Source organism: Quercus suber, unplaced genomic scaffold (genome assembly GCF_002906115.3).
Source record: "Quercus suber isolate HL8 unplaced genomic scaffold, Cork oak 2.0 scaffold_297, whole genome shotgun sequence".
NCBI lineage: Eukaryota > Viridiplantae > Streptophyta > Magnoliopsida > Fagales > Fagaceae > Quercus > Quercus suber.
The window spans coordinates 376137-445542 of record NW_027069753.1 but is presented as its reverse complement, the minus strand read 5'-3'; the positions used below and the strand labels follow the sequence as shown (position 1 = coordinate 445542).

Here is a 69406-nt window from a genome sequence, read left to right as displayed (position 1 = left end):
AAAAAAAAAAAAAAAAAATTTCTGTACGGCCGGTATTGCCCGAAATTGGCCGGTACGGCCGGTATTTTTTCCGGTACGAAACAGGGGTTTATGTGTACTGTATGCTTGCCGGTACGGCCAGTACGGTACGGAATCGACTACCTTAGTAAAACACAGTTTTTCCTATGCTAAAAAGGAGCTAGGAACTTTTTGTGAACAATATGGCTTTGATCCGTTAATGCTCCTCCAGGACACAATTTAGTTTCTTTGACTTTTTAGACTATCATAATAAAAAGTGTAATAGAGAAAAACGTTATCATGGATGAAGACAGAAAATCATGAAGGGTGTACCAAACTTATCCACCCTTTGAGTCAATTATATTGAATCAAGTAGTGGAGTCCAAGTGTTGGCTACTCCTATCAAAGACCTAGTCTAAGTAGGAATGGATGAAAAATACAAGATTAAAACTAGGAAAGTAAGGGGAATCTTGGGGAGAATATAGAAGCTTAGAAAATTGAGTTCTGGTTACAATTGAAGAGAAGTGGCATTTTCATAGGCAAAATTAGACACTAATTGAATGGTGAATAGTGAGCAGTAATTTAACTTTTTTTACTATCATAGTAGATCTTCAACAGCTTTGTCGGTATGTGTCGATAATAGCGATGTAAGTAGTGACTTTAGCAATTTTTTCAGTATGTGCCACAGTATCTCAACTCCACATTTAGTCCAATTTTTTTTTTTTTTTTTTTTTCATCTTCCTCAAAACTGATGAAAGCTACTAGATTAATTCCCTATAGTTTTGAGCAACAATAGGAATAGTGAAGATGAAAGCCCTAAAATGTTGGTGAACTTGTGTTGTGTGACGACTTGGCCTAAGAATATGAGGATTATGTAGTGTTTTCCAAGTCACCATATTGTTCAACTCTTTCTATTACACGAAGAGATTTTTTTTTCCTATTCCAGGATGCTCGCATTTGAGCATCATCCATTTAAAATCTTTTCCTTCTCTCACTCAAAAAATAAACACCTCGTCAGATAACTTCAGACAATTATAAGGTCCACAATTTTGAGTGGCATGTTGTAGTTTTCGGATGCATGAGAAAATAATTACCAATGACTATAGAAATATTTTTATTTTTAAATATTACATAATATTTAAAAAAAGAAAAGAAGTTATGAAGAAACGATTCGAAGTATATTCTTGGCGAAACTATAATATTGGTCCCTCAAGTTTACCCTGTGTGCACAATTGGTCCCTTAAGTTTCAAGTGAGCGCAATTAGTCCATCAAGTTTGAAAAATGAGTTGTATTAGTTTTTTTACTAACTGCAGTTAGTGATGTTACTTACGTGACTAGCGGAACAATGATTTGACATTTTTTAATTAATAAATTAAAATAATTAATTGTCATGTCAGATCAAATCTAAAGCAAACTAACCCAGTACCCAGGTTTAAATCAAACGCACAATGGCGCGAGAGAGAAGGGGGAGACAAAGATTGAGGGACCCTAGCCGCCGCTGGCAACGTTTTATGTCTCCTTGCTCGCATAGCCACCAAAACCATCTCTCTTCTCTCTTCAATGGATCATTATTCACCAAAAACTCAAGAAGAAATCCTAATAATATAGCATTCCCTTGGGTCAGGTGTTTTCCTCGGCAGAATAAAGGATGGCCCATGTTCCATTGCATCTGATAGGCGTTGCTTTTCATTTGGGGGAGGTTGGCCATCAACTTTTGATATGGACTTCTCGCAGCCCATAGCTTGGCCACTACTCACTAGGATTGAAGCTCAGTTTGACAACTTTGAGCTCGATAAAGTGTGAAAACATTACTCTCGCGCCGTTGTGCATTTGTGAATCCAAAATCACAAACATATGTGATTTTATTTGGAACTGGATTGTGATTTTATATTTGATTTAAACCTGGTACTGGGTTAGTTTCCTTTAGATTTGATCTGGCATGGAAACTGATAATTTTAATTTTTTAATTAAAAAATGTCACATAATTAAAAAATGCCAAATCATTGCTCTGTTAGCCACGTAAATAACATCACTAACGGCAGTTAGTAAAAAGACTAATACAACTCATTTTTTAAACTTGAGGGACTAATTGTACTCACTTGAAACTTGAGGGACCAATTGCGCACACATGGTAAACTTAAGGGACCAATATTGTAGTTTTGCCTATATTCTTTCTAGGTTTAGTTCATTAAAGTTCAAGACAGTTTGTAAAAGAAGCAGCTCTAAAAAAGGAGTTCAAATCTTCTATCCTACTCTTCCTACTCCATTATATACTCCACAAATAAAAAATATGTTGCATGTCTATCTATTTTATTAAATGCTAAATTTATGCCATCTATTATTTCAATTACTTAAGTATGATGTGTTAATTATTTATTTATTTTAGAAAATTGAAATAATAGAAGGCATAAATTTAGCATTTAATAAAGTAGATGGACATGTGACATATTTTTATTTGTGAAGCGTATAGTGGAGCAGAAAGAGTGGGACATAAGATTTAGACTCTTAAAAAAGCAATACAATGTTCGACTACCCTTTAATCAAGGGTTGATTGCTTAAAGTTTGACTACCACTCGATCAAGACCCCATTTGGTATGGAAAAAGACTTATTTTCTTGAAAGAAAAATAAAATAATAAATACAATACTTCCTAACTTTCAAATATAATATTTTCTCCCCTTTCTGGTTGAAAAGTTTCCTCAAATTCTTATTATGACTTGAAAAGTTAATTGAATTTTCTTATTGAAGAGGGAAAAAATTAATTTGAATAGTTAATTAATTTGAATAACACTTCCTAACTTTCAAATATAATTGTTTACTATTATGACTTGAAAAGTTAATTAAATTTTCTTATTTTTAGATTTCTTTTGTGGAAGAAAATATCATTCATCACATTCATACTTCAAAGTAACAATTTTCTACTGTGTGGACAAATCACATAATTATTTGTAAACATAAATTGGTCTTCTAAAACAAACTAAAGGAATTACATGCATGGTGTGATGGTGATGACTCAAGTTGCTATAAAGATAAACATTAAATCACATATTATTTATTGGATTACCTCACTTGTCGCACATCAACTTGTATATTTTTGGACTCTAAAACGTGTTAACCTTAGCTCTAAATGACCCACCACGATGTTCTTAATGGAATCCTATTTAATAATCAAAATTAAGGACTAGTTAAAGGACAAATTGCCAAATGCCCTTTTCGGGTAAATTATGTAGCGTTTTGCCCTCTTTTCCAAATTAATTAGGGAAATGCCCTTCTTTTGTAACTCGATTTGAGATAAATCGAGTTAAAAAAAAAAAAAAATTTCTAGAGCCCCTATAGTGGCGTTTTAAGGAGCTTATAGTGATGTTTTAAGGACCTATAATGGTGTTTTATAACTCGATCTCCATCAACTTGAGTTATAGGCAATTATTTATTTATTTATTTATTTATTTTATCTATAACTCAAGTTCATGGAGGTTGAGTTACAAAACGCCACTATAAGTCCTTAAAACGTTACTATAGGCTTTTTAAAAATGCCACTATAGGGCCTAACTCGATTTATCTCAAATCGAGTTTCAAAAGAGGGGCATTTTCCTAATTAGTCTGGGAAATGGAGCAAAACACTACATAATTTGCTCAAAAATGGCATTTGCCCATTTTCTCCCTGGTTAAACTAGTGGCGTGAACTTTACCATTGGATGAAACTTTAACGGAAAACACTAGAGGTACAAATTTAATTTGGAAAATGAAAGGAAGCTTCATCAGGCATTAATTTAGTAATTTGTGATGTGGGCTTAAGAATTTAAGAGTAGCCACATTCTTCTAACATAGAGAAAAATTGAACATTGAAAAGATTAGTTGACAACATGAAAAAGGTGGGCACCTAATTATACATAAAAACACATCATAAATTTCACTTTAAAATTAATAATTTTAGAGAATATCACTATTAAAAGTGATCAAAGTATTGAGTTTGTAATATGCTTTTGTGTTACAACCTATCTACTCCCCCCCCCCCCCCCCCCAAAACAAAAAAACCCATCTACTTTCTCTTCATTATTTATTATTATTAATATTTTTAAAAGTTGAATATCTCTCACTATGGGTTCTCTATGTGTTTTTCTTTTGTCTTTCTTTTTTGTTTCATGCATACTTAGTTCTGTTAGCCTTGCGGCTTATAGAATCAAATAAGACTGAATTTTGAAAGATGGTAAAACATTGAGGTTAGAATACAGAAGCTTCAAGCTTGGATTCAACGTCAAGATAAGTTGGAATATGGATTTACAACATTCATGAACAAGAAGTTACATAGGTGGCAAATAGAGAGAATCCAACATTACAAGGAAAAAAAAATGCTTATTACAACGGAAAAATTCGTTGCAATAACAACTAAGTCGTTGTAATAAGATGTCATTGCAACAACAAAAAAGTTGTTAGGAGCATTTGTAATAAACTCTGAGACAATAGGTTTATGCAACATAAGATCTTGTTGGACTAAATTCCACATATTGCAATAGTCAGGTTAATGCAATGACTTCTCTATTACAATGAAGAACTCTGTGGCAATAGCTTATTGCTTCAAATGTTTCATTGCAATAAGTGAAAAAAAATAAGTTCATTAAGAATATGTCCAATTTTCCCCATCTCATGCAACATTATACTGCAATAGTATACGCTAGAAATTAAATAAGGATTCACCCTTATTTCAACACCTTAGTTTGGTGTGTGCATTAAAAGTTTTAACCTATTACAACAATATAAATTGATGTGAAATAAGTGATTACTTATTGTGGTAACATATTTGTTGGAGAGACCACAATTTGACTCTCTACAATTACTCTAAAAATAGGCCCGCGTGGTGTGATGTTGAAAGTCATAAAAGATTTGAGTGTGTCTTCTTCATCACCAATTGGTTTTCAAGTGGAATGACACAACTCATGGTCTGACAATACCTCTTTTTTATATAAGGTTTAGCAATTATAACAACACATATAGATGTAAAATAGCTAATTCTTGAAATATTCTTATGTTGATATAATAAATTTAATTTACTATTACAACAAAAAACAATCTAGAAACGCAATACTACATATATTACCTATATATATTTTTGTTGCAATAATACTTATTATGACATGTCTTTCTTTGTGTAGTGCAATCATAGAAAAAGCTGGAGTTTTGGCCATTACAGAAGATGGAAATATAAAAATTTTTGATGGAAAGAAGAAAGAAATCTGGTCAACTAATATGGAGATTTCATTAGCTTTTCTTTCCAAATACTAAGATTTCATTATGTACAACAGCCACGAAGAATCAGTCTTGTGGCATAACTTCTTTCATCCAACAAATACATTTATGGCTTACATGAGTGTGAAAGTCAAAATGGGTGAGAGTTGTGCTTTCACTGCATGGAAGTCTCCCAATGATCCATCACTAGGAAATTACACCATGGGGATTGATAATCAAGCCTTATCATAGCTGGTGATATGGGAGGCAAAGCATATGAGGCGGAGAAACAGGCATTGGGATGGAAATGTATTTACAAGTGTTCCAAGTTTGATACCCAACTATAAGTATGGTTTTAGAATTACTCTACATAATGGAAAAAAATATTTTGTTTATACATAATTCAATGCATCGGAGATGTCCAAGTTTCAGATAAGTTGGGATGGGTATCTAAAGCACTTATGGGGAATCAATTTTGGAAATAAGTCTTTGCCAGCAGAAGAATGTGACATCTACAACAAGTGTGGAAAATTCTGATTTGCAATTCATCGAACTCATCTATCTACTGTTGCATGGATGGCTTTGTTCCAATAAACCTTGGCCAATGGTCTAAGGGCAACTGGGCAAGTTGGTGTCAAAGGAGAGTTGAACTAAATTTTCAAAGGAATTAATACCATAATTTGATACAAGAAATTAATCAAGATGATGTGTTTCTTGACTTCAGGGTGTGAACCTACTCGATTTTACGGAATCAAAGGTGGTGGTAGAGGATTCAAATGACAATTGTGAGAGCATATGTCTACATAATTGTTCATGCACTACATATGGTGAAGTCAATGGTATCGGCTACATGATATGGCAAGGGGAATCAATTTTAGCTCCCCCAATATTCCAAAACAAATACGATTGCATTAGGTGCTCATGCAACAAAAATTACGATTGTTGTAATAGTATCTTAAAAGTGGAAAGTTACTGCATCAACAATAAGTAGATTTGATAATTTTTTTTTTTAATTTTTTATTGCAATATATGACTTATTACCTTACTATACTAGAAAATTTTGTTACAATAACTTAAAACATAGAAATCATTGTAATAAATTGATACTAATTATTTTTTGCAATTTAGTGCCACAAAATTTTGAAGTGATAACCTATTGCAATGAAGATTTCATTGCAATAACCTAATAGTAATTTATTACAATGACAAACATGAAGTAATAAACAGTTACAACATAGATATTATTGCAATAACTTGACTCGAATGATTTTTTTCAATTATTTGTAATATATTGCAATAATTTTTTGTTGATCAATAATATATTATATTATAATAAATATAATATAATATATTGTAATAATAGCCGTGAAACAATATCCTATTGTCATGAGATTGCAAAATAATTGACAAAAGTAATTGCAATAGATTACAATTAGGCTATATATATATATATATATTTATTGTGGGAGGCAACAACTGCTTGTAGGTGCAAGTACTTGGACCCTCAACTTATTTGTTAGTGGGCTGTATCTCAATCCTACTTATGGAACTCCAACTTAGACCTGGTTGTTCCCTCTCAAGCTTTGATCCCTCATAAGTTCCCTCACTTCTCTCCTTTTTTCTCAATTCTTGCTTTGTCACTCACCTTTCCCCCAATTTTCCAACCCCCTGAATAATGGCCTAGTCCCTCTTTTATATCCATGGGTGAGTGGGGTGGCCATAATTTTTATTCCCACTCACTCACGTATTCCCACATCTCCCAGAATCCTAAGGGATCCTCACGAATTTAAAGGATTCCCTTGGAACTTGTTCTAGATGCCGGTTAAGGTTCGGCAGTGGATTCTTTTCTTTGTGGCTCTCGGTCACCGATCCCTGTTCGGACCGAATATAAGCCTCTTTTATGATTGTTCCAGATTCCCCTTGGGAAGGGTTAAGCAGAGCTCTCAGTGCTCGGTGAGTGGTCGGGTCTCGTATGAAGAAGCCTTGGACAGTCCTTCCATTGTGTCTTAGGCTCATCATACTATATGGGCCCTGGGCCTCGCACCGAGCCTTACTTATGCCGTTGGCCCAATCCACCGAGCTTGGTTCACCAACAATAGCCCCCCACGATCCTATTTTTGTGAAGTAGGAATAGGATTGTGGTCTGGTTGCTATTGATCGGGGTACTAATTCCTGCTCAATCTCTTGGGAAGGAGTGTGCACATCTCGGGAAGCTCAATAGACCGTCTTTTAACGCTATGGATTGGACAGCTTGTCGCATCTGGAAAAAAGCATAGTAGGGTTTGGCGCATCTAACGGCCTAGATAATTTGATGCTTCGTTTACCAAAGCATGCATGGTGCGTAATAATGACCCGCATTTATTGTAATGTGACAGTTACCATTAATGGCCCTCTTTCCCTTATAAATACCCCCTTAAGCCCACTTCATTCTTTTCTTATGTCTTTCCCTTTGTCTTTGACTCATTCTAGTGCTATCATCCTCTCCACGTTCTCGAGCTCTCATCTTCCTTAAGAAACCTCACTCCCTCCCTCCCAAGAAGAAATCTGTAAGTCTCTCTCTCTTCTCCCATTTCAACTTACTTTTTATCAACATGCCTTTTTCTCATCCTTTAGAAACTAGGAAAAATTTGGCACAATTTAGGGCTAAGTTTAATATCCTTGAAGATGTAGAAATTTCATACTCTGATGAGGGTGATATAGAAGACTAGAGGTGTCCACACATAGTGTTCTTCCCCCCTCATGTCCATTCTAAAGGGTGGGGTAGGACTCTTAGATTCTATGGTTTAAGCCTTGACTAGTGTTTGCCTAACTTTTATTGGGTAGTGAACTGTGTGGCTCATCTAAACCGAATATACAGCCTGAGCTTGACCCACAATGACATTAATTTCATGTACTCTATTCGGGGGAGTTTGCACCTCAGGTATTACTCTTAAACTCAGAGTGCCATGGTCCAGTTGATATCTGCCTTCCTGATTCCAATAGGAACTCGGTAGGGGAATTTGTAAAGGTGAGCAGCAATTGGCTGAATGGAGAGCTGATTTGCCCAACCTCACCTCGTAAAATAGGTTGGTTTGTCCTTCCTTGTCTCCCAACACTACTATGACTTATTACTGTCTCAAAGTTTTGCTTATACACTTGAATGGCACTGACCAACACAAATTCACTGTTACTTAATTCATTATTATTATTATTGCTTATTCATTCATTCATCACTCATCATTTTTTCATTTCATTCATTCATCTTCTTTCCATTTGTTTTTTTAAACTATTGATTCCTCTCGGTTGTAGTTTCCAAGAACTTTTGGCCAGATATCGATGTTGTGCAAGTCAAGGAGCTCAACTTCATACTCCGCTTTAAGATATTTGTACACTACGACAGATAGCTAAGGGCTTCCCACAAGATTTTGGGCTACACCCCCTTACACACTAGCTATGAGGATTCATTAGGCACCCTTTCATTCGACAGCCCTTTACTGTCATACTTGGACGTTCGGTTGCCAGGTTTTTTGCCACCTAGGCTTACTTCTGGGGAGGCCAGGCAATTAGGTCCCTGACTAGTCTGACACAATTCCCTTGAACCCAATCAAGACAGTTTGGGGGACATCGTCTTCCAAGGTTGGCTAGAGCACATTCTTGTGTATGCCCCTCCTAGAGAAAATCTCGAAAAAGAGGGTCCAACTGTCGAAGAGACATCCCGACACATTTAGGCCTTGCAGCAGAAATGGTGAAGACACGGTCAATGACCTTGGACCGTTGGTTTCCGGATGCATCGACCTTAGGGGGCCAGGCTTTTTCCCAGGACACCCCTTAGCAAACCACTCCCTCTGCCCACAAACAACAAAGGAAACAACATAAAGGCATGGGCGGGCTGTCACCCAGGAGAGCATTCCCCCAGCCAGCCATTTACCGACTCCTGCCTTGGGCAGGCCATTTGTACCACTGGCCAGCAAGACTCCTAAGGAGAAACAACCCGCTATCCAACTGATCATAATCGGTTCACAGGTTATGGCATCCTCCTCAGGTTCAGCTATCCTGTGGGAGTGCACCTTTCAACTAGGAGGTAAGGCACTACCTTCCAACACTTATGACCAAACCTAGCGAAGTGGGGAGGAAGGCCAATTGTCCGATAGCTTGGGGTATGCCCTCTTGCTACCAGCAGACATAAAGCATTATGCCGGTTGCTGGGACGATGACTTGGTGCTTAAGTTGAAGTGGCACACCATCGCGGTAAGCTCCGGTTCTTCCAAGTCCATTTTTAATATCAAGAAGAAATTAACAAGTGTTACTTGTTAGTTTAGACTCGTCCTAATTTGGTTTTTTTTTTTTTTTACCCAGGTTGCCCAATTGACCCATGTAGTGGAGGGTCGGCTAAAGGACGCCTAGGAAAAGGCCGACAAGGAGAAAGCCCTCAAGCAAGTGACTGAGGCAAGCCTTAAGGAGAAAGTCTTGGGGCTGAACGTGATGGAATGGTGTGCTAGAACCACTGAGAAAGCATTGGAGCTGGCCGAACATAAGGCCACTGAAGCTCTCCATAGGCTCAGGGAGGCCAAGCTCAAACTTGCTGAAACTACCAGCATCCTTACTGCTCGGGACAAGGAGTTCATCGATTACAAAGGGGGAGTGGGGGCCCGAAAGCAACACTACTACAACAAGGGTTTCCAGAACGCTGAGGACTTAGTTGGCCCTGTCATCCTCCAAGCTCAGAAATTTGGGTTCTTGGAGGGATGGATGACGGCGGTTAATGCTATCGGGCTTCCCGAGGAATCCCCATTTAGGAAAATTGACCAAGTGCCCTTGCTCGAGGACCTTGCAATTGGCGCCCAGACTGAAGGGTAGGAAGAGGATAGCAATGATGATGATGATGATGATGAAGGTAGTGAGAGCCCTGAGTTCCAAGAGTTATCAGAGTAGATTGACTCCCATGTGGTGGTGCTCGACGAGGAGCAGCCAAGGACTGAGGCTCTAGCTTTCGATTGAACAACTTAGCCAACAGTGGCATTTAACCCCCAGCCCAGCAACCCTCTAGTCGCCCCAGACACCTCTATCATGAATCCCTCGGCCATAGTAACCCTAGGAGCCTAGATTCGGAGATAATTAAGATAATTTGTTTGTTTTGCTTTGTCTTTTTTTTTTTTTTTTTTTTTTTTTTTTGGTGTGGCTTTCTCTTTATTCTCTGCATACTCCCATTGTTTAAGTATGAATGTTTGGCACCGCCTTGAATATTCGGTTGAAAAGTCAAATTTGAAAATTGCAATAAGAATTTTGCTCAGCATTACGCTTAAGATTCCAACCAGGCACTTATTAGTTAACTGAGGTTTAGGACATCAAAACTTAATCACCACAATAATTAAACCATCAATGCAACCTAACACTTAAGCTCAGAGCACACCCATGTGGAAAAAATGAAGGTTCCATTAACCTTTAAGATGAAAAAGGAACGTAAGGTTTACATCAAGTCGGTGACTGGGGTCGGGCTGAGCTAGTCTTTTGTACTTAGAGAAAAAACCTAGGTTTCCATCAAGTCGGTGACTAGGGTTAGGCTGAGGCCAGACTTTTGTCCTTAGAGGAAAAAAATGCAAGGTTTTCCATCTGGTTGGTGACCGGGGTCAGGCCAAGGCTAGAATTTTGTCCTAAGTGAAAAAACACAAGGGCACACACATCAAATCATGCATTGTTTAACTTTATACATTAAATGTTCACTCTATTTCGTTATACATGCTAGCTTGCAGCCACAAATGATCAATTTTTGGGACACATTACATTCATTGATAATACTTCCTTAGGTTTTGAACATTCCATGGTCGAGGTAAGGATCTTTCCTACAAGTCTTCTAGGTAATACACGTTGGCTCCTGCCGTAACGGTCACTCGGTAGGGCCTTTCCCAGTTCGGCGCTAGCTTGCTTGCATTCTATCTTTCATACTCCTGACAGCTTTATGCAAAACAAGGTCTCCTGGCATAAATTCCCGAGATCTCACATTCCTATTTTACCCCTAAGCTAATCTCTGTTGATAGTTGTCAAGTCGTACGAATACCATGTCCAGATTGCCAATCAATCCTTTGTCATTACGTTCTTGCTCAAGTGGGTCACTCTCGAGCTTACTAGACTGATCTCTATAGGTATTATCGCCTCAGTGCCATAAGTCATGGAGAAAGGTGTTTCACTCGTGGTCCTCCTTAGGGTTGTTCGGTAAGCCCATAGGACGTTCGGTAACTCATCAACCCAGCCCTATTTTGCTCATTCTAACCTCTTCTTGAAACCATTGATTATGGTCTTATACGTCACTTCGGCTTGGCCATTGCTCTGGAGGTATGCGGGGGTTAAGTACCTATTGCTTATCCCAAGGCTGCTGCAATAATCCCGAAACACCTTACTATTGAACTGCAACCCGTTGTCTGAGACAAGCACTCGGGAGGCTTCGAACCTGGTGATGATGTTTTTTCACACGAACCTTTTTACATCCACATCTCTGATGTTGGCCAGGGCCTTGGCTTCCACCAACTTCGTAAAATAGTCCGTGGCCACTATCACATACCACCGGTTCCCTAAAACCCTTGGGAAAGGCCTAATTATGTCCAACCCTCACTAGGTAAATGGCTAAGGGTTGAAAACTGGGTTTAGATTCCCACCAGGTTTATGCAATATTGGAGCATGAACCTGGCACTGATTACATTTTCTCACGTATTCTACCGCTTCCCTCTGCATGTTAGGCCACAAAAATCCCTGTGTCATGGCTCAATGGGCGATGGATCTTCCCTTCGAATGAATGCCACAGACCCCTTCGTGCAGCTCGAACAACAACCTGGCCATTTCACAAGAAGGTAAACACTTCAGGTAAGATCCCCTGAACGAGCGTCGGTATAATTTCTTGTCACCGGATAGCCAAAAACCGGCGGCTGTCCTTCGAACCTTCTCGGCTTCCTTTCGATCCTCCGATAGGGATCCGTCTGATAAGAATGCTATGTAGGGGTCCATCCAGCTCGGCCCTTACTCTAAAGTAGCTACCACTACCGTTTACAGCTTTATACTCGGTCGCTCCAAAGATTCCATCAATATCATTCGGAGAATCATATCATTTGAAGACGATGCCAGTGTAGCTAAGGAGTCTGCATGACTATTTTGGTTCCTCAGTATACGGTTCACAGTAACTTCTCTAAAACTGGCAGATTCTTCCCGACCCTAAAGTACCTCTTGGTTTACGGTAGAATTCTGATGTGGACTAACTCTTCCGCATTGTCCATGCCTGCTGAGCTCTCAAGCATCTGTAATTGCTATAATGGCTCCCAATCAACTTGCTCCTTCTGCTTAATCTCATGATTTATCATGGCCACCAAACACTGCCTGATAGCCTTCGAGTTAGCCTTATCTACTGCAACCCTATCCTTGGTTGGGAACTTTATCTTTTGGTGCGGCGTCAAAGGCACCACCCCTATGTTATAGATCTAGGGGCGCTCGAGAATTGCCGTGTAGGGCAAGTATGCATTAACCATGATTAAGTTCTCCCCCACTTCCCTACCTTCAGTCAATACTAAGAGCTTGATTTGCCCCTTGGGCGTTACCATCTTTCCATTGAAACCCACCAAAGGGGTGTCATTCCCACTCAGATCCTCCGGCTTCAATCCTAACCCTTTATAGAGGTCGAGGTACATAATTTCAGGCCTACTCCCTTGGTCCACCATAACCTTTTTCACTAGAAATCCACCAATCATGCAAGTTATCACCAGTGCGTTGTCATGTGGCTGGGACGTTCCATTTAAATCAACTTCATCAAAAGTGATCACAACCAACATTCTCCTCGGCTTCTTCTCGGGTTAGTTCCCTAAATCCACTTTTGATGTGGATGTCACACTCAAAACTCCCTTTCGCTCGCTAAAGCCCAGGCCCTTCGAGACAGCATGGATCACCTCAATAATCCCCAAGGGAGGGGGGCATGCCCAGTCATTTCTACCTCTAGACCCTTGGCCTGCATCCTTCCCCCTTTGCTCAACCAAAAACTCCTTGAGATGCCCTGCCTTCGCCAATTGTTCCAAATGATCCTCGAGTACGTGGCACTGTTTAGTTGTATGACCCTTCTCTTAGTGATATGTTTAGTATAAGCTCTGGTTTCTTCTCGCCGGGTCACCAATCATTTTACCGCGCCACCAAAAGTATGGCTTATTCTTAATTCATTTAAGGATCTTGTAAATGGGCTCTTTGAAAGCCAGATTAACTCCTTCGGCATGTCGGCCCTAGTCCCCACGGGGGCCCTTAGCTCCCTCGTAGCCTTCGGTTGAAACCTGTCGGGGCGGTACTCTTTGCAATGCTATGAGGTTACCAAGGCCTTAACCTTGCCCTGTAGGCGATCATCCTCCAACCTTTTAAACTCCTCAATCCTTCTCATCAGTTGGTGCATTCCCTTGAGCAATCGCATTGTTAAAGAGTCCTTAAACTCTGAATCCTTGGGAAGACCTATCTAGAAAGTACTGGTAGCAACCTGCTCATTACCGCTACCTATTTCATTATAGAGCTCTTAGTATCTATTTATGTAAGATCGGGGGGTCTCCCCACTTCTCATCCTTATAGACAGCAAGGCATTTATGGGCTGTGGTACTCTGCTGCATGTGATAAATCTAGTGTTGAACTCTTGGATCAGCTCCCCGAAACTTCTGATGGAACCCTTCCTCAACTTGTTAAACCATCTCATTACGGTCAGATTGAGACTAGACGGAAAAACCTTGCACATCAACCTATCATTATGAGAATAAAGTGACATCATATGTATATAGTGACTTACATACTCAACCAGGTTGGTCTTTTCGTCATAAATAGTGAATGGAGGGCGAGTAAATCGCCTCGGCATCTCTGTGCGCTCTATTTCCTCCGAGAAAGGTGAGCGGGCTGCCCTTCTCAATGCTCGGCTCATTATGTCGAGGGCTGCGTTATGATAATGATTCTGATCGTGGCGGGGAGACTCATTATGATGCTTCACTGTTTCGCGGGATCTTTCCCTTAACCGATACGAGCCACTTCTTTGGGAGGACGCCCCCGCAATCTAATCAGGGTCAAAAGATGACTCGTCCAGCTCCTTTCTGCGGTGCCGGCCCCTCAGCTCAATTTCCAAGTCATTCACCTACTTTTGCAGGTTCTCTAGCTCCTTTTTGCGATCAACCCGATGAGATTGGTCGGGAATGTACGATACCAATCTCTCCCCTTCCGAAGATCCTTCGTCAGAGTCTATCCTTATCTCATGCCCTTATTGCATGTGTTGCTGCTCTTTTCTCCTCTCCCTTTCCAACCTTTGTTGGACCCTGGATGAGGCCCTAGAACAATTTCCCACTATAGAACCGTCACCAGCTTGCGGGCCTTCTATAATTCACAAGCACCAGCCCATCTCGAAGCCTCCAATATGAGTAAGATCCCCACAAACGACGCCAATTGTGGGAGGCAAGAACTACTTGTAGGTGCAAGTACTTGGACCCTTAAATTATTTGTTAGTGTGCTGTATCTCAATCCTACTTATAGGGCTCCAATTTAGACTTGATTTTTCCCTCTCAAGCTTTGATCCCTCACAAGTTCCCTCACTTCTCTCCTCTTTTCTCAATTCTTGCTTTGTCACTCACCTTTCCCCCAATTTTCAACCCCTTGAATAATGGCCTAGTCCTTCTTTTATATCCATGAGTGAGTGGGGTAGCCATCCTTTTTATTCTCACTCACTCAGGTATTCCCACATCTCCCAGAATCCCAAGGGATCCTCACAAATTTAGAGGATTCTCTTGGAACTTGTTTCATATGCCGGTTAAGGCTCGGTAGTGGATTCTTTTCTTTGTGGCTCTCGGTCACCAATCCCCATTTGGACTGAATATAAGCCTCTTTTATGATTGTTCTAGATTCCCCTCGAGAAGGGTTGAGCAGAGCTCCCAGTGCCAAACGAGTGGTCGGATCTCGTATGAAGAAGCCCTGGACAGTCCTTCCATTGTACCCCAGGCTCATTATACTATATGGGCCCTGGGCCTCGCACCAAGCCTTACTTATACAGTCGGCCCAATCCATTGTACTTGGTTCACCCATACACACACACATATATATATATATATTGATCTTTCCTTACGAAGTTTATCATAATTATTCCTTGAAAAGTTTCAATAATGATATTGAAATTTGGGGATAGTGTTTTGACGTGATATATTTTGCATTTTGATTGGTTAGGAGTTCGCAATTAAATTGGAAATAAAGACCATGCCCATGTTATTTTAAACGTGTTCTGATTCACCAAATTGGTGTCTATTTTAGTTGAAATACCAAACGATGTCATTTATTTTAGTGAGAAGAATAAGAGAATAAAAAAATGGCACCGTATTGCTTTAGTGGACACACGACTCAACACGTGCAAGGTGTTCTCCTGGTCATCAAATATCTTATAGGGGGATCATAATTAATCATTAAATATTTTTCATTTAATCTTGTTTGTCTAATTATTTCATTTTGGAATGTAAAAAAAAAAAAAAAAACGTGTATTGAAAATTTAATAGACAAAATTTTCTTTGATTGCGAGGGAAAAATGGCTGAGTAGTACTATTGTGAAAGGAATACAAATACTCTGTAGTTTCTAGAAGTATAAATTGTGTCATGACTCTTACCACTTCTCTGCATAGGTAATAAACAGAGCTATATGTTGTCTATTGCTTCTAGTCAATTCTACTTGACAATGTGAACCAAAGGAAAGAAGCATATCTCCTTACCCAACAAAGACCAGTTGAACAATATTGGGTTAAAGAACGATAATTTGGAACCAAATGTTCCCAGGCAGACATCACAAATAGGAAGGATGATTCAAGAGAAAGGCTAACTAGGAAAATGCAAAATAACATACTATGTATTGAAGAAAGGATATTGAGATGAGAACACGCTATGTAATGAGGAAAATCAACTACTAAGAAAATATTATCAAAGCATGGAATTGGAATATGCCATCTTTGAGGCCATCACTTAATAATTAAGTAAAAACCATACAATTGCAGCTACATTTTTCATTCTTGCTTTAGTTTGGTCACCCACAAAGACAAGGACTATATAACAACCTTGAACGCATGAGCTTTGATCACATCTCTTATTTCTCTTGTGAATTCATTCTAGTTATGAGTCAGCCATAAGCAGCCATGGGACCCAATATTATGACAGAAGACTACAAAGATCCTCAAAGATTTATTTATGTAGCCCATTTGTAGAGTGACACAAAGCCTCAAAGTTTGATTTAGATGGCCAAAAAAAAATTTAGTTTAATGTTCTGTCAGTATCATTGCTTGCTCAGCCAGCCAAACAAAAAATAAAACTCACTGCCAGATATCTTCGGTCTCATAAATATTTTATTAGATAGGTTCCAACAAGTTTTCTGTTTAATGCGCCCCAGAAGTAAAACCCCTCATGTACACAAATGTCATGGAGAAACTCCATTGGTCATAACCACTCCAAAGATTTTATGAACCAATACTTAATAGCGTTCCCATTACTGCTAGAAGAAGGAACCCATGTTCACTTCCTGTACAAACCATTGACTTCAAGGTCAATACAGGCGGCTCGTGTTTACATCATGAGCTCCTCTCCCAACTTCTTTGTTTTTTTTTCCTCATAGAAAATTCATAGATACATCAAGAAGTCAGTTTTCTGGCCCATATCTGATTCCTGTTGTTTAATCAATTGATCAAACCTACAAAATATTTTAGTAAAATTGTAATTGAGGTTTAGCCCATGAAGCTCTTTCTTTCCATTTTCCTCTGCGTCATTTCTATCTCGTTTTCCAAAACCTCCCTTGGATTAGACACCTTAGCTCCAAACCAAAATCTCACAGGCAACCAAACTCTGGTTTCCACAGGCGAAGCATTCATATTAGGTTTCTTTAGTCCCTGGAATTCCAGCAATCGTTATGTGGGAATATGGTACAAAAATATCCAACAAACGGTTGTTTGGGTTGCTAACAAAAATAGCCCCATCACAGATTCATCTGGTGTTCTAACACTCACCCCAACCGGAAACATAGTTATCGCCAATAATCAATCTGGTATTGCTATCTGGTCATCGAATTCATCGGCAAATAATCCAGTCTTGCAGCTCTTAAACACGGGAAACCTTGTGCTTAAAGATAGTAATGATGAAAGCTATGCTTATTCATGGCAGAGCTTTTATCATCCATGTGATACATTGTTACCGGGCATGAAGCTTGGATGGAACCTAACGTCTAAACAAAACTGGTTCCTGACTTCATGGAAGAGTCTTCAAGATCCATCCACTGGGGACTTCACGTACAAAGTAGACCCTCGTGGGCTTCCACAGTTGGTTCTTCGCGAGGGTACTGAGATTGAATTTCGCAGCGGGCCTTGGGATGGTATTCGCTTTGGTGGGGATCCTCAGCTTGAAGGAACGCCGGTGCTTAATCACATCTTTGTTTACAACACAAGCTATATCTACTATACCTTTGAAAACAATGATAGTTCAATAATCTCAAGGCTTGTGGTGAACCAGTCAGGCTCTATAGATATCCTCAAATGGAACCTGCAGCGTGGAGAGTGGTTGAATATGTATACCTTGCAGAAAGATGAATGTGATAAGTATGGACACTGTGGTCCTAATGGCATTTGCGACATGAACAAGTCCCCAGTTTGCCAGTGCCCAACTGGGTTTACTCCAAAAACACAAGAAGATTGGAACTTGATGGAATGGTCTGGTGGGTGCATAAGAAAAATGCCTTTGAACTGTAGTACAGAAGTCGGGTTTAGGACGTTTTCTGGGTTGAAGTTGCCTGATACTTCTGAGCTTTTTGTCAATAGTACGATGATGAGCTTGGAGGAGTGTAAGGCAGCTTGTTTGAGAAACTGTTCGTGTACAGCTTGTGCCAAAACTGAGGCTAGTGGTTGTGTGGCTTGGTTCGGGAACTTGCTTGATATTAGAGTGCACAATGGAGTTGGGGAAGATTTGTATATTCGAATGGCTGCTTCTGAACTTGGTGAGTCCCTCTTTGCTATGAATCTAATTAAGTACTTTTCTCTGGTGAAATGCATAAATATGGCACATTTTTGTTCTTTCATTGGGCTAATAGCTAATGACAAAATACAAACAAGTAATCCAAAGATAAATCATCAGCAATCACATAACAAGATCAAGTTTATTTAGATGAAAAAATAGGAAGCGATATAGCAATTCAAATGTGTAATATCACTATATTTTCCTCATTGGTTCAGCCCATGTACATGTATTTGACATTTTATCAAACACTTTAGGTGCTTACCTACATAATGAATTTAGCTTAATCACTTTGAATTTTTACAAACATTTTAGAATTCATTTTGAACTGAATATAAGGTATTAGATAGATTATTACAGCATGAGATTGAGATCATTATGATACCCAAATTGCATTTGTTTATAAGGCTGTAAACGAGCCGAACCTAGCCGAGTATTAAATGTTCAAGCTTCTTCATTTAATTTTTTTTTTTTTTTTTTTTAAAACACGACCCGAGCTTGAACTTATAATCACACAAGATTTTATGTTCAAGATTGGCTCATTTTATTATTGTGCAAGCTTGAGCTTATTCACAAGCTACTTAATTAACTTATTTTTTTTCCTATAAAGTGTGAAATCATAACTAAAATGTTTTACCTTTTCATAATTTTATGAATTTTGACTATGAATGGACCATTTATATCATTAATAAGTTACAAATAATAATTTTATATCATATGAACCTATCGACAAACTTATAAAATCCAATTTCAAGTTTATATAGATATATTTTTAGACAAGTATATATATAAAATGTAATATTATATATAGTTAAATTGAGCTTTCGTGTTCACGAGCTTGTTCACAAGCACATTATTTGTTTGAGCTTGACTTGTTTAATTATCGAGCATAAACTTAAGGCTTGAACTTGACTTACTTTCTAAACAAACAAACATAAATAAGTTTTTTCTCAAACTGAGTTTGAGTTGTTCATAAATAACTTAGTTCATTTACAGTGCCCTATTCGTTTAGATTTGGAAGGGGAAGACCTTTTAGGCCTAGAATGGTTGAACCCCTACCTAGGCCTATGAAGCCTAGACTTTGCCCAGCTTGGTCCGACCTAAGACTGTAGTCTTTTGGCAACCCTTCAGAAAATTTTCAAGATTAAGACCACTAGGCTGAACAAGGTCTCAAACGCTTCCCTTTGATTAGGATGATGAGCCATGATTGAACAAAGCCTAGAAGTGTATGAACTTAAGACCAAGGTAGAGGGAAGCAACTACTACATGTGAGAGGCTTGGTGGTAGGAGTCTTTGCTTTGCTTGATGAGCAGTTGGAGTGATTCACATGATATTACCTAATGCTATCACTTAATGTGAGATAGATGAGTCTATACTAGAAACCATTTATTTTCATTCGGCCAAAAAAAGAAAAAAAGAAAAAAAAAAGTAGAAGGAAACAAAAGAAAAAATTGTTTGAGGAGACTAATGAGAAAATAGATTACGTTTCAAAGGCAAAATGTACTAGGTCTTCTTCCTTTCTTCTCCCTTTTATTTTATTTTATTTTTTGGGTAGAGACACTGCACTAGGCCATTTTAAACAATAAAAAATGACGGGAAATCCCATCTGTGACATTTTTTTTTTTTGGGTTATAGCATACATACTGCTAACAAAAACTAATTTTGACTTTGAGTTTTGACCGTGACCCATATTTGTCTCGCATGGGATACGCAATATGCATATTATTCACTATCTTATGACCTTATTGACAAAATCAAGTCCAGAAACGATCAATTTTATAATTCTTGTTCTGTTATATATTCATGTATAATCATTTATCAAAAATATAAATTTATAATCAATAGTTTTGAATGGTATAAGCACTGAACACATAGCTCAGCTTTCTGTTTTTATTGAAACTTTGTATTGGAAGCATTGTCGCTTGACTGGGTTGAGTTGAATCTTGAATGCTTTAATATATTTAATTATTTACCAAGCCCCAAAGTCTAAAGAGAGTCCAAATTTTCTTTGCTGCTTATGTTGTTTCAATCAAATTAATAAATCTATGAAGATAAGTTATCTAAAACCAGTGGACACGTCTGGACAAGTATGCTAGCCCAATAAAAATATATTAATGAATTATTTAATGCTATTATTATTATTGTTGTTGTTGTTTTATAATTTTGTGCTGTGGATGCTTATAGAATTGAAGAACAAGGACCAACGAACCGTGGTGATCATGTCAGTATCAGTAGTTTTTGGGGTTCTTCTGTTGGTATCAATCAGCTGGTTGTTGATTTGGAAAAGGACCTTCCACAGAAGCAAAGGTAAGTACATGAACACTTCTTTTATTCTCTATTTCCTTTAATTGTTTAATTAAATATCTATTTTTTTTTGGTGCTAATAAAATATCTAGTTATTTATTGATATATATTTTTTTCTTATAATATTTATTTATATGGTTTAAGAAGTTTTTAGTTGACAAAACTGATGGCAGTTCACACCAACTACCCTGGTTTTATTACTTTTATATGAATGTGCCTATATCATAGACAGATAGACTTGAATTGTTCCATATTGCACCCAAACAAAAGTCATACTAAAATTTTTGAACACCTTTTGGGTCCCTGCAATCATGTTGAAAATGTTAAAAGAAAAGCCCTTTTTCTTCCTCATGTTTCTTTGATTGCTTATTATAATTTGGTGAATCATTGGATTTTGAAAACGAGAGCTTTATTAAAGATTTACGTAGCACTGAACTGGTGAGTAACATTTGTTATATTGTTATTTGATTCTGTCCCTGTCATGTGGCCCACCATGACTGTATAACTTTGCCGAGAGAGATGCTCATATGATTCAAGGACAAAAGATCAAATTTAGGTGGATTGGCCAAGTGGTTGGGCACTTGGTTTTAAAGTGCTTGTCCCAGGTTCGATTGAGTGTGTTCTTCAGTTTGAGTTTAGATATTTGCATTTTGAAAAAATTCCTTGGGCCAGCGATTTACCCCATTAAGGCTCACTTGTCACGAATAATGATTAATCTCTGGTTGAAAGTTTTGAAGAAAAAAAAGAACAAAATATCTAGACAAAAAAGAATAGCATATATGCTAGTGACATTAGGGTTTGATCATGGAGTTTTTATTATTTTATGTTACTGTAATATGTAGCACCCTCTCAGTCTCTCACATAGTGTAGGTGTTACCTATCATGATTACATATAATATCACCTTGTGATCATGCGGTTGTCCTGGGTTTAGTGTCAAACCTCCAAACAACCCGATTAAAAATTCTTCAAATCGCTACCAACTACGAACATGCAAGTTGTTGAATGTTGACCAATCCAATAAGGTTAAGTAGTCGGATTAGCTGAATCTATAAGTCCCATGTTGATGATGTTGGTGGTCTAGGTGGTATCACAATGGGTAAGATGATGCAAATCCAAAGATCTCTGTAAAAGCTTAAGAGCCAGAAAGGGAGGGCAAGGAATGGTGTCATGGGAATTGGAGAAGACGAGAGGAATATTGACAACATGTGACTGGCGACAACGGCAGAGCCATACTAGGGCCCAAAGGAGCTATCACAAATCTTATCCTAATACTATATATATTTAAAAATTGAGACGTAATATTTATTATTACTATATTTTTATTGAGCTACATTAGTGGTTACATCACCCACTTATTTTCATCAATTTCTCTCTTATTTTTTGTTACTCTTCTTCTTATTAATTTTGTACATTAATTACATTTCCTCAAACATTTTCCTATTATTTTTACTTTTTTTTTATCTTTTCATTACTCTTAACCTAATGTCACTTTTTAATTTTTTTTTAATTTTTTTTTATATACCATTTCTCTTACTTTTATTTTGACTCTTCTTATCTCTATTTTTTTTAATATATTTGAAACTTAAAGAGTTTAGTTGTAAAAAAAATTTAGGAAAAAAATATAATGTACCATAACATAATTTAGAAAAATATGGACCACCTCAAAAATGAATAATATCAATTAAACACACTCTAGATATTAAAAGATATTAAAATGATATATTTGTAGAAATGGATAGATGGAAAATAATTTTAGAAAATTTTTAATTTTTGAAAAGAACAAATTATCTTCCACAAAATTTAAATAAAAATTATACATAATACCACAATTACAAAATGCGATTAATTTTACAAAAATCGAAACACATTTCAGCTCCCCTTATGGATTGTCAAGTCATATTGGACTCATTAAGGCAGCTGGTGTGGCCGAAGAAGTACACATTATGCACGACAGGTTAGAGGTTCCATCTACTTTCCAGTAGGGACTAGAACTACAATGAATTTTAAACATAAACCATCGTGGGTCAAATATCTGATTTTGGGCTTGGAATAATTAAACTTTTCCAGACATAAGAATACATTTATCTTCGGCCCACTTACTCGTTTCTGTGTTGTGACAAGACACATAGCGCATTATGTACCCAAAAAAAAAAAAAAAGTGTAGTCCAATTGCTTGTTCCTTGTTACAACATAATTCTGGAAAATAAAAATCAAAAGAGAAATTGCCACAACCTTTCTAGTTAGTGCAAAATAGGAGGCAACAGCATCTAAACGTAAGGATGATGCATATATAAAGATTAAAGAGGTTGGTTCTTGTCCTGCCTTATTTTGATGCATCTGTTTAGAAGAGAGGGAAATAACTCTAACACGCATTGTACGCACAAGCTTGGTTTTAACTAAAATCATGAAGTCACGATTTCAGTTAAAAATGAAGAAAAAACCTAACATTTCTGTAAGGTGTACTTTGTAGTCTCTTTTTATCATGTCAATAGGATAGACAAAATTTTAATTTCAAGGTTTTTGTGCATGTGTTAGGCACATGGCATATTCACATTCATTGTGCTTTTTAACATGTTATCTACTGCTGAATTTGAACTAGACTGAAACTGTTAGTCCTAAGAACTTATTATATTAATTGAGAAAGAGGAATGCGTTTATTTATGAAAGCCAATATGGTTGTTCTCTAATGGAGATTTAGTTGATCTCTGTGCATAGTAACGGGCAATGTTAGATTCAAGGGTTGATTTTTGATGTAATTAAGTCAAGTTATAGGGTGTAAAAGTCTGTGAAAATGCTGCTATAAAAATCTGTAGACAAGCACATTTGCTCAAGCAAAGTTCAAGATTGCACTCACAATCATTTATCGAGATACATAAATTCGCAAGAGGCTCGCTCAAATGAAGTTATGCAGAAATAGAATCCAAATTTTGCTAGAAGAGGGATTCCTACTTTGTGCACGTATGTGAAACACATTTTGCATGACTTTTTGATCCAAGGAAAGTGCCACACCAAAGCTAAACAACTCCAAATTTGATCCCTTCTTTCTCTTAAGCCAAAGAGAAAATACCTTCATGTTTCTACTCTTCTTGTGATCCCAAAGAGAGTTATTGTGAGATTTGCTTGAAACCACACAGATCTTCCCAATGGGTTCATTTCAGCAAATCTTTGAAGAGTTCCCTGCAGTGCCAGAAGTTTTAGTTCATGCGAATGAGGTTCATTCGTGGAGAACATCTATGTAGAAGGATTTCAGAGATTGCTCCAAGTGTTTTGTAAATATAGGTAACCATTCCTCTATAGTGGATTTTCTTAAAAGATTAGATCCATGGTTTGATTTTTTTCCGTTGGTTTTCCACTTCGTTACCAATTATGTTTGTTGTTATTGCTTTCTTGCCATTAGATTTGGCAGTATAACTGTTGTTAATATAATTCTTATGAGATCTGTGTGCAATCAATCCAATAAATCTGCTGTGTAAGTAGTTAGGGGTCTAAATAAGATTTTACAGGCAACATAAGGAAACATTTCCATAATATACTGTTGCTGTAATCTGATCAAATAAAACTTGTTGCTGTCATGTGTAATCAAAAATCTCATTTGGCTTGTTACCCTTGAACTTATATGTGCTAGAAAACATTCGCGTGTGTGTATTTTCGCTTAATGAGTTCTTAATTTGACAGCTCAGAGGCAGAGAATAAATAACCCAAATCAAGATGACAAGCCTAGTGTAGTAGAGGAAGAGGAAGACCAAGAGCTTCCTCTATTTGACACTTACACTATTGCAACTGCTACCAACAACTTCTCTTTCACAAATAAAATTGGTGAAGGTGGTTTTGGTCCTGTTTACAAGGTAATTTCACATTACATTTACGAACTCATTGTAAAAAAAAAAGCTACTCAATGCTTTCGAACTGTTTCTTTTAGTTATGATGAACTGCACATGTCTATCTCTTGTCAGCTAAAATATGGTATTGATTAACACAGGGTGAGCTCCCAAGTGGAGAACAAATAGCAGTCAAGAGGCTTTCCAGATATTCAGGACAAGGCCTCAAAGAGTTCAAGAATGAGGTTATCTTGATTGCAAAACTTCAGCATCGAAATCTTGTAAAGCTACTGGGATGTTGTATTCGTGAAGAAGATAGAATGTTGATATATGAGTTCATGTCTAACAGAAGTTTAGAGTTACATATATTCAGTAAGCCACCCACAACCTCTAGAAATCTCTCTTATTTCCTTCATTAACAATGGTATATATATATTTTTTTACTTGATTCATTTTGGCCCAGATCAAACAAGAGGTACTGCACTTGATTGGCAAAAGCGTTTTGACATCATAGTAGGGATCGCTCGAGGACTTCTTTATCTTCATCGAGATTCAAGATTGAGAATCATTCATAGGGATCTTAAAACTAGTAATATTCTTTTAGATGGTGAGATGAATCCCAAAATATCAGACTTTGGATTGGCAAGAACATTTGGAGGTGACCAAACTGAAGCGAATACAAGTAGGATCATTGGAACATAGTATGTATGACAATGATGTCTCTCTCTCTTCTAATTGCATGTAGTCATATGCCAATGATATATGTTTTTGTTCATTGCTTGCAGTGGTTATATGTCTCCAGAGTATGCAATAGATGGACTCTTTTCTCTGAAGTCTGATGTCTTTAGCTTTGGTGTATTGGTTTTAGAGATAGTGAGTGGAAAGAAGAATAGAGGATTTTATCATCCTGATCATGATTTCAACCTTTTAGGACATGTGAGTTTGAATCAGAATATTTTCTTTCTTCCGATTGTTAAACCAATAATTTTCTTATATCTTTTTGCCTTCTATAAGTTACTGTTTTCATTAATTCGGAATTTTTTTAGGCATGGAAATTATGGAACGAAAACAGGGCCATGGAACTGATGGATGCTTTGATGGAAAAGCCGATACCTGAATCAGAAGTCTTACGATGTATACAAGTCAGTCTATTGTGTGTGCAACAACACCCTGAAGACAGGCCCCCAATCGCTTCTGTTCTTTTGATGTTGGATAGTGAGAATTCTTCACTACCTCAACCAAAACAGCCTGGATTTTACACAGAAAGGTTTATTACAGAGAATGACTCGTCATCAACAGGGAAAACTCCATATACTGCAACTGAATTAACCATTACAATGTTACAGGGTAGGTAGCATGGTGATTAGAACTCTGTATATGTTCTTCACAAAGCATATGTAGCTTTGTATAATCAATTTATTTTCCTCCAAAATCTAAAATGTACAAGGTTTAGGAAGATATATATTCTTTGGTTATTTCTATGTAATTGTCAAATCTTTATTTGTTGAAAATGAAGCGATTTGGAATTTATCACAATATACTTGTGAAGATGTGAACCACTACCAAGCCAGTCAAAGCATCCAAATACACATTCTGTGATTAGTAGACCTAGCACATCACTGACATAAAGAACAAAATCAAAGGCAAATTTTAATGCGACCTAACAGTTTTTATCTTTTCATATGAATTTGATTTTGTCCTCTGAAAGCAAACCTTCAGTACAGTAGTTTAAGATAAAGGACAATGAAGATAATGAAGCCTTTTCAACCTATTATTTTTCTGTGCAGATTGCAATATTCATTCTCACTGATCACAGAATAAGTATACCAAACTAAAAATCTTTAATTCCTTGTGACTCATATCTTTGACAAGAGTTATAGAAAGGTATAGTCAACCCATGTTTCCTGTTTTGAGCAATTGTCAATTTTGTCACCTTGTAGTTTATTGTCAACAAGGTTGAAAACTTTGAAAGCAATTATAAGGATATGTATCAAAAGTCAAAATTTGGTGATAAAGTATAACGGTTTTTTGAAGATTTAAACTGACATTTTAGGATGTCTGGATTCAAAATCTTAATCAAGTTTATTTAAAACAACATATTATGCATTCAAAATCAGGAAAGCAAGACTACACCTTTCTTTTTTCAAAGCCATGACAGGAAAATAATATGACCTAAGATCTCATATGTATAAGTTCTCTTACTTTTATTGCTGAACAAATCATGGCGGCTTGATGACTTTTGGAAGGTAAGTCCAATGCTTAAAATCTAAACTTTCAGACGGCATAAAGTTAGAAGAGGGAACATGCAAAACCTTCATATCTTACTACTTTGTTATACTTTTCTATATTTTCTCTGCATAACCTCTTTTGCAGTTGACACCATAACCCCAAAGCAGTCCATTGTGGATGGCCAAGAACTTGTTTCCTCTGGAGAAAGCTTTGCGCTTGGATTCTTCAGTCCAGGTAATTCCAAGAAGCGATACTTGGGAATCTGGTTCAAGAATATTAGTCCGCTAACAATTGTTTGGGTTGCAAATAGAGAGAACCCACTGAATGACTCATATGGTCATCTAAGCATTGGTGCTGATGGAAATATTGTACTACTTGATGGAGCAGAAAACATTATATGGTCTTCAAAATCATCAAGAGCAATAAAAGTGTCAATTGCAAAGCTCTTAGATTCTGGAAACTTGGTTCTGATGGATGGAAGTGATGGTAATACTGACAGTTATATATGGCAGAGCTTTGAATATCCTGCTGATACACTGTTACCAGGCATGAAGCTGGGTTGGGATGTAAAAACTGGTTTGCATCGATTCTTGACTTCTTGGAAGAGTGCTGATGACCCTTCTCCTGGAAACTTCTCCTACGGCATTGGCCTTGGTGGATTACCTCAATTTGTCATTCTTGAAGGATCACTCATCAAATTTAGAAGTGGGATATGGAATGGAGTACGTTTTAATTCCCAAAATTGGAATTCTTTTACAGCCTTCAAAGCAAACTTCACCGTAAACGTTGATGGAGTGTTTTACATGTATGAAAATGGTAAAAACACAACAATCACAAGGCTTTTCTTGGATCAATATGGTTTAGTTCAACGCTATGTATGGAATGATCAAATTCTTGGGTGGTATGCCACATATGAAGCAAGGAAAGATCTGTGTGACAATTATGGGTTCTGTGGGCCTAACAGTATTTGTAATATTAATCACATGCCTGGTTTATGTGAGTGTTTAACAGGCTTCATTCCTAAGTCACAGCAAGACTGGGATGCGTTCAATTGGGCTAGTGGGTGCATTCGGAAGACACAGCTGAACTGTACTGAAGGAGATAGGTTTCTGGAACTAAAGGGGGTGAAACTGCCCAACTTGTTGCAGTTTTGGATTAATAAGAACATGAATCTTAATGAATGTAAAGTAGAGTGCTTGAAGAATTGTTCTTGTGCAGCTTATGCAAATTCGAATGTCAGTGGAGGGGCCCATGGGTGCCTGCTTTGGTTTGGGGACTTGGTTGATATCAGGATTCCTATTAATGAAGATGGTGGTAATGAAGTCCAAAATCTCTTTGTCAGGTTAGCAGCTTCAGAAATAGGTACGTTTAGGTTCTGCTTCAGTGCTTGATCAATACCGCCCTTGACATGTTTTTTGCTTTAAGTCCAGAAGCATCAATGATTACTAATATGGTTGTCATATTTAATCATCATTAACAAATTGGGATGGTATAAGTTTCTTATTCATCAAGCAAGGAACCTCTTTTATGTGATCAGTTCACCCCTCAGAAAATGCAAAATGCAAAATTACTTTCCTACCATTTCACTCTACTGCCTTCTTGACAGCATTTTATTTTATTGCTAATTTATAATTTTGTGGATGATTTATACTAAGACTATCTTTATTTGATGCATGTTAAGAGTCAATTGCTGGGCGCCGTAGTAAAAAGAGAAAGCTATTCATAATGGTACTGATGATATCAGTAGGTTCGGGGATACTTCTCTTGGGTTCCATTATCTGTTTTGTCATAAAAAAAGAGAAAAATCAGAAGACTCCACTGGCAGGTACAGAGTTTTCAATCTGTTCTTTGGAGTAAGATTTTTTTCTATTGCACTTGATGGAACTAGAAAACTAATAATCCTTATATATATATATATATACACATACGTGGCACAACTATGCATTTTCATGCAACAACAAACAACAGGATTGATTTGTTGTTAGATCATGTCCACCAATAGGGTCAGTATTGATTGAAGCAAATAAACAACTTTGTAATGTGTCTCTTGGTTCTTTCCTTTTGCTTTTTAATGGAGATATTTGTCAAAAAATAATTTTATTAAAAAGATAAGTGATTGGGGACTGCTTGTTATTTCATCTTTGACTTAAAGTTGTCAAACTTACTATTACCAGTAGCATCTCGTACAAATTGATTGATTTTGTCTGAAAATTTAGTTACAATAGCTTAAGACTCTGGGTTTAAGCTTTCATTTTGCTTTTGTTATTTTGTGTAGCAGGTAGCTGTAACCAGAATGTAGACCCAGAGTTGCCTTTGTTTGATTTAGTTACTGTCATAGCCGCAACAGACAACTTCTCTAGCGAGAATAAAATTGGGGAAGGGGGATTTGGCCCTGTCTACAAGGTAATGTCTCATCTAGTTGCAGTTTCAATGATCTCTCTCTCACTCAGTATTGTACACTAAACATACATGCTTATGTATGTGCTCACGCTTTCTTGTACTAATTTGTGTAGTATATATGATATAACACAGGGCAAGTTAGCAGAGGTACAAGAAATAGCTGTGAAAAGGCTATCAAAAACTTCTAAACAAGGCACTTCTGAGTTTAAGAATGAAGTCATGCTGGTTGCAAAACTTCAACATCGTAACCTTGTTAGAGTCTTGGGCGGTTGCATTCAAGGAGAAGAAAGGATGTTGGTTTACGAATACATGTCTAACAAAAGCTTGGATCATTTCATCTTTGGTAAGTTTAAGCTTACTTAGGACTTGGACTTGTTAAGCTTACTAGATTTTTTCTGATACATGCCAAGCTCATGAAGTCGTCTTCTTTTTATATTGTACTATATTGAGAGAGCCTGGTTTGACTTATAAATAATGTCTTTTCAGATCCAAGACAAAGCAAATTTCTTAATTGGAGGAAACGTCTTAAAATTATTATGGGGATTGCTCGAGGATTACTTTATCTTCATCAAGATTCTAGAGTGACTATTATTCATAGAGATCTGAAAACCAGCAATATTCTATTAGACAGTGAAATGAAGCCCAAAATTGCAGACTTTGGCATGGCCCATATTTTTGAAGGAGATCAGTTTGAAGCAAAAACAAAACAAATTGCCGGGACATAGTAAGTTATATAATAAAATACCTAGTCATTTTCTCTCATCACATAACTCATACTTTGTCCATTGATAACATGCAGTGGTTATATGTCTCCTGAGTATGCAATCAATGGATACTTTTCTGTGAAATCAGATGTTTTTAGCTTTGGAGTAATTGTGATAGAGATATTGAGTGGCTTGAAAATCAGAAAATTTTGCCATCCAGACTGCCACCATAACCTGTTAGGGCACGTAAGTTTTGCAATCTATTACTCATACTTTGTTTATTTTATACCCAAGTCTCATTGCTCAAATGCTACTATGTAATTTAATGAGAATTACCTAATTTGATCCTATCAGGCATGGATACTATGGAAAGATGGCAGGCCCCTGGAACTTATGGATGTTAATTTGGACACTTCATATGTTTCATCAGAACTACTGAGGTGCATGCAAGTTGGTCTCTTGTGTGTGCAAAAAGCCCCTGTAGATAGACCAACAATGTCATCTGTTATTTTCATGTTGGGTAATGAAGGTGTGACACTGCCCCAGCCAAAGGAGCCTGGGTTCTTCACAGAAGAATCTTCTAATCATTGTACTGTGGAAGCGCATTGTTGTAGTAATGCTGTGACTTTTACATCAATGGAAGCTAGATAATAACAATCTCTTAGAATTAATTTTTTGCTGAACTGTTAATAAGATAGATAAGTAACACGTATAATGCTCATGCTCATGTCATGACAGAGCAGCCTTTTATTGTTTTCTTCTGGATTTTGTTTGTACTCATTTGGGATGTTGCTGCACACCAGTAACTCAAAATAACTGGTCTGCCACTGCCAACAAATTTTCAAAATCACTGAAATAACAGGTGATTTAAATTATTTTCTAGCTACACTAGTCATATAGTTAAACTGTATTTCTTTGAATATGATATCTAGAACAAAAATTCTGGTAGGTGTGAAAACAGAAAAATTGATAAAATGTTCCTAAAGATTGTGCTTCCAACTAAAAGACTGGGGACAGACAGGTTGACAGTGTTTTTTTTATTATCTTATATTCTTAATTGCTCTACACTCAAGAATAATACATATACTTGCCAATACATTTTAGTAAAAATTTCAACTGAAAGTATTGATTATAATAAGAATAATGTCATCTACGCATTTGCAAATGAAAGCAGATGGGTGGTCTGTCCTAATCATCTTTTAAAAGAAATTTCAAAAATCGCAGGACAAGTGGTGGACTTGATAGATGATTATGACCTTTAAAAAATAATATATTACCACTAGTCATTGCGTTAAGAAAATTCTTCATCACTTATTCAAAAAAATAAAAATAAAAAACCAAGAAGGTTCTTTATATTAAATAATGGACGAAGACCTGTGAGTTGAAAGTCATGGGATACTCAAAATTCAACAGGTTCACACCGGCAAACTTGGTTCCCTCTCTGCTCCTTCCAGTTTTCCAGTATGTATTTCCTAAAAATGATGTTAATCACAGATGAAACCGTGTTCAAGTGTCACTTTACTATGAACTTTCCATGCCAACATGGCAACACCAATGGTCTGAGTTTTTATACGTCGATTTTAGTTTTAATATTAGCACATTTATCAATCTTTCATGCATATAAAATTTGCATATTTCCTGTTAAATTATTGAAGTGACTCAGGAATTTTTATTAACAAATTATTATTATATGTAGAGTTTGCTGTTTTCTAATTGATCTTCTTGGCAATTGAAGTGGAAGGCAATGGAGACTTCCATTATATGGAAGGCCGGGCCCATGACATACAACTATTCTGCACTTGACAAAGTCTTTGCATTCTTTAGCAGGTATATTACGTGCCTTAGAAGTATTCAACTTTACACTTTGAAACAGAAGAAAAAGTTTTGAGGCATGAGATTTATTTGAGCAAGTAAAATGAAAGATCAAGAAACTGATGGAGAAGCAGAAGACAGCCTCTTGTTTCTCACTATTTCTTTCATTTTGATATCCTTGTTTCCAAAAAGTTCAATTGCAGCTGACAGCATAACTGCAACACAGTCCATGAATGATGGCCAAACATTGGTTTCATCAGGCCAAAAATTTGAACTTGGCTTCTTCAGTGCTGGAGGTTCTGGTGACCTATATTTAGGAATATGGTACAAGAATATCCCAAATAAGACTAAAGTTTGGGTTGCAAACAGAGACAGCCCTCTTCAGAATTCTTCTGGTTTCTTAACATTCAACTATGATGGAAATCTTGTTCTTCTCAATCAATCAAGAAGCGTTGTTTGGTCTTCAAATATTTCACAAGTAGCAAGAAGTCCAGTTGTACAGCTTTTGGACTCTGGAAATCTTGTTCTGAAAGATATGGGTGATGACAACTCTGAGAACTATTTATGGCAGAGCTTTGATCATCCATATGATACTTTGTTGCCTACCATGAAGCTTGGGTGGAACTTGACAAGTGGGTTGAATCGATCTTTGAGGTCATGGAAAAGCTCAGATGATCCTTCTCCTGGAGACTACACTTACAGTGTGGATCCCCGCGGGCTTCCTCAACTTGTTCTTCGTCAAGGATCAAAGAAGCTATTCCGAAGTGGGCCTTGGTATGGGGAACAATTTAGTGGCGATCAAATTCTGGTGGCAAACACGGTTTTCAAACCCATATTTGTCTCTAATTCTGAAGAAGTTTATTATATGTATGAAACTATAGACAATATCACTTCAAGATTTGTGTTGGGTCAATCTGGTCTCGTTCAGCATTTCTCATGGAATGATAAAGACTCTAGTTGGAATCTCTTGTTCACCGTTCAAGAAGACCGCTGTGACAGCTATGGTTATTGTGGTAGTTATGGTAGTTGTACAGCTAACAATACACTGTATTGTGAGTGCTTAAGGGGTTTTAAACCCAAATCACCCCAAGACTGGAAATTGCTTGATTGGTTAGATGGATGTGTTCGAAATGATCCTCGTATTTGCAGAAATGGAGAGGGATTTATCAAGTTAACAGGATTGAAACTGCCAGATGCATCACAATTTAGCGTAAATGTCAGTATGAGTATTAAAGATTGTGAGGCAGAGTGCTTGGAGAATTGCTCTTGTACGGCTTACGCTAAACTGGACATCAGTGGCAGTGGCAATGGCTGTGTGACCTGGTTTGGAGATCTGCTTGATATCAGAGAGGTTGCTAATTATGGGCAAGATCTCTATGTGAGAGTGGCAGCTTCAGAATTAGGTAAGAATTCTTGAGTCTGTGACCTTTACCTCTCAGATTTCAGCTGTAATTTATTTAGGGAACTCAAAACTTGGGACTAAGGCTTTGCTGTTGTTATAATCTTGAGATCTCTACTTTGCTGTTATAGGCAATGAACATGCTTGTCTCACCACATATACTGTCATGATAGACTCTTAAACCAAGCATTGTGTTTGCTCAAGAAAGGCTCAAAACAGCTCAGCTCTGGCCTAACATGGAGCTGGGATGGAAATGTTGTCTTATGACTATTTGTATTTTTAACTTAATTGGTCAACTATTGCCTATTTTATTCTATAATTATTGAAACAACTAATATACTGTATTATTTTTTGTTTGTGGTTGTTAGAGGCAAATGCTGATAAAAGTAAGAAGCAGAGGCGAATAATAATTGCAGTGACTGTTTATGTGGCTTCAGCAGTGATCATATTGGCTTCAATCAGCTGGTTCATTATTTGGAAGATGAGAAGAAACAAATGTAAATTTGCCACAAAATTCTGATAGTTCCATTGCAGCATTTCATGGAAGTTTCAATCCTATCATTTTTATTAAGTTGTCTGTCTTCTTGTAAATAGCCAGCAGGCCAGATAATCAAGCAAACATTAGTGGAGTTGAAAGAGAAAGGGATGACCTTGAACTCCCATTATTTGACATGGCTACCATTGAAGCTGCCACCAACAACTTCTCTGCTGCCAATAAGATTGGAGCAGGTGGATTTGGCCCAGTGTACAAGGTAAAATACAACAGTTTTACTGGTTGGTTCTCATTCAAACACACGCAAAATCCTAAAATGGCCCTATAAGCTGCAATTTTATTTATAAAAACTTTTTTGTTATAATTGTAGGGTGAGCTACTATCAGGGCAAGAAATAGCAGTAAAGAGGCTTGCAGAAAATTCTGGACAAGGCCTACAGGAGTTTAAGAATGAGGTCATCTTGATCTCCCAACTTCAACACCGGAACCTTGTAAAGCTTCTAGGTTGTTGCATTCAAGGAGAAGAAAGAATGTTAATCTATGAGTACATGCCAAACAGAAGCTTAGACTCCTTAATCTTTGGTTGGTATCTCTCTCTCTCACATGCACACACACAAACATATATATGTTTGAATTAAGTGCAGCATATTGGTCATTTGGTCTCTCTTATTGATTTTCTAGTCCTATGAGTTATATTTACAAACTGGCTAAAATTCCATAGTTTCAAACCATTGGAAGTCAACTTGTATACAATGTAATGACTGGCAGATGAAGCAAGGCGTCGTTCGCTCAACTGGCAAAAGAGATTAGACATTGTTATTGGGATAGCTCGAGGACTTCTTTATCTTCATAGAGATTCGAGACTCAGAGTAATCCATAGGGATCTAAAAGTCAGCAATATTCTATTAGACAGTGAAATGAATCCCAAAATTTCAGATTTTGGAATGGCAAGAGTATTTTGTGGGAATCAAACTGAATCAAAGACGAAGAGAGTTGTTGGAACTTAGTAAGTAAACACATGCTTACTTTATATATATCATTTTGGTATTTTGCTACTAAAATCTCTCTTTTTTTGTGTTGGATGCAGTGGTTATATGTCTCCAGAGTACGCAATAGATGGACTTTTTTCTTTCAAATCTGATGTTTTTAGCTTTGGTGTTATACTGTTAGAAATACTTAGTGGCAAGAAGAACAGGCTGTTTTTTCATCCAGGCCACAAACTAAATCTCCTTGGTCATGTGAGTAAAATAAATACGATCCTATCCAAATTGTTGAAAATAATTTTTACTTTACAGGGAAATTTTATTCTTGTTCTTTGATATAACTTAACATTATTTTAGGCATGGAAACTTTGGCAAGAAGGAAACGCCTTGGAACTAATGGATGTATTGCTTGAGAATCAATTCCCTGCTTCTGAAGCACTAAGATATATTCAAGTGGGTCTTTTGTGTGTCCAACAGCGCCCGGAAGAGAGGCCAACAATGCCATCTGTGCTTTTGATGTTGGATAGTGAAAGTGTGTTGTTAGCTCAGCCTGGACGACCAGGATTTTATGCAGAAAGGTGCCTTACAGAGACATATCCATCTTTAAATGATAGAATGAATTCCAGTTCAAATGAGATAACTGATACATTGTTAGAGGGTCGTTAGGATATGGTTTGTGCAACTCACTGTCCTAGAAGATGGAAATAATTATTCTATCTGAATTTGCATTGCAACAGTCAACAGATAAACCATACCATGTTTGATTTGAAGCATGTAGATCCGCTTATGTACATTGTGGTTATGAGATCCTTAGAAAGCTACTCAAGTTTGACCAAAGAAAAAGGAAAAGGAAAAGAGAGAGAGAGAGAATTATAGGATTTAATCTGTAGGGTATTCCTGTATTCTCCATTGTTGCCCCATTCCTTTTGGGGAACATACTCACTATAGAATGAATTCCAGTTCAAATGAGATAACTGATACATTGTTAGAGGGTCGTTAGGATATGGTTTGTGCAACTCACTGTCCTAGAAGATGGAAATAATTATTCTATCTGAATTTGCATTGCAACAGTCAACAGATAAACCATACCATGTTTGATTTGAAGCATGTAGATCCGCTTATGTACATTGTGGTTATGAGATCCTTAGAAAGCTACTCAAGTTTGACCAAAGAAAAAGGAAAAGGAAAAGAGAGAGAGAGAGAATTATAGGATTTAATCTGTAGGGTATTCCTGTATTCTCCATTGTTGCCCCATTCCTTTTGGGGAACATACTCACGTACCTATTTGTAGCTCATGAATGATTACAAATTTGATCGATTTTGGACAAGAAATAAGTGTGATATAATTTTTTTTATAAGTTGAACCTATTGTGCAACTAGAGAAGTTACAGAATCTCTTAAAATTGATTCAAGTTCATTTCTCACAAATTTGGCTAACCTTAGGCTTCTCAAGTCTTTGGAAGATTTATCCCAACCATCCAAAATATATATATATATATATATTTTTTTTGCATTATTTGGACAATTGTGAAGTCCTAATTTTTCCTACAAAACTATGCTTTCAATCAAAAGGGAAACCTGTGGAGAGAAAAATTCTTATATTATTTTAAGAAATATCCTAGTTGTCCAGGTAACACCCTGCACGATTGTTTTTAATTATTATTCGATTGGAAATTTGTGTTCTAACTCGGATTCTATTTCCCACTACTTATGTGCTGCTTAAGAAATGATAAGTGAATGAAATTTAATTTGACTAGGACTTTAGAGTTATTAAGATAAACTTTGGAGTCCAAATCTACCTGAATAAATTGGGGACAATTATAGATTTAGAAAATCTGGGTGGGATATTTAGGACTCTTTAGGTTCCTTCATTAAACATATATTATAGAAAGAGGTGAGAGACGGTTAGGAAGGAGAAACCCCAATCTTGGTGATGGCGAGCCTTCAAAACTTTAGCGTTTTTGATGAACTGGTTTTCAGGGTTAACTCATACCATACCACTAAGGTTTTGATTTCTATCAAGATATTTATTGAAACTAGATATTTGGTATCTAATGACCATCAAAATTTGAGGGAAAAAAAAATCTTAAGAAGGGTGCAAGATCCATTTTTAGGAGCCAAAAGGAAATCAAGAAACCAATCAAGGTAAGAAATTCTATTGATAGTAGGATTTGTTTAGGTCACTATTTTATAATTTTATTTTCCAAGATTTTTGTGGATTGATTCCAAGATGTATTAGCATTGAGAAATGCTATGCCTACAACATTTTCATAATAATTTTTTTTTTTTTGAGAAGCCCCTCTCAAGGGAGTTTATTAATCAATCAAAGGAAGATCAGCATTTTAGACATCAAGTGTGTTTGGAGGAACAGACTCCATCCAAACATCCAAGGAACTAAAAATAGCTCTTCTAGCTAAACAATGCACCATACAATTACCTTGTCTTCTAACATGGCGAAAGGAAACAGAACAAAAAGATGAAATAAGTAATCTAATGTCTTGCAAGATATGCCCATACTCAGACCAGGCCATATTCTCGCTGTTGATGGCATTGATAATAGATTCCAAATCTCCTTCAACAATCAGCCTTTGAAAACCCAACTCCTTGGCCAACCAGAGAGCTTGACACGTTGCTAACACTTCCACCATCTCTTCCGATGTAGGTAGTGGAATATTTTGTGATAGAGAAGCCATAACCAAGCCGCTATCATTGCGGATTATCACACCAAGACCAGCCTTACTTTCCCGAGCAAAGAGTGCCCCATCGAAGTTCACCTTCACTAGGCCTGTTGGTGGAGGATGCCATTTCACAGCTTTGGATGTCTAAGGAAGTTTAGCATGGATGGGTCGGAGCTGGTGAAATTCCTGAAGTGCATCACTAGCCATGGATGGAATTCTCGACAGCGGGACCACATTTTCACCAAGACGGACCTTATTCCTTCGAAGCCAAATCAGAGAGACCGTCCAAGCAAACAAATCAAATCTCATGTTGTTATTCTGTGCCAGCTGGATTACACTAAAGAAGCTTGAACTCGAACTAGAAGCCGTTACCAAGTCAGGGAATAACACTTGCCAGACTGTGGACAACAGTGGGCACATCCACAATACATGTAACATATTCTCAGGACCCTGACTGCACATGGTACATGTAGGCTCTATCAAAAGCTTCCTCCTAGCCAAGTTAACATTTGTAGGCAAGGAATCTGTCCCAGCTCGCGACATGAGGATTTTAATACTATTTGGAACCTTTAAGCTCTAGATTGCATTCCACGTACTCTTCATTTCATCAACAGAGGACACATTAGTTGCTGTCTTAGTCTCTTCTTTCAATTCCATAAGCATCTTATACCCCGACTTCACCGAATATGCACCATCTCGACTTCTAGGCTAGAAAATCATGTCCCTCATATTTGAAAAACTAAAAGGGATGGCTTTGATAACAGAAGCTTCATCTGGTATAAATAAACTGTCCATCTCATCCTCTCTCCATTGGCAGATATCATGGTCGATAAGAATGGAGACTGTGGCATCCGAGGTAATGTCCACAATGGGAGAGGTGATGCTATCACGATCAAAGCCTGGTAACCATCTATCTTGGTAAATTCGGGCTGATGAGCCATCGCTGATCCTCCACCGCATACCCCTTTTAATGATATCACGACCTTTAAGGATGCTTTTCCATGCATACGATCCCACATTATCCTTAGCTTCAAAGATTGACCCGTTTGGATAAAATTTGGCCTTGAAAAATCTAGAAAATAGTGAGTCATGATTGGAAGCCAACCTCCAAACTTGTTTGGCCAACATAGCATCATTGAACTTTTCCAACTCATGGAAACCCATACCACCTTTATTTTTTGGCTTACAGAGCTTAAGCCATTTGACCCAATGAACCTTCCTTTTATCACCTCGCTACCCCCACCAAAATTTAAGTATCATGTCCTCAATCTCATTGCAAAGAGTCATAGGTAATTTGAAGCAACTCATTGGATAGGCCGGAATAGCTTGGACCACTGCTTTTAAGGGAACCTCCCTACCTGTTTGACAAAGTAATTTCTCCTTCCACCCCTTAATTTTGGACCACATCCGCTCTTTGATGTAAAGGAGCCTAGCTTTTTTGCCCAGCCGCACAAAAGAAGGAAGACCCAAATACTTTTCATACTGTTTGACCTCAGACACACCAAGCATCGTAATAATATCCTCCTGCATCACTTGGGGGACATTTTTGCTAAAAAATAGAGTAGTTTTAGTTCTGTTTAGTTGCTGTCCAAAGGCTTCTTCATAGGCTCCAAGGATCCTTTGAATAGCCTGACACTCTTGGCTAGTAGCCCTGCAAAATAAGAGACTATCATTTGCAAAAAACAAGTGGGTAAGTCGGGGCCCATTTCTACATATAGATATTCTCTAATAATTCCTATACTAGCAGCCTGATTTATCAACCCATTGAGACCTTCAATGCAGAGGAGAAAAGGATAAGGAGAGAGTGGATCCCTTTGTCTAATACCTCTGCTTGGATGAATGACACCTGTAGGCTCCCCATTGATCAATAAAGAATAAGAAACAGTGGTTATGCACTCCATCATCAAAGCAACCCATCTCTTATGAAACCCCATCTTCCGGAGTAAACCTTCCATGAAACTCCATTCCACCCGGCCATACGCCTTACTCATATCAAGTTTTAAGGCCATAAAACCTATCTTCCCCGACTAATGATGCTTCATGTAACGGAGAGTTTCAAAAGCCATCAAAATATTATCAGCAATCACCTTTCCTTCCTAAAAAGCACTTTGGTTCTCTGACATTAAAAAAGGCAGCAGCTTCTTCAAACGGTTAGTTAGAACTTTAGACATTAATTTGTAAATAACATTACACAAACTAATGAGTCTAAATTCTGAAATGAGTTCAGGGCATTTAACTTTGGGGATGAGTGTAACAAAAGTGTGATTTAAATCATGTGGAATATGACAATTATTAAGGCAATCAAGAATAGCATAGGAAACCTCATCACCAATCAAAGACCAAAAGGATTGAAAGAAAATAGGAGGCATACCATCCGGGCTAGGGGTTTTTAGTGGTTCCATGTGTTTGAGAGCTAAATCAATTTCCTCTCGAGTAAAATCCCTGAGAAGCTCCTAGTTCATACTCTTTGTCACCTTCGGTTCAATAGCTTGTAAAACAATATCCATGGCAGAAGGTTGGGAAGAGGTAAACAATCTTTCATAAAAACTAACTGCAATCTCTGCAATCTGTTAGTAAGAAGTACACCATACATCATTGTTATTCTTGAGCCCAAGAATCCGATTTCTCTTGTACTTGTGAGAAGGTTTTTGATGAAAGTAACATGTGTTACGATCCCCAGACTTAAGGAATAAATTCCTAGCTCTCTGTTGCCACATCAAACTTTCCTTCTCAAGCAGCTCATTAACCTTCACCTGAATCACTCGCACCACGTCGCAATCAGACCTATTGGCTGCGGCTAATTCAGCTTTAATCAACTCCTTTGTTTTTTCCTCCAACTGCCTCCTAATATTACCAAACGAATGTTTACTCCATTCAAACAACCTTTTCTCCACATTTCTTGATCTTATCTGAAACTATTGGCATTGAATTGATATCCATGGAGTTGCCCCAACTGCCTTATTGGTTTCCCTGCACCCTTCCTCCCTCAACCGCATCTATTCGAAGTGAAATAGCTTATTCTGATATAGTGCAATGCCCTCTAGTTTGATCAAAATAGGGTTATGGTCTGAAGAGTGAGCTCTAAAGTGCTGCACATGGGTTGCTAGGTTTAGTTCTAGCCATGAGGTGTTTGCTAAGGCACGGTAAGCCTTTCAAGCACCACCCCACTCGGTCTGTTACCTCTCCACGTGAACTTAAGTTCGGTATACCCCAGGTCCACCAATTCACATTCGTCCACCACATTTCTAAATGCCTTCATCTCAAATTCCCTCTTAGGCACACCTCCCAGTTTTTCATGACCCTTAAGGATTTCGTTAAAATCTCCGGCGCAAACCCATGGTAAGCTAAATTTGTGGTTTAGCCCCTTTATCATCTCCCACATCTCACCTTTCCTACCCGACTCTGAATGGCCATATATCCTAGTAAACCTCCAAGCATCGTCCTTCCCCTTATTGATAATGACATCTATATGGTTAAGAGAAGCCGATTCTACAACAATGTCCATCTAGTTTTTTCACAGAAAGGCACGGCCACCTGCTCAAGTAACACGGTTCACCACCCAAAGCTCATCAAATTGTAAATCATCACGGAGTTTCTTTAGCCTAGCTTCATCTGCCCACGTTTCGGCCAAGAGCAGGATGGAAGGATCTTGTGCCCGCACAAAATTTGCAAGCTCTTGAGGGGTAAATTCAATTAAAACCAAATGGTAACACTTACCACCTATAATTTGTTGTAAAAATTGTCATGGATGTAGCACTTTTCTTGAAAAATTGACAAAATTTACCTTTTTGGTTTTTACCTAATGTAACACTAACTAGGAATTGAATTTCTCATTGAATTTTGGTTATTTAGAGCTTGGATATTGAACTTTGATTTCAAATATTTTTCCCATAGTCCTTGAAGGGTTTAAGTATTCGTGAACATGGATGAGTATAGTTGCTAGAATTTTAACTTTAGGGACTACTTTGAAACTTTAACTTGGTTATGCCTCTCTTGATCACATTTGGAAAGCTTTTTGTTGGTCAACATTTTCAATGTGAAGGTCACGTGGGCGTTCAATCTGCTTCTAGTTTAAAATAAAGGTTCTACTATCACAAACAAACTCACCACTTTTGCCACAATTCTCCTATGTAGCAAACTATAATTGGTTATTTGTCACTTTCACATGGAGCTACCACTTTTTCTTCACCAATCATAGTTAGTCACATGGAGAATTGCATGTGGCAAAACATTTTTTGTGGTAATGCATTTTTCGTTAAAATAAAGGCCAGGTAAATCCCCCCCCCCCCCCCCCCCACACACACCACCACAACAATACAATACAACAATAACATAAATATAAACATAAACACAAACTCACACATTAAATTCAACAATTTAATAATTTATTAAAGTAAAACAACTAAATGAATCCATATCAATATCGTATACTATATATAAGCAGAAGCCTTTTCCTACAATTAAGGTCATGCTACTATGTAGAAAAATGTCCATCTAAAATTCCGCCACACTTGCAATTAAAAAGCGAAAGTTTATGTTGTTTCCGCAGTGAAAAAGCACCATGTTAATAGTTTCCTAGTTTAATAAAAACTCACTAGTCAAAATTAAATACAATGAAAAGTCCATAGAAGTATTGAGATAAAAAAGATAGAGAGAGACGGATACAGAGAAATAAAGACATAGATACAGTTCGTAAGGCGCACAGGAATTGAGATTGAGGAACAAAACTACCCTGTGACCAACATAATTATTCACTCAATTGCATCCTTTAAACTTTAAAGTTCGATCAACCAAAAGACTTGCTTGATGTGCGGAGATAGAGGAAAAACAAGAGATCGACGAAACTATACACAGACTGGCAAAATCTATATACTATATAATAGCAGAAGCCTTTTCCTGTAATTAAGGAGGTGCTGCCATGTAGGAAAAATGCCATCTAAAATTCCGCCATGCTTGCAATTAAAAAGCAAAAGTTTATATTGTTTCTATAGCGAAATAGCATCATTTTAATAGTTTCCCAGTTTAATAAAAACTCACTAGTCAAAATTATATATGATGAAAGGTCCAGAGAGGTATTGAGATACGGAGATAGAGAGAGATAGTTACAGAGAAATAGAGAGACATAAATAGAGAGACATAGATATAGTTCGTAAGGCGCACAAGAATTGAGATTGAGGAACAGAACTACCCCGTGACCAACATAATTATTCACTCAATTGCATCCTTTAAACTTTAAAGTTCAATCAACCAGAAGACTTGCTTGCTGTGCGGAGATAGAGGAAGAACAAGAGATCGACGAAACTAAACACAGACCGATGAAATCTATATCATATACTGTATATAATAGCAGAAGCCTTTTCTTGTAATTAAGGAAGTGCTGCCATGTAGGAAAAATGCCTATCTTAAATTCAGCCACATTCACACTAAAAAAGCGATAAATTATACCGTTTCACATTAAAACACCGTTTGATAGTTTCTCAGTATATAAATAAAAAATAATTGGTTAAAATACAAGACCTGCAATGCTCCCAAAAAAAAACTTGCGATAGAGAAAGAAAAAAAAAAAAAAAAAGCCTTGCTATACCCGTCTGATTCCTCACCAGACGTACACCACTAGAACTGCAAGCACATAGAGAAAGAAAATCTGCCACCCTCAGAGAGGTAGGTTGTGTACCCATAACCGATAAAGTTATTGTTATTGTTATTGTTTTTTTCCTTTTCTTTTTCAAATCTGGGAATTGAATATAATTTTGGTTTGAATTTCTTGTTTGAATTGGTTTAGATTTAGATTTTTTTAATAATTTACTCATACGCTACACATAACCTATGACTTCTCTCATCCATCTTTCTTCTCGTTGCCACTCTCTAATATGCAAACCCAAATCGTGAAATAGAGTTCGTAGAGTTCTATCCACCATTAGACTCAGTAAAGTTTATTTTTTTATTGTTAAAATATATGGATTAATTGTTATTTAAATTTGGTTATTTTGGTTGGATTGATATCGATTTAGGTGTTTGGATTAAATTTGATTTTGACTAAGGAATCTAGGTAAGAATTCTTTAGTTTGGGGCATTCGAGTTAAATTAGGGATTGGTTATTTTATTTATTTATTTATTTTTTTTCCTTAGGTCTAAACGTGGGAATTGGAGTGTGTTTTTTGGGTGGGAGTGTTTCTTTTTAATCTAAACGTGGGATTGTAGAATTGTGGTAGTGTGGGAGTGCTTTTTATTTATTTTTTTGATAAAGTTAAAATATCGTTAAAAGAAAAGGAATTGCTTGGTTTTAAACCTTTTCAATATTAATAAAACACAAAGAAAAAAAATATGAACAAACAATATACACTGAGAGAGAACAGAGGTTCCATATTCAGTGGGACGCAGAGAGAAATACCACTAGACTACTGCCACCGTCAAACGACTAAAACTGAAAGGTCAAGAAGGATTGCCCAAATTTTCCTTTGTTGGAATTATATTTTGGGTTAGAATTTGTTGATTAATGTATTTGGGTAAAGGTATTGCCGAGAAACAAGGAATTTTTTTTGTTAAAACGTTGTTTGGTTGTCATCCTATGTGAAGTTGTTCTTTTCTTCTTCTTCTTATTTCAGTTTCATTCTTTGAATTGTACTTGGTTTTTTTTTTTTTTTGGATCATTTGTTTATTAATTCCTTTTTATTTTGGTATCATTTTTTTTTTCAAATTTTTGTATCTACTAGTTTAGGTGTCAATGTAAACTTTCTAGTCTATATCTATATATATATATATCTAAAAGCTGAAATGCAGCATTTATTATTACTACGCTTCAGTTAAGTCACATTAGCGTCCATGTCATTATCTTTTTCTCTTTCCAATTTTCCTATAATTTTTTTAACATTCACTTTTTTTTTTTAATATTTACACTTTCTCTAACATTTCTCATTCCTTTACCTTTTCATCTCCCCACTACCCTCTAACTTAATATCACTATTCATCTTTCCCTTCATCTTCCTTTATTTTGTCTCTTCTTATTCACACCCTCTTACTATAAATTTGTTATCCTCTCTTCCATTCTTTACATAGTTATCCCTCACAAAAATGTTATTTCTCTCTCTCTCTCTCTCTCTCAATTTTTAGGTGGATTTTTTTTTTCTTGCATCTCTACTTTAGGTTGACAATTTTTTGTGTTTTTTAGAACTCTAATTTGGGTTGATGATATTTATTTTTGTGTTTTAAGTTTTATTTATTTTTATTCTCTTCGATTGTTAAATGTTATCATATTGCATTATAAAGAATTTAAAATAGTATATAAAAAATTATTATTATTATTTTACATAACATGCTTTTGATAATTTGGTGTTTATTATTATATCTTTTGTTTTTCTGTTTTTCTTCTCATATTATTTTATTCAACATTTAAATTTAGCTACATCCTCCATATCATTAAATTATTTATATTTCCTCTCCTTTTTTATATTAAAAAAAAATTAAACATATAATGTTTTACTTAAAATTCGATAAATAAAATTGTCCTCATAAAGTGGAGTAATGCTAGGGAAACACTCATTCTCACACACAATACATTAAAGGAAAAATGGAAATAGAAAACAAATGTCATTTTAGAAATACTTAATTAAAAAATTAATGTGGATATTAAACTAAATATAACATAAAGAAACTAATAATGCATATTTAATGCCATAGAATCATCATCAAATTTTGGAAAACAATAGGTTGCCAATGGAGAGAGAGAGAGATGGTAAAGAAAAAAAAAACTAATAAAGAGTAGGAAAAGAAAAAAAAAAATCAAACATCACATTCATTGGAAAACAAAGAGGCTATAAGGAGAAGTAAAAAATAAAATAAAACAGAGATGTCCATACTGAGAATATTAAAAAGTTTATAGTGTACTAAAATAAACTGCTACATTCACTTAAAAAATTAAATCAATAATCAACAATTAAATACAATCATAGTACTAAATTTAAACTTAAAACTAACTAAACTTTAATCATAGAAACCATATTTCCAATCATAACAAAAAAAGTGATGTTCTCCAATAATAATAGAAATTGCATAAGAAATAAAGTTAGAAAATTTAAAATCATTTTTCTGACATTTAATTTAACCTTATATATATATATATATAATTTTGAAGATCTCCTTAAGTATGATATGTTGCTAATGGGATTTATTGGCCGGATGGTGATCCTAGAAGGGCAAATTGTGCTTCTCGTGAATATGGAAGGCAAAGAGGTGATGGTAACGTTCATAGTGGTAGCCTTTTTTTCCCCTTACACGGCGATCCTAGGAAGGCCTTGGATTCACATAATGGGGGCAATACCGTCCACCCTGCACGTGAAAGTCAAGTTCCGGACGGAGTGGGACATTGCCACGATGCGAAGAAGCCAGCAAGTGGCCAGGTAGTGTGTCATAACCCAAATCCATGGAACATGAATTTAGATGCATGACTAAACTGCTGATCTTATATAACTCCATAAACATAATTAATCCAAAATAAATTAAAACTCCAAAGAAACAATGCTCTTAATAAATAACCTCTTACAAAAATCTAAACTCCACAAATTGGAAATAATCTCCAAAATGTAAAATATGAATTACAAATAAAGGTAACTAAAATTCTATAAGTCTTCAAGTAATACTGAAGTCGCCTACAACTTCCATGCTCTACCTTGCACCTTACAGAGTGATCCAAAGGTTCTATATTCCCAACTACACTTTAATCTGAAAATAGTAATTGATGGGGTCAGTCACGCATCTAGTAAGTAATTATATAGAATACACAACGGAATAGAATCAAGCAAAGCACGAGTATTTTTATTTTTTTCACGAACTCATTCAATGATATCAAAAATAATTATTCCAAAACATATAATGAATCACTTAATACATATGTAATCACATCTTAAAATCATTAGAAAACACATACACATAATTGATCAGAGCACAGTGTCACATATACACATCACATGTTCTCACATACAATCTTGTGAGTGGATACCAACATCTAACCCCTGCTGGTGAGGGATTAACACATATTCTCACATACAATCTTGTAAGCGGATTTACACATATATCTGCTATAACTGATCAATTCTAAAACACTTATTTTTTTAGTCACATATCACAAAAAAAAAAGAAAAGTTTATACAACATAGAATAAATAATAATAACAATTATTCCAAAAATAAAGGCATATCGAATATCTCAATATTAGATTGATACATAAATCAACGGATGCTTGACTCCCTTAGAGAACAAATAGGAATTGAGGAATTTATACAAATATATTACAATTCTTGAGTAAATCTGAAATTTCAATTTGCTGAAAGAAACATTTTAAATACCATTTGGAGAATAGGAATATGACTTTGAATCACTTGGTTTTAACAAATTTAAAGAACAAGAACCTTTTTAGAAAACTTACTTTGAAACTCAATTATTTTCGGAAAATAGTTTAGTTTAAAAATTATCTTTTAAATGAGATTCATACATTCAAAACGTTATATAAAATTCAAATTTTCTCTTTAAAACATTATTTAAAAGTCGAAGTTTCTCTTTCAATGACGTAAAAATGCTTTTTTATAAACTTTTAAAATGTAAGCTTACAAATGTAACTTTTGAAAACCTTTAATTTCTAAGAACCTAAAGGACGAAACTTGTGCATATTATGCATAATTACTTACATCACTTGAATCCCTCTGAAAGTCTAGCCAAAACAAACTCCAAAAAGCCTTAAAACACTCTTAAATAAGACCTATATTCAATCATAGAAATTAATTACTATCCTCCACAAAATATAAAACTTATTGAATTATACAAATTGACTCACTAGGAAAAAATACTTTGCTGAACTGATAACACTTTAACACTAAATTAAAGTTTCTCTAACAAATAATATTCCCTTGCATTAATCGAAACTCATATTGCCATGAGCAGGGCTGTCCAGACCTGACTGGCAACTGCCAACCCAGCTAAACCACCCGACGCCGACCCGATTTCGGCTTGAACCGAAGGTCCAGTTGGTTGGCGGCGGGTTTTCGTTCTTGAAAACCAACACTGGTGGGTCGAGTGGCGGGTTTGCATCTCGAAAACCTGAGCAACCCGAACCCGACTGGAGCTACAAAAAAATCCGGCCAAATCCTGCAAAAACAAGCTAGATCCGGTGAGATCTCGACTAGATCTAGCGAGATCTCGACCAGATCTGGTTAGATCTAGTGGGATTTAGCTAGATTCGGCCAAATTCTAGCACTTTCTAGCCAAAAAAATGCAGAGTTCATAAAAAAAAAAAAAAATCCAGTTTCTGGCAAAAATCCCAGATTTTGGTGACTTTTTTTTTTTTATTATTTTTTTATTTTTTTATAGATTTTGTTGCCTTTTTTATTTTTGGCAACTGACTGCCCTGACTGATGCTAAGCATCACCCGAAACCCAACCAACCGATTTTTTCGGCGGTTAGTTTCGGGTTTCTTCGCCCTTCCACCTAACGCCGGTGGGTCGAGTCCGGGTTGGGGCCAAAATCGACCCAGCCTGACCTGTGGATAGCCCTAGCCATGAGGAAGGCAGTAGCCAAAATATCATTGACCTAGGATTTAATATTAAACCCCAATGAAAATGTAAGAGCTATATACCTGAATAGATATTTGTAATCCATGGCTTGTTCACACAGTGGGCAACCTAGAATTTTATTATATAACTCTGATGAACACGTGAAGGCCATCTCCATGAATAATATCTTGATCCATGACTTAGTTCATAGATTACACATGGTGGCCCAAAACTGGAATTATATATATATATATATATATATATCAATGAAACAACGTTAAAGCCATCCCTTTTTTTCCCCCAAATTGCAACTATCTCTAAAGGTTTAGCAGCTTTTAGATTAACCTTGTTGAGGTCTTTAAAGCCATCCTCTAAATTCAACCCCGACTAAATTCAAGTAGTAAAACGTCTTAAACCACCGAGCAACCTAAAGGAAGTCCAAGTACTAACAGGCATGCTAGCTGCCTTCAACCAGTTTATCTCCAAGTTTGCAGATCGATGCCGTCCATTCTACTGGCTTTTGAAGAAGTGGAAGGGATTCTTGTGGAGTGAGGAATGTGAAAAGGCTTTCTAAGGGTTGAAAGAATATTTGGTACGGGCGCCTATGCTGATAACCCCAGAACCTGAGGAAGATTTATTTATGTATCTTTTTGTGTCGGAACATGCAGTGAGTGCCATGCTTCTCAAGGACTGGGGAGTGCAATAGCTAGTATACTACATCAGTAAGATCCTAATAGATGCCGAGACAAGGTATTTACATTTGGAGAAGTTAGTGTTAGCACTAGTGCGTGCTACATGAAAGTTGCCCCACTACTTTCAGGCTCACACAGTTTACATATTGACTAAGTATCCTCTACAGTTGTTATTAAAGAGATCTAATTTCACGAGAAGAATAGTTAAGTAGGGAACTCGGTTGGGCTCCTTTGACATTAGTTACAGGCCAAGAAGCTCGGTGAAGGGACATGTTCTCGCTGATTTCATTACAGAGTTTACCCCAAGAGGAGGGAAGGAGATGGTCTGCCCTGTAGAGGTAATCCTGTGGAAGGTATTCGTGGACGGTGCACCCATTGCATTAGGAGCCGGGGATGGGATAATAGTCATCACCCCAGAAGGAATAAAATTGGAACATTCCTTTAGGTTAGGCTTTAAGGCCTCCAACAACGAAGCCAAGTATGAGGCCTTGCTGGCCAGGCTAAGAGTTGTATCAGATCTGGGTGCTAAGGAGGTAGAGTTCTATTCAGATTCTCGGTTGGTTGTCAATTAGGTATAGGGAAGCTTTAAGGCCAAGGAACCCCGAATGATGGAGTACTTATGATTGGTAAAGCAAGTTGTGGACCGCTTTTTGAGTGTTAAAATGGTTCAGGTGGCAAGGGGGTAGAACTGGCACGTTGACTCATTGGCCACATTGGCGTCATCATCAACCGAGGGAATTCATCGGTTAATAAAAGTGGAGCTAGTGGCAAAACCAAGTATCAGTATAGGAGTAGGTGTCTTACTAGTGGCAACAGTTGAGTCGTGTTGGATAGATCTGATCATTAACTTCTTAGCTAAGGATCGTGTGCCCGTTGATTAGAAGGAAGTAGAAAAAGTATGTCGGACAGCTACTCGGTATTGGTTGTCCACCGATTGTAAGCTATATTGAAGGTCTTTTGATGGACCTTACCTACAGTGCTTGCACCCCAGCAAGATTGAGAAACTCTACATGATGGGGTGTGCGGCAACCATGTGGGGGGATGATCGTTAGCTCATCGGGTTATGACTCAAGGATTTTGGTGGTTGAAAATGTAAAGGGATGCTATCGAGTATGCACTGAAGTGTGAGCAGTGTTAGAGGCATGCCCTAATGATCCACCAACTGGCAGGGAGCTTAAATCGCATTAGTAGCCCTTGGCCCTTCGCACAGTGGTGGCTGGATATTGTTGGACCATTTCCTCGAGTTACAAGAAATTAGACGTTTGTTTTCGTAGCGGTAGATTATTTCACCAAGTGGGCTGAGGCAGAGGAATTGGCAGGACGTGGACGTTAAGAAGTATGTATGGAAAAACATAGTGACAAGATTCAGGGTACCAGAGTCTCTAGTGTCAGACAGCAGGTTACAGTTTGACAGCTTAACTTTCCGCAAGTTTTGCAGCAATCTTGGCATCACAAACTGATATTCTACCCTGGCATATCCGCAGAGCAATGGTTAAGCTGAGGCCACCAACAAGGCTATTGTGAATGGGTTGAAAAGGAGATTAGAAGGTGCTAAGGGTAGGTGGGCGGATGAGTTGCCTAGTGTTTTATGGGCCTATCGAACAACCTTGAGAAGGTCCACAGGAAAAACCCCGTTCTCTCTGACCTATGGAGTGGAAGCAGTCATACCAGCAAAAGTAAACTTGTGCAGTGCCCGAGTTTCAGGATTCAACCCCTTTGAGAATTAAGAGCTAATGTTAAAATAGTTGAACCTGTTGGAAGAACACTGGGAATTAGTGACTATACGGCTGGTAGAATATCAGCAAAAGCTTGCCTGGAGATACAACAGAGACGTGAGGAAAAGAGAGTTCGAAGCGGGATATTTGGTACTTTGGAAGGTGGTGGGGAATACACGGGACGTCAACGTAGGGAAGCTAGCGCCAACTTAGGAGGGACTATATAGAATTATCACCATTGCAGGCGTAGAGGAATATTATTTGGAGGATTTGGTCGAGAGACCTCTTCCCCGGTCATAGAATGCCCACAATCTAAAGAAATTCTACCACTGACTTTTAGTACACAAGGGTGCATATTGAATGTAATGTTGTATATGCATATTGTTAATTAATACAAAAGTGATGTTTATACGGGCAGGTGTATTTGTACTTATAGTTCCATTGTTGTTAACTCATTAGCCTCAGACAATACACACAACGAGAGCTAAGGAAAAATATTCTAAGGAAAGAAACTTGCTTCTCGATTCAATCTTAATCACCGAGCAGGTGGAAACCTAACTTCATACCAAGGATGGAAACCTGCTTCTCGGTTCGATCTTAATCACCAAGTAGGTAGAAACCCAATTTCATACCAAGGACTGAAACTTGCATCTTGGTTTGATCTCAATCACTAAGCAAGTGAAAACCTAATTTCATACTAAGGATAGAAACCTGCTTCTTTGTTTGATCTCAATCACCAAGCAGGTGGAAACCTAAATTCATACTAAGGACAGGAACTTGCCTCTTGGTTTGATCTCAATCATCGAGCAGGTGGAAACTTAATTTCACACTAGTAGGAACCTGCGTCCTGCTTAGGTCATTAACACTAGATAAGAAGGAACCTTACATTGGGTTGTTCTAAGAACGGAAACAACCTTCCCAAATCTATTCTAGTCACCAAACACACAGAGATTACGTCGAATGATACAACATAGGTCACAGGGAAGGTAACTATCCTACATTTCCCTAAAGAGTCAACATGTCAAATTTAGTTTTTGTCACTGAGGAGCCAATTCTTTCTAGTTGCAAGTGATCTCTTACAGGCCAGCCACAACCATCATACATGGCCGTAAACTACCTGGCCTTCCGAAGATAAGATAGCAGTTTCACTCATCGTTCGGATGTAAACCAAGATTAAACCACCCGATCATTGGAATATATGCATATGTAAAAGAGAAAAACAATCAAAGAACATGACAGGAAGGATAATTACAAAAATTTGTAAATGTGATTAAAGCAAGAAAATAAAGATTAAACCAATGTTTTGTCACCACAGCCCGGTGACTATAGGAAAATAAGACTTAGTAAAACGAGAGCTAAATTATTGTTCAGCCACCACAACCTGGTGTCTATAGGTAAATTGAGCAAGTAAGAGTAAAAGAAAAACATCAATTAAACATAAATAGGAAATGAAAGGTGAAACATAAAGATTAAACAGAGGCATCGTCAGGCGTAATCTGGATAATATCATCAAGCCCATTCCTGGTTGGTTGGTCGGTAGTTGGCGTATGTACTTGTCTATCCTCTGCAGCATGAAGGTTGTTGGTGACCTCAGGGTCATCCATCTCCACATAAGTGTTAATGGCGTGGACCAGTTCCCTCATGCTGAAGGTCTACTCTTCATTTGTGGCATCGGCTTGGCTGTGGACGCGGAGGGGTGGGGGGAGCGGGGTAGGAACTAGGTAGGGCATTTGCCTAGGATTCCTCAGTAGGGAATCCTCTACTACCCCCATGGCCTGTAAAGTTGCCAGCCACCCTTCGTCGAATCCATGATTCTGGGCCTAGTGGACGATAGGCTCCACGGAATTTTTAGCATCCATAAAGCCCAGATTGTACTCTCTTTGCTCGGAAGCATCTAGGGCCATCTTTAGGTCAGCAATCTCGTCTACATGGGCCAATGTTAGGCATTGCATCTTTGCTAGCTTGAGCTTTATGCCTCCCAACCTAGCCTTCACCTCAGCCAATTTCTTTTCAGCTGCCACTCGGGCATTTTTAGTAGCTTGAGCCCTCTTCTCGGCAACATTAGCCACTTTGCCCTTCTACTTTGCCATGTCCTCCGCCACAGCCTTCAAGGCCTTTTCCCTCTCTGCATCCTCGGCCAGCTCCTTTATTCTCTCACCAAGAATATGAGTCAATTGCACCGCTTGGTAAGACAACAATAATAAGATATCGCGAGTGTAAGGGAAAAGGAAATACACATGTAAATGAAATAGACAAAAAGTGAAGGGAAAGGTTACTGCTATTGTGTGCCACTGAAGCTGTCTCACCATTGACTCATCGGTAACCTCCGAGAAAGTGTTGATGTCTTTAAGCAAGAGAAGGCCCTGCACCAAGCTCTCGGTAACCTACCCCCCTTGGCCATGGGCCTAAATCCTCATGCTGGCTATTACCGGTAGAGGCTCATTGCTGATCCTAAAGGAGGGTTGCCATCTTGCCTCAGGCCTGGAGGAGGACGCAACGTTTCTACCAATCTAGGAGGGTGGTTGGGAGGCACCAGCTGATTCCCAGATTACAATGCCACCTGATGCCCACGAAGGGGTCTTTGAAGGAGGAGGCGGAGGCGGATCCAAAACACGCTATTTCTTTTTTGCATGGCCAGAGGGAGGAGGTGGAGTCTGATCTATGCCGGGAGGTTGTTGGGATTGAGAAGCCGAGTGTGAGTTAGGCAAGAATTGGTCTATGGTTAAGGCTCTTCTGGTTACCATATCTTCAACAAAATCAACTGTTGCTTCTAAAGGATGGGTCATATCAGCTGCTACTAGCTTGGTAACATTAGCTGGAGCGTTGGACTCCTCAATGGGAATGTGGGTTTTACAGCTATGAGACATGCACTCGACTGATTTGTCTCTTACTAGGGCAAGGTCCTCCACAATAATGTAATGGGAGCCAAGGTCCCAAGCTTCACCGGTAGTTAGTGAGGGGGGGAGGAAGTTAACATGTCGGACATCTATGTATGAGAGCAAAGGGCTATCTACCAACAACACCTGGCTGAATGCTTGCTAGGTAGAGTATACTAGATCAACGTTGAAAATCAAGTGGAATGCTCGGAGTTGCCCGTCTATGTGCACAAAAATTTCTAACCTAAGTATGAAATTTAGATCTCTCACGTGTACAACTCGGAGATTTGGTTGAAACCTTTTACTTTCTACAACAAATCAATAAACAAAAAGACACAGTTAGTTTATATGTAAGCAACTAAGTAAAGGATTCAAACTTAAAGCAAATGAAGGTTCTTGGTACCGACCAACATCACAGGGTGAAAATGGGTAAGGGAGTTCATCGGCAAGCTAATTGCCACTCACCCGAACAAATTCCCCTGCTGAGTTTCTGTTAGAATCGGGAAGGCATGATATCAGCCATGCCTGTATATCCCTAGTTTTTAAATAGTAATCAGACTTAATGTTTCTACACAAACTATACATGAAGTTAATATCATGGTGGTTTAACTGTAGACCGAATATTTGGTTTAACCTACTCACACAACTTATCACCAGGTAAAACTTAGGGGGGAGTTGGTTAGGACACAAGCCGTAAAATCTAAAAGTGCTTATAATGAGAGGGTTGACAAGAAATCTGACCCCGCCCTCAAGAATAGCCACAAGGGGGAAAAAGACAGTGTTTAAGCCAGAATGCCTGTAGAGGTCAATATCGCCCACGTGACAGTATGCGATATCAACATCTCTAGGGACATTATAGGATGCTCTAAAGCTAGCCAAGGACGCTTCTGAAGATAGAAGGTGGGAATAGCCCATTACTAAACTAAGGTTCTTAAACTAAGAACAATGGAAAATTGAAAGAAGATGAGAGAGTAAAAGGAAAGGCGGAGAGGACTTACTGGGGGCCCTAGGAAGGAGTGGTGTTCTGGGCTGGAAGATGAGTGCAGGAAAATAGTATGCTCGGTAGAGAGAGTTTGAAGGATGAAGAATGTAAAAGTGAAGAAGAAACTCAGGAGAGACTATTTATCGGGGCCAGTAGTGGAATAAATAACATTTAATAAGTGAAGGGTAGGAAACTCTACGAATCCCCATTGTAACTGCCATACAAGTCGCCTCAGTTCCCGAACCGTCAGACAATGATGACAGTTAAATCAAACAGTCAGATACAACACACCTTTTAACGGTGCATTAATGAGTTTTTAACCATCTAGAATTTACCCGTTCAGCTTCTTGGTTATTTTTTGCCTCTTAATGTCCTTGATTCGTTCTCGGGGGCCTGGTACAAATCAAGGGGGAGGGGTATTGTATGACACAGGGGTCTTGAGGCCTACTTGGCCCACGAACTTCAACCCTACAGTATGGCCCATAGTTCTAACCCTTTTGATCGAAGCTAGGCCCTAGGCCTGCTGAGGCTATGGGCCTGGGATCCATACCACTATGCTTGGCCCAAGGCCCATTGAGCATGCAATCTTGAATCGTACACCTCATGGTTCATAGCCAAAGACCTATCTAGCCAATACATTTTGGCCAGAAACGTGATTGCTTGGGAATACTATGTCTTAGCTGCTTGGCATCGCGCTGGGGAATATCACTACCGTACGTCCCTCTTGGGGTGGGAATCAGTTCCAAAGCCACTACTCCCACTCCTAACTAGACACCTACTTAAAAGCAATGGAATTAGACCTCCAAACCCACTAATAACCTAGAGTAATCATTACCCTTCCACTAATCTTAAGCTATAAATAAGAGATGAGAATGAGGGAAAAGGGGTTGGCTATTCTGGGAAGAATACTAAGAGAAGAGAGCAAACACTCAGATGGAGAAAAGGAGCGATCCTGTGAGGGAGAGAGAAAGGCTTGAGGAAATAGAAGGGTATTTGGGTCTGTCAAGTATAGGGCTACCCACAGTAGGAAACACAAAAGCCCACAAAACAAATAGATTGTGAGCCCAAGAAGAGGTTAAGCCCAATAGCCATACATTTTAGGTACGCACAATGTTAATTCACAAACTACAGGTTCAAGGTACATATGTAACTTGGTGCAAGAATAAATTCTATTCCTTTGATTTGCATAAGAAATTAATTAGTTGATGCTAAAAACAAAAGATGGCTCCTAAATAGCTTAACATTCTCAAGGTGATTGTCATATGTGTGGTCCTTTTTGCGTGTAGTTTAAAAGAAAGGAAAACCTTAAGGTAAAGCCATAAAGAAACCACCTATAACCTTTATATATATGAGAGGTGCTATGTTTACAACATTTTTACAACTAATCCTAGGTGGAAAGTTGTTATTGGTTCTAATTTGAATTCATAACTTAAATTACTTTTTTACCTATTCGTAACAACTAATAACAACCTGGCACTTAGGATTTGTTGTGAAAATATTGTGGATATAGCATTTCTATACACACACACACACTAGAGAGAGAGAGACATAAACATAAACATTAATGTAACATATGTATATACACAAACTTACTAAATTCTATATTCAATAATTTATAGAAACCATAAACTCCCAAATTAATACATATGTGTTTGTGTGTTAAACTCAATTTAAATATGGGGAAAAAAATTCCCAAAATCCATTAATTTCTCAGTTAGGGTCATTCACAATCCCCCCCCCCCCCTCCTTTTATCTTGGGAGCCAACCAATTTCCCCTTTACGTTTGTTTTGAGAAAAACACAAATACGCCAAATCCGTTATTTTTTTAGTTAAAATTAATGGAATCTTTTGATTCATAAAATATTCTATTGTAAGAAGTCTGTAATACCCTCAATTAAAAAATAAAACTTAATCTAACCCAAAAAACATAACCCGAGTTAATTAATCCATCTCGTAAATTAAACCCAGCATAATCACTTGAAACCTACTGTAAATAAAATCTCTTTTGATTGCTGTAAGGTGTCTACAAGTCTAAAACTACAAGTGCATAGAAAATCAACTTATGAATTATATCCTAGTCAACAATTAAAATGCACAAGACTAAGTTTTTACTCAACATAATTACTAGGGCAAATTATCAAGCATGTTATATGCATGATTTAACTTGTAGGTAGTTTGCATATTGTCCTTACTACCTACATTATCATCTTGCTTGTACCTTGATGATGCCGAAAATCTCACCAGTGAGTTGCACGATGCTGGTACGCTCAAAACGACACCTGCACAGCAAAAAAAGAAAAGACCTAACAGAGAGCACCGGTGTGGTGCCGGCCAAATACCCTCCAAAGGTCAAGTTAGAACTTTTTTCAACTCTAGAGTGCTAGAGAGGGGTTAATTATGCGTACCGTGATTTGTGAGGGCATTGGGGTTTTTATAGTAGTCGAGGATTGACCTTTTTCCTTGGAGCAGAAGTCTTTTCCTTATAGGAATCCTCATTAGCGTAGATTGCGGGATCCTTTCCTTATAGGACTCTGATACAGGGCGTGGAATACAAGCAACTTCCCTATTACCCATGCGTGGTGACTAGGTCATGGTTTTCATAGAACCGTCGGCCTTGAAACCGTCAGCTTGCATTCTCCCCTTCAGCCAAGTTGGCATCAGCTTCTTGCTACACTGAGTAACCCAGGAGCTTCGAATTGCCGTCGGTTAGACCTGGAGCCTTCAGCCCATCGGTTTGTCTTGCTCCCGTCAGCATGCCTTCTTTCGTTTAGCCCATAACGTCCGTCGCGACTGACCCGTCAGCCAAAGCAGAAGCTGACGGGTTAAGCTCATGGTACCTGCTATAATTCCTCCATATCATACCTTTTGCTTTATTGCCATCATATCCAAATCATTGAATAACGTGAATCAACCCAAAATTGTAGTGTTGTTTCAACATACAGAGACAATAGAAAGAGAGCAATGGTAGGTCACGCAGTGGTTGATTATTGCTTGCACAATGGCTGATTTCATGATGGGTTTAATTTAACCCGAGGTTGTGTTATTTTGGTTTGAGTTAAGTTTTATTTTTTTAGTTGAGGGTATTACAAAAGTTTTACAATGGAATATTTTAGGAATCAAACAATATCCTAAATCTGTTAACAGGAGAGAGTAACAATTTTGGGATATTTGCTTATTTTCCAAACATAGAAGCGCAAATTGGTTAGTTCCAAACATAAGGGGGACAATTATGAACTCTCTAAACATAAAGGGAGAAAATGTTTTTTCTCCCTTTAAATATTTATATATAAATTCTCACAAAGAACAAAAAATTTAATGAGTTTTGAAAGGTAATTCTAGAGTTATTTTATTTTATATTTTTCATTTAATTTAAAATACTACTTATTTATCTTTTTCTATCTCACTAAGTTAACTATTTGGGGTGTATTAGTGTGAAAGGTCAATGTTTTAGTTGGAAAAATCCCAAAATCATGAAGAGGAAAAAATATAGAAAACTCTAACTGAATTGGAGAAGCAATAAAAGGTGTGCAATGAAAGAATGATAAAGCAGGGGGACTAATAAAATAATCTGAATGATATTATGGTAGGCTAAAAATTTAGAAATAAACATATCAAAAAAATTTCCTAAATAATTTGAAAGCAAAATTGATAATATTATAATTGTAACAATTTTAGATTCCAATGAAATGACTTCATTTACTTGTGTGTTTTTTTTTTTAAACTTGGTTTGTGTTTTTTTATTTATTCCCCTCCCCCCCCCCCTTATTTTTCCCCAAAACTATTTTTCCCAACACTTGTTTTGTTTTTCCTATTTTTATAAGGGGAGAAATTTTTTAAACCTTCGTGGTTCTTAGGGGGAGTTGTTGCTCTTCATAGGAGAGTTGTCTCTATTTTCTCTTATTTTGTTGCGTATGTTCTCTGTCTACCTTTTGATTAGGTAGTCTTTGTCAATACGTGACAAAAAGGGGGAGTAGAGTTTTGACACTTGTAGAGGAGTTTTTGTAGTTAGGGGGAGTATTTCTTTTGTTTTGAGGAGCTAGTGGAGATATTAGATTGTATCTAAGTGCTTCACTTTGTATATCATTTTTTTTTTTTTTTGGCTATTCATGTTAGGGGGAGATACATTTATTTTGATATACATGATTCTTGTTTCTTGTGTTCATTGCTTATTGATTTATATTTATGAGTTATTCATTGATATATGTCTTTATTATGTGTTGTGTGAAACATACAAGAATGTTTTATTTTTGTTGTATCTAACTTAAGGGGAGAGTTAGTTTACATATCTGTTGATTTACTGTCTTTCTGTCACACATGCGTTTATGCATTTGTTTAGTGTTTCAGGAAATATACAAGTTGATTCAATTGAGCTGCTGTCTACACTTGCAACTGATGGATAGCAGTTAGGATTGGATTTCTTATGATGGACATTTTTTTGTAAAGGGGTTTTATTTGTAAACTTTGAGCTTTTAATTTGTGTTTTGTCACGGATTGCCAAATGAGGAGTTTGTTAGGTTCTAAAGATATAGGATTTGATGTATTTAGAACTTTAATGTGTAATGTTGGCAAACCATAATCAAAACAATATGTTTAGTCTTGTTTAGACTTCCTCAAAGTTGTGTAATTCATGTAAAGTTGGAATCGAGAGGCCGCAGATGCATTTGTGCATTTCGGCCTGGCTCGATCGATCGAAGGATAGACTCGATCGATCAAAAGTTGGCCAGAATGTTTTTTCTGCAGAATTTCCAACTCAGCCTTATCTCAGTAAACGTTTTGGGTTTTATGTTTTTGCCCTAGGTATATAAGGCAAAACTCTAGCCACGTTTTGTGAGTTGCACTGGTTGTATGGTTGCTCATATTTCTGTTTTGTGTAAATCTCTTGTGAGATCTAGAGGAACTTTCCTTTACACAAAGCTTAGGGTTTTCAAGGAGGAGATGTTATCTACACCTTGATGATCAACTCAGTTGCTACCATTGGAGCTTAAAGAATAACAAGCAGAAGTGCTTGTACCTGATTAGAGAATCCAAGAAAGAAGGAGTCTGTGGATTCGGAGGATGCACGTGGTCGTGTCAGTAAGTTCTACTGGTGGGTAGTATTAGGAAGTCGAGCGTGGGTGCTTGTAAGTCCTTTTGTATGAACTTCAATTCTTTCATATAGTGGATTCAAGTTTATCTTAAGGATAGCTAGGTTAAATTCTCCCCAGGTTTTTTACTGGTTTGGTTTTCTTGGGTGATCATATCTTTGTGTTCTTTATATTTCCACTACTTTATATCTTGATATGATTATTTGATTGTGTTAACCTAAATTTGCATAATTTGACTAAGTTAATCACTTGGCTAATAAACCAGGTTAATCCAATTGTTGTGTTTTAAGGGGTCTAAAAACCTTACAAAATGATCCAACCAAATGTACAACAACCAATTATGCATAATACAAAATACAAAACCAGGCAAAACCCATCATAAAAAAGTGAAAAAATTACTACACATAATGGCTATTATGTGGATGGCCTACCCATATGTCTCATAAGTCTTTGCTTCATTGACTTCAACACTACACTAACATTTTTTTTAAAAATCATTGAATCAAATAAAGTGTTATATCTTCCACAATAACAGGGGAACCTTTCATTTCTACATGAGCAATAACTTTGAAGGAAGTAGTAATATCACTCTATAATGGAAGTGGCACATTGAATCATAATCATCATTTATTACATAGTGTGCATACTAAGTGAAAGTTCAAAAACGTGTAAAACACCTTTGAACGTTTGGACCCCCAATTACAAAATTATCAATTCAAGCTTTATATCAAACAGTTAATGTGCGGAACATGATAACAAGCTTACGACAGAATTGATAAACAATCTAAGTCAAATATAAACACATCCACAGCAGTAAATATAAGGCAAAGATAAAGGAAGGAAAAAAGATGCAAACACATGGACAACACACGATGTGTTATCGAAGAGGAAACCGAAGTCCTCAGCGTAAAACCTCTCCGCCGCCCTCTAAGCAGTCAAATAATCCACTAAGGAATGTAGTTGGGATACATGAATAGCAGAAGACCCTCCAAGCCAAATCTACCCAAGTACCTAAGCCCTCTATACTTTTTGCTCCAATGAGGTTATGCCGAACCTATTTCTTCTTTAGCTTCCTGGATTCCGCTACTATACCATAGCATCAACCAATGTATATTGGTTCCTTCCAAACTGCTTCCCTTAGCACCAAATGAACCTTCTCACAGACGTGGGTGTGGTGAGATAAGGATTTGGTCAATAGCCTCTCAAGGATGTGACAATGGAGAGGAAGAGAGTAGAGGAATTTAAAGAGTCTCTAAGGTAAAGATTGGGGATGAGACAATCTTGTTTTTCTCTAGGGTTTCTCACACAAAAATTCTCTCTAGAAGCTCTATCAATTTAGTGGGTATAAGGGTCCATATCTAGTGGTGTGTGTTTGGAATACGAAGAGTCAGTTTTTGCCAAACAGGGCTGATTGGCAGCTTGACTTCACGGCTTGTCCAAGTTGCGAGTTCAAGTCGCGACGTAACGGCCTGGCCAGCCTGGAACTTTTGTCCTGTAGTGCGACAGCTAGCGTGACCCTTCAGCTTCCCTGTGTGCATCTCACATGCCAGCATTTGGCGGCTTGCAAGCCGCGAGTTAGCCGCGAGTCCTAGCTGCGAAACTCTACCTTCTTGCACATACTTGAGCTTTTCTTCACATCTTCTCACACACTACCCTTACAATGATCCCACCTAAATACAGGGTTACTAAGTGCTTAAATTACAAGCAAATTGGTACGGAATAAAGCCAACAAGATGGTTGATAAATTTCAACCTTACAATCTTCCCCTTTGACTATTCCGTGACAAAACCCTAAAACAAACTCTAGACTTAACGCGTGAGTTGGGAACAGTTGGAAAACTCACTCACACCTAACTCTAGAATCTGTGAAGCTTTAGAACCATAAGAACAAGAACTCCTGAAACATAACAACACAATAAGTTCATTGTATGCAAAAAAACTTGTAATGCAAATGGAGTAAGCATAATGTGATCAAGCATAATGGAGTAAAGCAATAAACCATGGCAAGACCAAAACATGCAATCACTATAACCAAGTGATCACAATGCTCATTCACCCTTGGAATGAACATCCGGAGATTCAAGTTGACTAACTCAAGGCAAATCACTTGAATGACCAATACTCAACCAATGCACAAAACAGAAAGTATGTGCATCTAGGAAAAATCTTACACGGGTACAAGAGTGACAGTACTTAAAAAGGAATGTATAGCATTAGGTTAGAAGTACTGATTTAACAAAGCACAAAGGCTGCATAAAGCATGGCATAAACCACAAAGGCTTACAGGAGTGCATAAACAAACCCTTAAAGCTCACAAAAGCAACATGGGTACAAACCATTTTAACATAACAGAACATATGCAGCTGAATAATATCAACAGTATAAACATAAACCAAACATTCAGGAGTTATGAGTTTAAACCAATAAAAACAACAGTTAATCAACCCAAGGTAACACAACTATAACCACAAAAAAATAGGGATTATGAAACTACCCCTTAAATAAGCACTCCCCCTCAAGTGCTGGCCCAACAAAAATTCTCCCCCTTTTTGACCAGAATGGCCAAAGGGTCACTGTTGCAACTTGGTGAAAATGCCATCAACTTGAGCTGCCAAAACATCAATCTGGTCCTGCATGACTACCAATTTCTCTGACTACTCTCTCTGGCCATCACTGAGAGTCTTTTCTACTTCCCCAAGACGCTTATGGAGGTTCTCAAAGAGCATCTCCAACCTATCATGCTGAGGGGCAAATTGTGCTTGTGTAGGGCTGGGTTGCTGTGAAACATGGGTGGCATGTACAGGGAATCTGGCTCAAGAGTAGAAGAAGTCGCAGGAAAGAGATGTGCATGCTTTGGAGTTTTGGATGAATGACTTCTGCTGGCTTGTAGAGTGAACATAGAGATTGGTCAAGGTCGAGTAATCATGTTCCCAGCTGAGGGAGGAGTAATACCTTCTCTTAGAATGAACTTCATAATAAGATTACAGAATGGAAGACACCCTCGTGCTACTGTTCGTGTTGCTGTCTTCCTTATGATATGGAAAATATGGGCACAGATGTCAATGGTGGTGCCTGTGATGAGGTCACATAGAAATTGAGCCCTTCCAAGGTTGATATACATCGTGTTAGTTAATGGATAGAGGTTGGAAAACATAATCAGCTTCAATGTTGTCAACTCAGGTGAAAACTTGGTAGTACTTATGGATGTGTCAGCACTGGAGATGTCATGGTCAGGACAAAGAATTTGGAGAATGTCCTGAATCACTGGAGTGCGATCATCATAAGGAGTTAGGTCGGCATTCGCAGGTTGAGTGATTATGAGAAGTTCAGATATGGTGTCTGGACTAATGATGAACTCCGTTCCTCTGACCAGACAGTGTAGTTCAGTTTCAAGATCAACTGTGTTGGCGAAACACTCTTTCACTAGTTCCAACATAGGATCAACAAAATTTCCAAATAATTCTGCCCAATCTTTTGTCTCGAAGATCCGAGGAACAAACGTGGTGTCCAAAGTGTCAAATTTGACCTCCCGTTCCACTATAGGAGTTCCCCGGTCAAAAATGCTTGAGTAAGCATCAAGATGTTGAGGAGTTCTGAACAGCTCAACATTGAGTTCAGTAGATGGTTGTGATGAAGAACGTGTTCTTTTTGCAACAGGTGAAGTTCCCTCTTTTCCTTTGGAGGATTGTCGAGACATCTGTAAAAGAGCAAACACACAGCAAAGTACCAAATCCACAACCCACTCATTTTGTTAGATCTAGACAAAAGGTGAGAAAGCATAGACCAACCAGATTTAGAAGGCATAGAATCAGAGAAACTAAGTCAATAAAGAGACAGAATAAGCATTTTCAAAGATTAGAAACATATGAAACAAGGAACAGATGCTTAACATACAAAGAGTAATAGGCATTATAGCACATTCTGACAAAAAAATGAGTAGCAATGTGTCACAGGCAACAAGCACTTCAACACAATATCATGAAAGTGATATGCACAGATAGAGTCAATCAAGGTAAGAATACTCAGATAAGTTAAAACATCATATGAAGCCACACTGAACAAAACATTGGTAACAAGAACCCAGTCAACAAACCCAACATATTTAGACAAAAAATGTTCAAACCCAACATTTCACTGAGCACAATAACAACAACACATATTCATTTTCAAGAAAAAGATACTCAAAATAAGAAATTTGAAATGAGGGAAAGAAAACCCATACCTTTTTCTTGAACATAGAAGTGAGAGTGGTGCAGAAATGGGGGGTTTCACAAGGTTGAACACAGTGAGATTCAGAGAGAGAGATGGAAAAGACAATGAACAATCATAAAGTACGAGGGAAAAACTAAAAAGTTTTTGAAAATTGACTTTAAAACACAAAACACGCCTTTTTCGCGACTGGATCAAGTCGCCAGTAAGTCACTAGGGTAAGCCGTGAAACACTGTGAAGATAAGAAATTTGAAAATTTCTCTAAGTGTTTTTCGCGACTGGTAGGTATACCTACGAGGAAGTCGCGAGCTGAGCCGTGAAAATCTCTGGATATCCCTCGCGACTGGACCTTCCACCCTGAACAAGTTGCCATACTGAGCTGCGAAATATGCAAAAACACAATTTAAAAAAAAAAAAAAAATCTAAGTCTTTTTCGTGACTGGGATGCTGACCCGCCAATGACTCGTAAAAACTCTCGAAGTGAGTTTCACGACTGGAGTATGCGATTGGACCAACCCGCGACCTAGTCGTCAAAACAAGGCAACACTGTTTTTGAAAATTTTGACTATTTTGTAAAAAACAAAACACTTTCCAAAAACAAATTAAACACTAAAAAATCTTTTTGTGTTTGATCAACACAAATTAAGCTTGTGAAAACACATTTAATCAAGTACAATCACACAAAAAAGAATGGCATTCATTGAACATAGACTTGTGTGTTGTGAGTGGATATCAAAAATGAGATAGTCCTTAGTCTAATGTGAAGCTTTAATGATCAATTCAATCAAGGCATACACAACTAGCACTAGATAATGTGACCTATCTCAATTATAGAAACATGCATATATGACCTCCCACAAGCACTTGATAACAATTCTTTGAAACTTTTCATTTGGCTCCATATTCAACACATCGTTTGCACTTTTTGAGTAAAGAAAATCTCATTGTGAGATAGATGCCTAAAATTTTTGATATTTCAATTTAGGAGTTAGCCTTTGACTTTTTGGGCATCAAACATTTTATTTTGGTCACTTTCCCTTTTTCCTAGTCGAATACTAGTATGTGCGACAAGCTTTTACAGCTCTATATCTCTTTTCATTTGGAGATTAACATTTAGAGAGCTCTTTTAAGCATGAAAATAAAAAGTGGGAAGATATATAGGCATGAGTCTATGCATGTCTCAAGATCAACAAAACCATTCACTAATCATTCATGACAAGGTTGAAGATCTATTTACAACAATCACATAGATTTCAAAATTTCTTCCACAATGATATGAGTGCATGAGAGACAACCTAAGCTCGTTAAATACACAAAGCCATTAGTACAAAGGTACAAGGCAAAACATGCTTTGAGACAAACCTTAACAAAGTCAATCAAACTTTTTGGATTTTCAACTTTTTATGTTGTAAAGTTGCGATTTACAACTATGTTTTATATTGGCTTTATTCCATGACAAAATGTGTTGTAATTACTTTAATTCATTTCCTTGTATCTTGTGGGATTTAATTGTATTGGGTTTAGTATCAAGTTGGTGAAGACTCAAGCTTTATTGAAGATCAGTGGATCTCGCGGGTGTGTCGCTGGAAGCTAACCCGCGAAAGAGCCATGTGAGAAGCACATGACTGGAAGCTGAAGAGTCGTGCCAGGATGTCATTTTCGCGATTGTCTCGCGGGTAAGGCCTTCCCGCGAGACAGTCGCGAAACATTCTGCCTGGAGGTTTTTTAAAAGTGACTCTCTTACCCTTCACCCATACTATATATACCCTCATTACCCACAAATGTATGAAAGGCTATTCAGAGAGAAAAACCCTAGATAGGTTTTCTACAACACACACACCCATCCTTTTAGAGAGAGCTACTCCTCCTTAGTGAGATATCATAGTAGTCTCTTCTCCATCCCTCTCCCATTATCATAGCTTGAGAGGAGATTTGTACCCAAACACAACCCACATCTATTCAGAGTGTAGAGAGTGTTTTGGAGTTGCTGGGAAGCATTGGAAGAAGCCAAGGATGGCAGATGCAACATGGAGCTTGTTGCGGGATCCGGAGAACTAGGACAAGACAGTTCCGGAAGCCTTGTTGGAGTAGGAGCTTGGAGGGCTTAGGTACATCGGGTAGATTAGGCTTGGAGGGTCTCTTGCTAACCCATGTATCCCAACTGATTGTCTAGTGGATCGATTTCCGCTTGGAGGGCGGCGGAGAGGTTTTTCGCCGAGTTCTTCGGTTTCCTCTTTGAAAACATGTCTTGGTGTTTTCTGTGTTTGCATCTCTCTTCCCTACTCTTGTTCATTTCATTTTTACTGCTGTGTTGCTTTAAATATGGATTAGAGTAGTTGTATTGCTTATACGCTTGGGTTTCACTATTCCGCACTTAGTATTAAGTTAGTGTAAAATCAACCAAGCCGTAATTTTAATTGGGGGTCTAAATTGCTCTTGTGTTTTCAACACATTTTCGAGCTTTCAATTGGTATCAGAGCGGGTACACTTGATTTGGTTTCATTACTAAGTGTGATCCTTGACCCCTTGTGTGTTTTGCCATGGATAATGCTTTACATGCTTGTATGAATGTTGTTGATTGTAACATGCCATGTGTTTGTGAAAATGCCTCTATGAGTGTTTATCCTCATGATTGTGATGCCATGTTATATGAATCCATGGGTGTTGTTGACAAACTCTTGAAGAAAGAAGTTAAGAAGTTTCAAAAGAATTTGAGCAAGTTCATTTGTGAAAAGGATGATTTGATTGCTAAGCTCAATGAATCCAATAAATTGGTTGAAAAGTATAAAAAGCTTGCTGAAAATTCTCTTGAAAAGCTGAAAGAGTTTGAGTGTTTGAATATGGACTTGGATGCTAAACTTGTTTTGTCTAACAAACTTGTTGATGATCTTAAATCTGAAAAAGAATCTCTTAAGATGCATGCCAAGTGTTTGATTGCTGAACCTATTGTTAAAAAGGATGAAAATATATGTTGCAATCATGTTGTGGTACCCGATTTTGTGCCTAATGTGTGTTTTGCCTCAAAGGACAAATCGGTGTACATTCCTCCACATAAAAGAAATCAAAAAGTGGAGAGAAAGGCTCTTAAGCCTAAGCCTCTGTTTAGGTCCAATCCTAGGGAATTGAGTGGATCTAAGTTTGTTCCAACTTGCCACCATTGCGGTGTGATTGGTCATATAAGGCCTCAATGTTCTAAGTTGAAGAGAGAACAAATCCAAGTTGCTAGATCCATTTCCAAAAAGCCTAATGGACCTAAATACATTGTTTGTCACCATTGTGGTGCCCTTGGTCATCTTAGACCTCATTGCTCTCAGTTTCAAGCTTTCAAAAGAATCAAAAGAAAAGAGAAACTTGAGCTTCTTGCAAGTTGTGCTAAAAATGATAAACCGGATTTGAGTGAAAATAGCATGTTGTTAAAGAAAGTGTTTAATGCTCTTAACTCCTTGACTATGTGCATCTCCGGTTCTCATTCTCCCAACCATCGTCTCACTTCTCTTGAGACACTCATTCCAAGCAATCATTCCGTTTGGATGAGGAAGGGTTCTTATGGTTGAGCTTTTGCTTTTTTGGTCCTTGATCTAATTCTTTCGATCTTTGTAGGACCTTTCATGCATTAAATGTCATATCTTCATGCATTTGTGCATTTTGCATTTATTTGTATGCATTGCTTTTGTTTTGTTCTTACTTTTATGTCTTTGTTTTGTGTGTGTAAAAAATCCAAAACCACATAAAAAGTGAAAAATTCAAAAAGTTTGATCGTATATGTTTGAGCACATTTCACATGTGAGTTTGGCCTAGTACCTTCGTACTAATGGCGTTGTGCATTTACGAGCTTAGCTTGTTTTGTATGCACCTAGTTCTTTGTGGGAGAAATCTTGAAAAGTATGTGTGACTGTTGTAAATAGATCTTCAAGCTTGTCATGAATGATTGGTCAATAGTCTTGTTGGTCTTGATACTTGCATAGACTTGTGTCTATATCTCTTTCCACTTTATTTTTTTTTGTTTTTGCAAATAGAGCTCACCAAATGTTAATCTCCAAATGAAAAGAGATATTGAGCTGCAAAAGCCTGTCGCACATACTAGTATTTGACTAGGAAAAAGGGAAAGCGACTCTTTTTAATATGTTTTGTATGGTGCTCAAAAAGCCAAAGGCTAATCATCAATGTTGAAATATCATAAATTTCAAGCACCAATCTCAAAATGAGATGTTTTTGTCCACACAAAATAAAATGGACCAATTGTTATGCCTTTTGCAAAAGCCAAATGAAAAGCTTCTAAATTTTGTATTCAATGTGTGGGAGGTCATATATACTCATTTCTATAATGGAGATTGTCCACTTGATTTCGTATCAGTTGTGTATGACCCGATTGAATTGATCATTGAAGCTTCACTCTAGTCTAAGGACTATTCCACACTTGATCTTCACACATAACACACAAGACTTTTGTTCAATGAATGTCTATTTCATTTGTGTGATGTACGTGTTCAAATGTGATGTGTGTGTGCTCAACCATATGTGGTTCAAACTAAAAGATTTTTGTTCTTTTTGTTTGCTTTTGGAAGTGATTTGTATCACCCTTGTTTTTCAAAGTTTTCAAATTGTTTTTGTGTGAAAAACATGTTTTATGGGTGTTTTCGTGACCTATTTTATGTTTAAGTTCAGTCACGAATGAAAGGGTCAATTCTCAAGTTTTCCAGTTTGGACAGAGAGTTTCGTGGCTGTTTCGCGAGTAAAAGCTACTGATACCTGCGAGATACCAGCGAAATTTCGCGGGATTCTAAGTAGCGAGATACCAGCGAAAATTTCCAGATCAGCTTTTTAAAGGCTTTTCGTGGGTCATTTGTTTTAAACGCCTCCCATCTTCTCCCAAACTCCTGTTTTAATGTTTCTACATCAAAACCAACTAATTTCAAGTGTTTTACATTCCATAAACATCTCTAAGGTAATCTTTAACTCTTTTCATTGATTTTGATCCTTAGATTACGTTTTTGGGGGTTTTATGTTCATAGTTGGGATTTTCTCAAATGGGAGTTGGAAAACTTATCTTCTGTCAATCTTTTTGATTGGGATTTGTTTTAAATGATAATTTGCTTTGGATGGTGGCCCCTTGTGGCAAAAATATCATGTATTTAGGCAAGTTTTTCATATGTTCTTGCATTGTTTATCATACTTGTGTAGTGTGTGCACTCCAAGGGTTTGATAAAATGCCCAAATGGCATTTTCTCGTTGTTTTGGACTCCGATGAGTACCAAATTTTGGGGATCACCATAATTATTCATGTTTATCATGTTTTGATCATTGGTGGTGTGTTTTGTACACTTTGCCCCTTGAGTGCCTTGCTCATGCATTGGTCATGCATCTCACATGCACACTAGTTGCACCTTTGCTGCACACACTTGAACACTTGACATGTTTTTGCATTCACTCATGCTTGTTAAGTCTTTTCAGACCTTCTAGCACATTTTACATGTTCTTGTGTCTATGTCATGCCTAGGTCCACATCATGTTCCATTATCCTTAACATGTCATGTTCTTTATGCTTTGTAGCATTGTTTTAAAATGTTTTTGTCTAATGTTTGAGTTTCATTTTCTCATTCATCTTGCACCCCTCATGCATCATCTTCATATTTTCTTCTTTCCCTCCTTCCTCTTGATTCATTTGTCTATTCGTGACAAAAAGGGGAGAATAGTCCGGCCTTGTGCACATTCGTAGGGGGAGAAAGCCATAGGGGCGATGCATATACCAAGGGGGAGAAGATATTGTTTTTGAGAAAACCTTGATTTACTTTATGCTTGTTTTCTTGTTGCTTTATGATGCTTTGTGTTACTTTTAGTATCTATGCTTTGCATCATGTTTATGTGTTGGTACACGTTTGTACCCATGTTGCTTTTGTAAGCTTTAAGGGTTTGTTTCATTGCATGTTTTGTAGGCTTTTATGGTTTGTGTCATGCATATTGTGTACCTTGTTTATGCAGCCTTTATGCTTGTGTTCTTGAAGTTTAATGTCATTCATTTTACTTCAGTACATCACTCTTGTGCCCGTGTAGGATTGTTCCTAGATGCATATACGTTCTATGCATTGGTTGAGTGATGAACACTCTTGTGCCCTAGTAGGATTGTTCCTAGATGCAAATACTTCGAGTATTTTGCATTGGTTGAGTGTTAGATTTGCAAATGGTACTCTTCAAATGAGCTTATCATCTTGCATATCCGAATGTTCATTCCTTGAGTGAATGAGCATAGTAATTGCTTGTGTATAGTGATACTTGT

General features: G+C 37.4%; 2 protein-coding genes across 4 annotated transcripts; both read left to right on the top strand.

The window, feature by feature from the left end:
• Positions 1–16663: 16663 nt before the first annotated feature.
• Positions 16664–25872, top strand: LOC112035699 (G-type lectin S-receptor-like serine/threonine-protein kinase At4g27290). 3 transcript variants are annotated; one of them, XM_024068532.2, is made up of 7 exons: positions 16703–18196; positions 20398–20520; positions 24194–24363; positions 24498–24708; positions 24800–25037; positions 25122–25272; positions 25383–25872. In XM_024068532.2, exons 1-7 carry the CDS (start codon positions 16945–16947, stop codon positions 25689–25691), a joined length of 2454 nt encoding a protein of 817 aa, XP_023924300.2. In that variant the 5' UTR covers positions 16703–16944; the 3' UTR covers positions 25692–25872. The 3 variants fall into 3 exon arrangements, with proteins under 3 accessions (XP_065638392.1, XP_023924300.2, XP_065638393.1); XM_065782320.1 differs by lacking the exon at positions 25383–25872 and having other exon boundaries at positions 16664–18196; positions 24800–25018; positions 25122–25266; XM_065782321.1 differs by lacking the exons at positions 16703–18196; positions 20398–20520; positions 24194–24363; positions 24498–24708 and having other exon boundaries at positions 24909–25018.
• Positions 25873–26426: 554 nt separating this feature from the next.
• LOC112035721 (uncharacterized) lies at positions 26427–35096 on the top strand. Its single transcript, XM_065782307.1, has 16 exons — positions 26427–27927; positions 28247–28390; positions 28841–28968; positions 29098–29308; positions 29452–29689; positions 29765–29915; positions 30024–30318; positions 31051–31130; positions 31405–31496; positions 31674–32884; positions 33249–33377; positions 33475–33632; positions 33744–33954; positions 34141–34378; positions 34460–34610; positions 34713–35096. The coding sequence occupies exons 1-16, from the start codon at positions 26640–26642 to the stop codon at positions 35019–35021; spliced, it is 5034 nt and encodes a 1677-aa protein (XP_065638379.1). The 5' UTR covers positions 26427–26639; the 3' UTR covers positions 35022–35096.
• The last annotated feature ends 34310 nt before the right edge of the window (positions 35097–69406 follow it).

Coding starts and splice junctions, on each gene's coding strand:
- LOC112035699 (XM_024068532.2), top strand. CDS start 16,945: ATGAAGCTCTTTCTTTCCATTTTCCTCTGCGTCATTTCTATCTCGTTT. Junction 18,197..20,397: donor AATGGCTGCTTCTGAACTTG/GTGAGTCCCTCT, acceptor GGATGCTTATAG/AATTGAAGAACAAGGACCAA. Junction 25,273..25,382: donor ATTTCAACCTTTTAGGACAT/GTGAGTTTGAAT, acceptor GAATTTTTTTAG/GCATGGAAATTATGGAACGA.
- LOC112035721 (XM_065782307.1), top strand. CDS start 26,640: ATGCAAAACCTTCATATCTTACTACTTTGTTATACTTTTCTATATTTT. Junction 28,969..29,097: donor GATTTGGCCCTGTCTACAAG/GTAATGTCTCAT, acceptor GATATAACACAG/GGCAAGTTAGCAGAGGTACA. Junction 34,611..34,712: donor AACTAAATCTCCTTGGTCAT/GTGAGTAAAATA, acceptor ACATTATTTTAG/GCATGGAAACTTTGGCAAGA.